The sequence below is a fragment of the Salmo salar genome, chromosome ssa18 (genome assembly GCF_905237065.1).
Source record: "Salmo salar chromosome ssa18, Ssal_v3.1, whole genome shotgun sequence".
In the NCBI taxonomy this organism is placed as follows: domain Eukaryota; kingdom Metazoa; phylum Chordata; class Actinopteri; order Salmoniformes; family Salmonidae; genus Salmo; species Salmo salar.
The window spans coordinates 55863983-55934348 of NC_059459.1; the positions used below are offsets into that span (position 1 = coordinate 55863983).

The window sequence follows — 70366 nt, forward strand, 5'->3', positions numbered from 1 at the left end:
CAATGTATCTTGGCCTAGATTCTACAAGTGTCTGGAACTCTATCGGAGGGATGCGATGTTCCTTCCAAGGTGCACCACAGCGCAAAGACACACAGGCTTTGATTTGATTTTAGATGCCGGTTATGGACAAGACGCGCAGCAGGTATGTTTGTACATGAAATTGATAAAGCTATGTAGCCTATTGATTCCTTCTTAATGAATAAATAGCTCAAAAATGTTTTGTTGTTTCTCTGTAATACTAGCCACCTAGCCATTCAATGAAGTTGGCTTTAGTTCACCAGCTAGATAGGTTTCCAATCCTCATAACTAGCTACCAAGCCATTTCAGACTATCAATCAAGTTAGAGTAGCTTGTCTAACTGTCTTAGTTGGCATGCCTGCTGGCAAGGTTGCTAGACTTAAATGTACTGAATAAGACTCACATTCCTTTCAATCTTTTACCCAGATTTTAGCAGCGATGCAGAGAAGTATATTTTGTTTCTTTAAAAAAAAGAACCAGCAGTCAGGAGGCTACAGAGAGCTCAAGAGGTATTCTCAGATATGCAGACAAATACTTGGTTTGAATGTAATCTGGCACCTTATGATAATATCATAATGTTTGTGGAATACGTTTGATGCCATGATATGTGCCTGCCTGTATTGATGATGTGTGGTATGATCCCATGTACTGTGTTGTAATTTGGATGTAATATCCTAGGAATATTAGTGCAGTATTTTGAGATGTGTGATTTACAAAAGTCAGAATGACACATTCATTAAAATGACAATTGTACAGGTAAAGAAGTATGCTTAAATAATCTATGCCGAAAAAATGTACGTATTTTTTTTTACATAGAATTAAGCCTAATGATTATGGCTCCCCCTATCCTTACATGCTTCGTGCCCCCTCTAAAATAATGGATGCTTAACGCCCCTGAGTGCTTGTCTACTTTAATTGGATGTGCTGGCTGGCTGGCTGGGTAGTTGTGGAGGTCTACTTTACCTTGCTGCAGTTCTTTCCCTCACTTCAGCTCAACTCGTATTGATCTTGTCTCTCTTTGTCTCACCTGCTCTCACCTCTCTCATCCAGTGGCATACCACAGTTTCACCAGATCTGAAAAAGGGCTCTTTTTTTTGCTTTCCGTTTCTTGGGGAAACAGCTAACCATGGGGCAAAGATAAAAATGTGCAGTTTCATAGTTAATCTCATGCTATTCTACACATTTTGCCATGAGGCTGAGAGAAAATGTTGCAGTTGACAGTGAGAGGACTTAGAATTGCTGTGAGATGTTACCCCACTCTTCCACCAAGACACCTGCAAGTTCCCGGACATTTCTGGAAGGAATTGCCCTAGCCCTCACCCTCCGATCCAACAGGTCCCAGACATGCTCAATGGGATTGAGATCCGGGCTCTTCACTGGCCATGGCAGAACACTGACATTCCTGTCTTGCAGGAAATCACGCACAGAACGAGCAGTATGGCTGGTGGCATTGTCATGCTGGAGGGTCATGTCAGGATGAGCATGCAGGAAGGGTACCACATGAGGGAGGAGGATGTCTTCCCTGTAACACACAGCGTTGAGATTGCCTGCAATGACAACAAGCTCAGTCCGATGATGCTGTGATACACCGCCCCAGACCATGACGGACCCTCCACCTCCAAATCGATCCCGCTCCAGAGTACAGGCCTCGGTGTCCTTCGACTGACTTGTCAGTGAAGAGCACTTTTTGCCAGTCCTGTCTTGTCCAACGACGGTGGGTTTGTGCCCATAGGCGACGTTGTTGCCGGTGATGTCTGGTGAGGACCTGCCTTATAACAGGCCTACAAGCCCTCAGTCCAGCCTCTTTCAGCCTATTGCGGACAGTCTGAGCACTGATGGAAGGATTGTGCGTTCCTGGTGTAACTCGCGCAGTTGTTGTTGTTGCCATCCTGTACCTGTCCCGCAGGTGTGATGTTCAGATGTACCGATCCTGTGCAGGTGTTGTTACATGTGGTCTGCCACTGCGAGGATGATCAGCTGTCCGTCCTGTCTCCCTGTAGCGCTGTCTTAGGTGTCTCACAGTACAAACATTGCAATTTATTGCCCTGGCCACATCTGCAGTCCACATGCCTCCTTGCAGCATGCCTAAGGCACGTTCACGCAGATGAGCAGGGACCCTGGGCATCTTTCTTTTGGTGTTTTTCAGAGTCAGTAGAAAGGCCTCTTTAGTGTCCTAAGTTTTCATAACTGTGACCTTAATTGCCTACCGTCTGTAAGGTGTTAGCGTCTTAACGACCGTTCCACAGGTGCATGTTCATGAATTGTTTATGGTTCATTGAACAAACATGGGAAACGTTGTTTAAACCCTTTACAAAGAAGATCTGTGAAGTTATTTGGATTTTTATGAATTATCTTTGAAAGACAGGGTTCTGAAAAAGGGACGTTTCTTTTTTTGCTGAGTTTATATTGCCATGGGGCAGAGAGAAAAATGTGCAGTTTTATAGCTAATCTCATTCTATTCTACACATTTTGCAAAGAGGTTGAAATAATTTTACAATTTTAAAGCTAATTTCCTGCATTTTATATGGGTTTTCTACACATTTCTTAGTCTCTAAAACACACTGTACACTGAGTTTATTAAACATTATGAACACTTGCTCTTTCCATGAAAGAGACTAACCAGGTGAATCCAGGTGAAAGCTAGGATTTTTAAGCCTTTAAACAATTGAGACTGATTGTATATGTGTGCCATTCAGAGGGTGAATGGGAAAGACGAAAGATTTAAGTGCCTTTGAACGGGGTATGGTAGTAGGTGCCAGGCGCACCGGTTTGTGTCAATAACTGCAACGCTGCCCGGTTTTTCACGCTCAACAGTTTCCTGTGTGTATCAAGAATGGTCCACCACCCAAAGGACATCCAGCCAAGTATTGGAGTCAACATGGGCCAGCATCCCTTTGTGTGCGTGGGGGGGTAAGGTGTTCTTAATGTTTTTTACACTTGGTGAATGTAAACAGGCCATAAATGTCTACTTTTTGTTTTCTTGGAAAGCTGAGAGTGCTATTATATGATACAATATCAGTACTTGTCTAAGTCCTATCATCAACTGATTTAAGCCAGTGTATGGCTATGGATTGACTGCATTGTTTGAATGGGATGTTGGCACATTGGCAGTTAATTTGAAACATTTATGGAATTATTCCTCTAAAACTGTCTGGTTATCTAACAAACATACAGTGCAGATAAATTATTCAAATTCATTATTTTACACAATATCTTATCACAGCACTGGCAATCCATGGTTGACCAACTTCCTGATTGAAATGGCTGACCTTTATCCCATCATAAGAAGGTATTCTAATTCCTAATTCTTTGAGGGCAACCTCCAGAGCCTGTGGGCCCCCACCGTGCGGGGGGGTGTGGTACGCTAGTGCTCTCACCTCGCTGGTTTAGTTCAACTCCACTATTTTATCTCAGTCACCAGCTACTGAGTCAGGCCTTTAGCCCATTCTGGGGAAAGGGGTGTGGTGGCTAATTTCTGCATTACCAAATGAGGAGAGTTACAAACTTCACACACCAGTCAGAGTTATACTTAAAACTACATCTTTAATAATTAAGATGCTTTTGCAAAAGCACTTTGACTTTCAATGAACCATTGAAAAGTGACTACACAAAAGTACAAAGACCTTTTATAGCCAAGATACACCCCTCTCAACGTACATGACGAACCACAGATCTTAGGAACAGTTCACAAAGGTTAAGTTTTGTATGAAAGATATCTATAAAACATAGCAGACAGCAACTGCTGTGTCAACAGTTTTCAATGTATAGACCAGTGTCTGGTCCTCCTACTCCAAACTGAAACCGTCTCTCCCTGGTACTGTATAGAACAGAACCATTAGCTCATCCAATGGCATAAATCAATTGACAACTCTAGATACTCCCATCTCAAATAAACCCCCTCTTGACTCCACTCCTGGACAAGCTCACTGAGGGGAGTGAGCCTCTATGTCATACACTATCCCAAGATAAGTGCAACATCAGAGGGGACATACAATTGTCCAGACACTGCCATACACCCTCCCCCAATGCCAAAGGAGGGAATGACGTGCGCACAGACATTGTGGAGACAAGTAATTGGTTCCCTATTAATCACGCCATCCCTTCACATGGTTTAACAGATACATTCACATATGACAAGTATCTCACATAAGCATATTATGCAAATAAAACATCTTAATTATCTATGTTACCCAACTAATTCTGATTCATCTGCCACTGGGGGAATAGGACCTGATTAAACAATTTATTCCTGGAGCTTCTGTCTGTCTGTCTGTCAGTTGTTTCTGATTACTTTTTCTACTGTTACATAAAAACTTGGAATATCAAATTCTGAGAGGAAAATCAGAATTCCTGAGTGTTTGTCTGCATTCCACTGATACTGATGTGTGTAGGGGTGCTACTCCTACTTCAAAGAGGAGAGGATCTGGGAAGCAGGTGGAGAGGGGAGGAGATGGTCTCTTGAGACACTGCAAGGCCAAATAAAGAGCTTGCAGAACCAGGGTGAATACCGAGAACTCATAACTCAAACCCAAGAAAATTATTTTTCAATGCCACTCAAATTGAAATGTAACTCCCCAAATGCTTGTAAAAAAAAATTACATTTCAAAAGAGTAGACATCCTTTGACACTTTCAAGGGGATGTTGGCAGACCTAGTGGGTGATATGGATTCACAGGGAGAGGTGAGTCACCACGGATAAAGTTTTTATCTTTCAAACGAAAGTAATGGAGATGATATATAAATGTTATTTGTTTACTTTATGAAAACAAAATCCATCAATGAAAAAAAATTCTCACCAAGTAATCGTTTCCTGTTAATTTTGGAATCAGTATCCAAGGTACTAAGCTAACATATGGAACTGTTTTAAGATGGTCATACCATGGATTATTCATCTATTTGATGTTGAATTTTAGACCCTTTAAAAAATATATTTTTAAATGATTTGATTGAATATTGAATTTGGTCTTTACTACTACACCCCATAGAAAGTAATTGAATAACATAACTACATCTATAGGCTTTTATGTTTTTCTGTCCTGTTTTTCTGTCCTTGGGGCTTCCGAGTGGCGCAGCGGTCTAAGGCTCTGCATCTCAGTGCTAGTGGTGTCACTACAGACACACTGGTTTGAATCCAGACTGTATCACAACCGGCCGTTATTGGGAGTCCCATAGGGCGGCACACAATTAGCCCAGCGTTGTCCGGGTTTGGCCGGTGTAGGCCGTCATTGTAAATAAGAATTTGTTCTTAACTGACTCGCCTAGTTAAATAAATGTTGCATTTGAAAAAATTAAATAGCCTATGTATTGGATAAAGGCCCAATCATTTGGTCTTTTTTGGGCTTGGGCTCATAAAATGTCTAATGTTGGGCTCATAAAATGTATTTAATGTTTGGCTCATCAGGCTCAGGTAACATCAAAGCTCTAACCAAATCCACACATATTAAAATGCTATAGAATGGCACTTCCGGTTTGGGCGGGAAATACCTGTGTACCTGGGAGACAAGTGATTATTCTCCGGATGTAGCTTATTCTTTAGATGTTTGGCGCTGTTGCTGAGCCATGATGTGCAGCCATAATCAAAGTGACACTGGACTATTGCACTTGCCAGAGTCTTTAGGGTGTCTATAGGTTTCTATCCAATTGGCGATAGATTGCACATTTCAGGCTTTCCTTTAGGAAAATTTGGCACAGGACGACATGGCCGGGAAGATTTGAATTTACCGGACATTTGAGAAATTTACCTGACATCGATATGCATTCAGATCTGACTTGGCACAGCCACGCTATCAATAAACAGAGATATTGGCCAAATGAGCCACATTTACGTCCTTAAAAACAGCCTATAGCAAATGATAAAAACACTATTCCCTGTGTTTCGATGTGTAGCAACAAAAACAACTTTATAGACAATTTGTTTTATTCGTTTTTAGGCTACTTTCCTAAAACAATAATTGTTTACCTCAGGGCATTGCATACATAGGTCTATAAGCTTAGGTGTTCACTGTATGATATTAATATAAAACATTATATAGCCTATATAAAGGAAAATAAGCTTAGGCCTAGCCCCAGAAAGATAGAGATATAGATATGCCGGTGGCATGCTACGACACCGACATGCATTTCTTTATGTCAAACGGTTACTATACAGATATAGATGTACAGAAGGAGGATAATTCGTACATTTTCTGCCTGAATATTTTGTATCAAGATAAGCATTATATTGTTAGATTTTAGGAGTAACTCTGGTAGGCCTGAAACATTATTCCTGACCCAGTGCTTAATTTGAGCACCTATTTGCCCGGTTCCGGTACCTCTCGCGGCATGATTTATTAATTGTTTCACTGTTCGCACTGTAAACATTCTAATAAAATCGATTAGCGTTAAATTAAGTTGCCTCCTCGTTATTTCTCCCGACCCCCCCAGAAAGACCATCATGTAAAAGCGTGGTGATCTTTCTGTGTAATCATCCTATCCTGCCACACTGATTCCAGACCTGCTCGCTTATTTGTACATAGAGGTTATGGGGAGGGCCAATGGGGTAAGTAACTGATCTTGACACAGGTCTTGGTAGTGGTGGTCAGCTAGTGAAGAGGTCCCTACATAACCATGTCACGTAACCTAGGCTAGTCGTCTCCCTACTGAATTTGAAACGGGGGAAAGCCAAATAAAACATGGATAAGAAAAGGCAATCCAGTTTGATGACATTTTTCAAGTATAAAAATCCAGAGATAGATGGTGAATTGAAGCCAGAACGAGCCAGAAAACTGTCAGTGCCGGAAGAGAGGGGCAAACTGCTTCTGATGGTGATGCCTTAGTTTGCAGTGCTGCTAATCCCGCCCGTTTAGCATCACCACCGGCACCTCCACTAGCTAGTAGGCCTACTAGCGAATCAGACTCAGTGGGGGACGGTGACGGGGGAGCTGGAGTGGACAGTGCATCATCCACCGACAAAGTGCTTGGAGCAGGTGCAATTTGCAGTTCAAGAACAAGCAAACATATAACCCCTGGCTGGTCGTGCACAATTCAAAGCTGGGCTGTATAACATGCAAAAAGGTAGGGAGCTTGGGTCTAGAAAGGACTGCAGGGATTAAACTAGAAAAAGGGTGGGTGGAATGTACAGTAACATCCTCTGCCTCAGACTTAAAAACAAAAAACAAAGAGTACTCAGAAAAAAGGTTTTTGAACATGCCTGAACCAAGGCACATTTTGAGACAAGGCTTAAGAGGACACCCAGGTTATAGTTAACACTCAAAATGATCAAATAGACTCTACAGCCAGAGTCTTCCCAACATCCTTAGGAGGCTAAACATCACAGCCACAGGCCCGCTCATGGCTTTGAGCAAGAAATTGACTGTCAGGAGTTAAATGGATGGGAAGAGTTATTGTGGGAGGTTTTGAAAACTAAGGTAGGATTTTTGTATTTTTTTTTTACAAACTTGTTCTGTACTGTGAAATCTGAATATGTGCGTCATATCACAATGGCAGGAGGACTATTTATTCTCATGTGCGTGTTCTGCTGTAGCCTACATTGATTTATTCTACTTGACGTTATATTCCGATATTGTGATATTTGTTCTACTGCTAAATTGATGTCTTGAAAATGATATGAAATGAGGGAATTGTAAACCCCACAGCTGAGTATGTGTGCATATGCATATTGTCAATGTTCTGCAGTGACGTCTAAAAATGTTGATGTACAATGTCTAGAAAATGAAGCTGTAAGAAATTCGGACTGACGTAAGCCCCACAGCTATACTCAAGTATGTAGGCATACTGCAGTGACGTCTAAAATGCTTTGAATGAATCAGCATCTTGGAGAGTGGGCCGTTTCACCACCATAGACAGCAGGCTACTTGGCTGTTTACTCTGCTGCGCTGCTACGTTGTGTTTGACACTTTTTTTCTCAATGTGTTCCGGTCCCTCAAAGCCCCCCCGGATAGCCCCCTCGCGCTCACTGTGTGTTCCGGGACCTCACGAGTTACAAATTAAGCACTGTCCTCACCTCAAGTTCAACTGTTGGAGTCATTTGGAGCACTGCTGAACACTACCTTCATATCATAGGCTTGCAGTAGCTAAAGCTTAATAATAATTCCACCAAACCTTCAAAAAAAGTTCATAAACTTTATTAGGGTAATATCAAAAGTTAGTCAAGCCACTGTTATAGGGAAAATACCATCAGGCTATTATATTTCAGCAAACACAGCATTACAGTTGCAACTTCATTTTGCCAAAGAAAATGGCTCAGCAGAATGGAACACTTGCGAGCTGGTTTAAACCTAAGTTTTGAGAAGGCTGTATTGCAGCAATTACCAACAAAGGCAAGTGCCTACCATACCCAACAAATTACAACAGACCTACTTATAACCTTAAAATATACTGAACAAAAATAAACACAACATGCAACAATTTCACTGAGTTACAGTTCATATAAGGAAATCAGGCCCTAATCTATGGATTTCACATGACTGGGCAAGGGCGAAGCCATGGGTGGGCCTGGGAGGTTATAGGCTCACCCACTTGGGAGCTAGGCCCAGCCAATCAGAATGAGTTTTTCCCCACAAAGGGGCTTTATTACAGACAGAAATACTTCAGTTTCATCAGCTGTCGGGTGGCTGATCTCAGATGATCCCGCAGGTGATGAAGCCAGATGTGGAGGTCCTGGGCTGGCATGGTTACATGTGGTCTGTGGTTGTGAGGCCGGTTGGACTTACTGCCAAATTCTCTAAAACAACGTTGAGGTGGCTTATGGTAGATACATTAACATTCAATTCTCTGGCAACAGCTCTGGTGGACATTCCTGCAGTCAGCATGCCAATTGCACGCTCCCTCAAAACTTGAGACATCTGTGGCATTGTGTTGTTTGACAAAACTGCACATTTTAGAATGGCCTTTTATTGTCCCCAGCACAAGGTGGACCTGTGTAATGATCATGCTGTTTAATCAGCTTCTTGATATGCCACACCTATCAGGTGGATGGATTATCTTGGCAAAGGAGAAATGCTCACTAACAGGGATGTAAACAAATTTATGCACAAACATTTTGAGAAACAAGCTTTTGGTGCATATCAAACATTTCTGGGATCGTTTATTTCAGCTCATGAAGCATGGGATCAACACTTTCCATGTTGCGAATTTAATTTAGCAAATGAAAATGTGTTACGTTGTATAAAAGGTTTGGAGACAGGCGCAGGAATACGTAATAGGGGGTTTTAATACTCCATCCAAAAATACAACATGCTATGAAAGGCACGGGGACGAAGCCCAAAACAAACACGTATACAAAAATACAGGGATGTAACCCAAACAAAAGAGCAAAGTTAAACCTCTAATAAATACACGGGACGAGACCCATAATAACAAGTGCACAACAATACACGGGATGAGACCCGTAATAACGAGTACACAATACACGCAGCACGAAAGCCGAAACAACAAAGCACAGGTACTCACAAGACCGACGGACATGGGAACAATAACCGACAAGACAATGGTGAACAGAGGGCACATATATACAATTACTAATCAGGGGAAATGGGAACCAGTTGTGCATAATGAGAGTTCAGTGACGCCTAGAGGCCTGTGACGTAGACCTTCGGAACTGGTGCACGGAATGGGCAGCAGTACCGGGAGAATCCGTGACAAAATGTCTCAACAGAATTAAACAAAACAGGTTTTGCATATTTAAAGAACTTGTTTCGATTAATAGATATGCTTACAATAATAATAAATATATACAATAATAAAACAAATAAATAAATGTAATTTCCAAAATTGCATCCTACCTGAATAGGGAGCTGCACAGTAGCCTGCATTCTTCTCATCTTAGTCCAATACAATATTAAAACATTAAATTCCCCTTGTAGGCTTTTCACTACAGCCATAATCTTTTTCGTCTAACTTTTGTTTTATTTCAATGAAAAAAGCCTCCATCTTCGCAATCAACAGTAACCTAGGCCAATGCTCCTCTGTTGCTCTCTTTGTCCTCAGCAGCAGGCACACATGAGCTCAAGGCGTGAGAGAATGGTGCTGAAACGCGAATTCAGGGCGTAGGCTATGATAGACAGCCTCTCCTGGACAATTTGGCCTGCTACAATTTTATATATGGCTTTTCATTTTTTACATTATTTTTTAAATGCCAGCGATTGCAATTAAGGTAAACCCTGGAGCATTTTCCCATCAGAGTTGTGTTTCCATCAAATTGACTTGTTGCAGATAGAAGTCTGTGCGTGAATACAAAGTGCACATAAAAATACCTTTTGAGGTTAAATTCCCATGTACCGAATGAAGAAAACACATGAAATGGGTTTCAATCGCATTTTCCACTCTAATGGTTTTGTCACTAAAAATGTTGCATAGGTATGGCGAATCTGCCTACTCTGGTATTGGCATGTGCACTTGAGCCAACAGCTTGCAGATACAGTGCAGCTATTACCAACTACATGAGATTATGGACAATTTTTGGGGGTCAAAAGCCCGCCAAGCATTGATCATCATGTCACCAGAATAAGACCCTCAATATTTATTGAAAGGAGCATCAACCTCGTCACTGCACACTTTCACCACCCTGTGAAGTTCATCATCATTTATTTCATCTGTAGCCTAATAAACTGCATGCTTTCCCATGATGTGGTGACATTTCTTTATCAGACATGTAGGCTACTTTACTCGCATGAAAAGGTTGGATGGAAACCTGATTAATGTCAAGCCCTTTTGAGGATGCTGGAATTAAATCTTGGATGAACATGTGCATGCCCACAGGAGGCTTTGGAAGTAGCCCAATCAGATTAAAACATTGTGACTGGTTGTGTTTGTGCCACATAAAAAGGTAATACATTTAAAAAAGTACAATTATAAATATCTAAGCGTGAGGTTCTAGGTTAGTGAGGAATAGCCGCTCGGATTGGAGAGGAGGCATGTGGCCACATTATTCTAGGACGACTTGGGAGAATGATGATCTGCAACAGACAGTGCATTTAATGTCAGAAGTAAAAATACAGCAAGACTGGCCTACTTTTGTGCCTTTCTAGACCTAATAAACTGTCAAAAGTAGACCCACAACTGACCCAAATCAAATGAAACAAAATCACAGGGCTTTTGCGCTGTTATTCAAATGACATTTTCAATGCAGCCTAGAATGTTGTACTTACTTGAAAACAATAATGCAATTATTCATTGCATTGTGGTGTAGGCTAGTCTAGGTAGGATAATTGTATTGTCCCTAAACAAGATCAAGGGAGATTTTTGAGCTGTGTGTCTCATGTCTTCACTGTTCTTTCATGCGCAATGATGCACCTGGCTTCTCCGCTGCCTATCAGCTATTCCTTTGTTCTTGTCGATTCATATAAAAAATGTATGCAGCTTTGAATGTTTTTATGTGTGGTATGATTGCTACTTAGCCTAATGCAGATTTGAACAAACGATTCACTTACCGCTATTGTCATCATGAATGGTGGATAGAGGGCAGGATAGACCGTTAGACTGGTAGATTGACCTGTGGTATAGTAAAAGTTAGCACACTGAAAAACGTAGTGCATAAGGGAAGTACCAAAACACCTTGATATAAGGGAGGCGCTGTAATGTGTATGATGGGAGACAGAGCGCTGGTTTCAAGTGCAGGGCGCAGCAGGTGTTTATTTAGTAAAGGACCACAGGAGGAGGCAGGTAGCAGGGTCCAGGGACAGGCAGAAGGTCATACACAGGGAGGCCAGAAAGGTAACAGTACAGGCAGGGAAAAAGGCTAATAACGTAGTCCGGGAGATCAGGCAAGAGGTTGATGACAGGAAATCTGATAGGCAAAAGTACAGGCAGGGAATAGGTAAAAAACTACGATACACATGAGGACTCATTTGGAAATAAACAGAGCTCTGACTGAATGTGTATCAAAACAAACAATAACTCACAATGATGGGGTGCAATGAACTGAACTAAATAGTGTGTGTAAATGACATACAGGTGTGTGAACTGATAAAAAAAAATATCGATCAGCTCCTTAATTGTCGTGAGAGAGATTATTTTCCAGGCACCACTTCGCCAGGGCTCTCACATCCTCCCTGTAGGCTGTCTCGTCATTGTTTGTAATCAGGCCTCCCACTGTTGTGTCGTCAGCAAACTTGATAATTGAGTTGTATATCGTTTGTTCACTGACTCATGGCTGAACAGGGAGTGCAGGAGGGGGTTGAGCACTCGCCCCTGTGGGGCACCCATGTTGAGGATCAGTGTGGCGGATGTGTTGTTGCCTACCTTCGCCACCTGGGGTCAGCTTGTCAGGAAGTCTAGGACCCAGTTGCACAGGGCGGGGCCCTGAGCTTAGCTTGGAGGACACTATGATCATGAGGAGATGAAGGATTAGCTGTAGTCGATGAACAGCATTCTCACATACAGTGAGGGAAAAAAGTATTTGATCCCTGCTGATTTTGTACGTTTGCCCACTGACAAAGAAATTATCGGTCTATAATTTTAATGGTAGGTTTATTTGAACAGTGAGAGACAGAATAACAAAAAAATCCAGAAAAACGCATGTCAAAAATGTTATAAATTGATTTGCATTTTAATGAGGGAAATAAGTATTCGCGAGCAAGTAGATTTTTTTCACACACACCAGACGCAATCAGGGCATGCGGATTGAAATATCAAAACAAACTCTGAAACAATCATATTAATTTGGGGACAGGTTGAAAAGCATTAAACATTTATGGCAATTTAGCTAGCTAGCTTGCTGTTGCTCGCTTATTTGTCCTGGGATATAAACATTGGGTTGTTATTTCACCTGAAATGCACAAGGTCCTCTACTCTGATAATTAATCCACAGATAAAAAAGGTAAACTGAATAAATTTCTCATCATCTCTCCTCCTTCCTTCAGGCTTCTTTTTCTTCTTTGGATTTTATATGGTGGTTGGCAACCAACTTTTTGGTGCATTACCACAAAAATGAACTGAGTGTGGACCTCAGTTCATCTTTCAATCACCCATGTGGGTATATCCTCCTAAAAACAAATGAGGAGATGGGAGAGCAGTGTGGGTGCAATGATTGAATAACATGTTTGTGTAAATTTATTTTGCAACGCTCGCACTCGCGATGCGAGCAGTGTGGTCAGCACGTTATGTCGACCACGGAGATCGGGAGCACACAGTCCTCGTGAGCGGTGGGTGCCCTTGACGGTGGCTCTGTGTTGTTTACCTTGAAGCGGGTGAAGAAGGTGTTTAGCTTGTCTGGGTGTGAGGCGTCGTGGCTGGCTTTTCCTTTACAATCTGTGATTGTCTGGAGTCCCTGCCACATGCGTCTCGTGTCTGAGCCATTGAATTGCTACTCCACTTTTTACCTGTACTGTTGTTTTGCCTCTTTGATTGCCTTACGGAGTTCATACCTTTTCTGTTTGTACACGTCCATGTTCTCAGTCATCTTGCCATGGTTAAATGCGGTGGTTCATGCTTTCAGTTTTGCGTGAATGTTGCCATCTATCCACGGTTATTGGTTTGGATCATTTCTAATCATCACAGTAGAAACAAAATCCTCCATGCACTTCCTGATGAACCCAGTCACTGAGTCAGTGTATATGTCAATAGTATTCCCAGAGACGACCCGGAACATTTCCCAGTCCGCGTGATCAAAACTGTCCTGAGGTATAGATTCTGATTGGTCAGACCAACGTTGAACAGTCTTTATCACGGGTGCTTTCTGTTTAAGCTTCTGCCTATAGGTTGGGGAGGAGCCAGATGGAGGTGTGATCTGATTTGCTGAAGGGGAGGTGGGGAGGGCTGCATATAGCACAGGAGATGTGTTGGTAGAATTTCGGGAGCGTTTTCCTTAGATTTCCTTTATTGAAGTCCTCAGCTACAATAAATGAGGCCTCAGAGAGAGAGGCGAAGACTGAGAGTTACAGTACAATGGTAGGCTCCCTCATCCTATGCCTACCTGTGGTTTCCCACATCTCCTGCCAGTCCACCTCAATTCATGAGAAGTAAGCAACCTCTCAGAAAAAAATACAGACACACGGGGGTAGAGAAAGCAGAGAGAGCAAGATAGATTGGGCTCACTCCAACAGATGTGAGCTGCCAGTGGCAAAAATACTCACTGAGGGGCTGAAAGACACTCAAAGTAAATCAAATGTATTTATAAAGCCCTTTTTACATCAGCAGATGTCACAAAGTGCTATACAGAAACCCAGCCTAAAACCCAAACAGCAAGCAATGCAGATGTAGAAGTATGGTGGCTAGGAAAAACTCCCTAGAAAGGCCAGAACCTAGGAAGAAACCTAGAGAGGATACAGGCTCTGAGAGGTGGCCAGTCCTCTTCTGGCCACCTCTCAGAGCCTGGATCCTCTCTATCCTCTTTACACCTCAGGAGTAAATGTCAGTTGGCTTTTCATAGCCTTGCATTCAGAGATTGAGGCAGCAGGTGTGGTAGAGAGAGAGAGTCGAAAACAGCAGGTCCGGGACAAGGTAGCATGTCCGGTGAACAGGTCAGGGTTCCATAGCCGCAGGCAGATCAGTTGAAACAGGAGCAGCAGCACAACCAGGTGGACTGGGGACAGCAAGGAGTCTTCAGGCCAGGTAGTCCTGAGGCATGGTCCCAGGGCTCAGGTCCTCCGGGAGGGGAGGGAGGGAGAGGGAGAGAAAAATTATTAGAGAAAGCATACTTAAATTCACACAGGACACCGGATAAAACAGGAGAATTACACCATAACAGACTGACCCTAACCCCCCGATACATAAATGATTGTGTGTGGGAAAGAGTGACAGAGATAAGGGTGTAGAGACTTGGGGGATGGTAAGAGACAGAGAGAGAGAGACAGAGAGTAGAGCGTGTTAGTGCGTAAGCTACGAGATCCACAGAGAGAAAACGAGAGAGAGGGGAGAGTACTGGAGACCGAAACAGGGACTGAGGCTAGCAGCTAATCGACTGAGTGAGAGTGAAGACACAGTTCTCCACAGGTCTTTTACCTTCTTATCCATCACTGGAGAGTGAAAACAAGAGAACGGAGGAGAGGAGTTTTTTTCTCTTTCTGTGTTCCCTCTCAATCTCCATCAGTGACTTGAACAGGCTGACTGGGATGGGACTCTGACAGTGCTCAGCTACCTGGATGCGGTGAGTCTCTCTTCTCTTATGCTTCCAGGAAAATACTAGAAGTACAGTATATTGCAGTTACATTATGTATATACACTATAGCCACGTTTATACCTGGTTCTAACATGCACCCTTTGTCCTGATCTTGTCCTCATTCTGATTGTGCCCACATTTTTTGACAGGTGTAGATTATTAAAACACACACTGGGAACTGTTTTTGATCAGATCTTACAAGTGAAAACTGGAACGATCAGGACAAGATCAGGACAACATAAGGATGAAGGATGCTCAATGTACGGAGGGAGGATTTAAATACGGTTTGGTACTTTTATTACTATGATGCTTTAACAGTCAACAATTGTAAGATGTTTTCTGTATGGTTATAGTAGAATTATACAGAGAACTGTCAATATGATGCAATGATAGTCAGCACATAAAAGGCAGATGCATGCATTAACATATTCCTGTGCAAACACAAACCCGCAAGTGACGCAAACACCAAGCTGTCATGTCATATTATGACATATCATGACCTTGACAGCTGGAAAAGGTATAGAACACACTATGATTTCTACTACTGTCTGTCTGTCATATTCTGCGTTGTTCTTTGAAATCCCTTTCATTCAACTTCCAAACCACTCAATTAACGTTGTTTTAATATTGCCAAACATGAGCATGCGTTTTCTGTGATTTATCTTAATGATAGATTTTTTTTAGGGGAAAAATGTGGCTGGTCAAACTTTGTAGTGACTGGTAAAATTTGGGCATCCACGAGCCCTTGCGGCTGGTGGAACAAAAAGTTAATTTCCCACCCTGATTTAGTTACACCAGACAAAAGGAAACAGTTCATTCGCTTTTCTGTAGCTGTCAATACAGTTTAATATATGATTATTCCAGATAACAACAATGTTGTTGACGATGCTGACAGTAACACCTGCACAGACAAACTAAATGCAAATTATGGTCATTTGGTTTGTTCATTAGGACTGAAATAATTAGGTAATGAGAACAATCCCCCACATGTTCTTGTCCCTACAATAAACCTTTCATAACACAGACAAACATTATCAGAAAAACAGAAAGTTCATAGCATGTGCTATTCTCATCTGCAAAAAAAAATCCATGTTCGATCAATCCAATAAATTCGTAAATTATGACATGTCGTCAGCCTCTCCGATGCACATGACATCATGATAAATGGATGTACCAATACCCATCAGATGTGAATGGTCAAGGCTAGTGCTGCTGCATTACCCAGACACGGGAACCGAATCAGACACTCAACCAATCAGAAGACTGTTGACAGAGAAGTGGTCATGCCTATTTCACATATGGAGTGGTCCCTTCATGTTATCGTGTCCCTGCTTTGATGCTAGTTATGGACTGGGCCAAGGAGCAAATTGTTTATTTATTTGAATAATCAATTACTCAAAATCCTGTGCCTTCAAGTGATTCTGGACAATCTACACATCGTCAGAGGGATGCTTTCAAAAAGGGAGGAGGAGAGAGAGAGAGTGTGTGAGAGAGAGAGAGAGAGAGAGAGAGAGTGAGAGAGAGCGGGGGGAGGGGGCAAAAGGTAAAAAATACTCTATGCGTCTCTTTCGTTGAATACTTATCTGTATCCTCATATACTATGCACTATCTAATTTACTCACAGCTAAGTGGATCCTTTCATTTGGATGTACGCTCTTTAGGCTGCTTAAATGCCCCTTTTCAACTGAACCAGAAATATACAATTTTAAGGTAATTGATCAATTGATGCCTCACAGTTATTGATTGATTAGATGCACGGTGCAATACTAGCTCACTCAACAACAGAGGAGCTGTCCCCATTGTATAACATGGTGGGGGTTACTTATTTCCGTAGGCACATCCTTGATTTGATGAACACTAGCAGGCACAATCCAAAAAGGACTGTCCACATCATAGCGTATGATCACGCAGACATTATGTAGCCTATAGTAGCTCTGCGGGTGGTTGATTATACTAATGATTGCGGACGCAGTTCCAAGACTAAGACTGAACCTGCATGGGTTCTGATAGTGAGCCTGGAAATGGAAAAGTTATGGTCCATGGACTGTGTAATATGATTATGAGACTGATGATGTACACCACGTATACCTGTGGGTTTGTGGTCTGTAAACATGAAACAATATGGCTACTGATGATTTACTGTTAGCGTCTATGTCTATAATAATAATGTCTATATTATTATGTCTGATTCAGTGCCCATGGAAATTGGAATTGGTTAATGACAGAACTGTAGTTTGTAACGTATGGCTGTTTGTGTTTGGTTTCTGTGACATTACAGTGACTCTATAGTGTATGATACTGAGTTTGAGCTCTGTGACATTAGAGTGAGTCTACGGAAGTCTGTGGTATTTGATACTGTGTGGGTAGTTTGATATGGTGCGAGCGTCGTCAGTGAGAAGCTGAATCAGTGACAGTAATATATGGGTCTGTGAAAGGGTCTGTGAAAGAGCCTGACTGGGTAACGGTGTACAGGACATTGTAGACAGACAGCAGCTCAAACAGCAAGAAAGACTCAAGCTACAGTATCTTACTTCTGACAGTGTCCTAGAAAAATCCATGGTGTCGTGCACATAGATAGATATAATGTTTGTTTTTTAAAATATTTAAAAAAATATTTTTTTACTTTATTTACGCAGTTATGAAATGCTCTGATCAGAGACCTGTACAGCTACATCTATCTTGAAGGTACCTTTCTCAGACCATCAACTTGACGGTGTATAGCTTCTCTATTTGCCTAACTACAGTACATAATATGTGGTTGGTTAGCAAGGTCATGTTTGACATCAAATGAAGGTGCCGCTGCACCAAAATATGAAATGAATTAATAAGGGGCATTTCATTCACTCTACAGCACATCTAGTTAACTTATCTTCTGACTAACATGATTATGGAATCAGAAAATCCTGTACTGGAAAATGTACAGCCCAAAAGGATTTCAAAGTAATTTCAGTGTGTAATGCAATTGAAGACAGCGAGGAATTGGAATTGATCTTGGTGGTCCAAGATTTTGCCAAAATTGTCCACAACATTTCTCACAATTCAATCAAGAATTCTATATTTCAATTACACTATAGTAATGATTAATACCACAAAATAACGTATTGAAAAAGATACTTTGCGTTTATACACGTTGAGTCTTGCAAATGAACCACCTACCTGCATGTCATGTGACAACTCTTCCCCGTGGATGGGGATGTGCTCCAGACCAATAAGAACAATGAGAGTTAAGATAATAGGATTAAGCCAATACTTCACTGTGAGAGAGACCAGTTCTACTTCAAAGACTATGTCTCATGTTGTCATGTTGTGTGTCTGTCTCCATTCAAGACTTCAATTGTAACTTGCCTATTAGAATAAAAGCATGTATAACAGGAAGGAGGACAACGTGTGCTCTCCGGCTCTCTTTCATTGTCTTCTTAGCGCTTGTCATTCGACGGCGGGATGAAGGAGAGAATGCAATTTCCTTGTCAAGACCCTGATAGCCAACCAGCAGCACAAAGGATGCATGCACGTGCACAGACATGCACTTCTAAACACACACACACACACACACACACACACACACACGCAAACAGACTTTTATGAAATAATACAATGTCAGAGAGGCTTTCACACGCCACATATTTCTCTCTTTCTGATTGCTCTATAAAGACATCAGAGGATAGTGTTTACATCGATTCCACTTCCTTCAAACACTGTAGAGAGAGTACCAGACACAGTAACCCTCTAAAAAGTAATTCATAAAACTTATATACAAGTAAGCAAAGTGTTTTTTGGGGGACTTCGGGAATGTGACTGAAAAAGTGCCTCAGGCCTTGAAATTACGATTTTGTTTTAAACTGATTGAATATATATAAGGGGATATCGGTGAACAAATGTTGGGGTCAAGGCTACGCCGGCGCCAGTGCAGTGAGTGGAGTTTACTCAGGTGTTCAAAAGTGCATATCAGACCGAGAGCCTAATGCTTAATAGGTCGTTCTTTATGAGTTTTAGTTTAGAAAACAATCTCTCCTCAGAAGCGACAGTTACATTGATGGTAAGAACAGCTTGATTGTCGCAACAACATCAGGGAAACTGGGAAGAAGAGATTCAAATACAACAGTTCTACAACATCTTCAATTGAGCCTCTCATTCTCCTTAATTGGCGACATCAACATATTACAGAAAGAGATTAACTGTATAGGAAGCTCTTGGGATAGGTTGTCTGGATACTGGACAGACAATAAATTGGCAGATGCAAACAGATTATCATCTTTAGCGGGGGGGAGATGAACTACGACTTTGCGGGGGTCCAGAGAAACTGCGTTACGCCAGTGGCCTGACTGAGCTTTTATTTAGTATTTAATATAATTATTATTATTATAATATTCATTTTTTTTACCCTTTTTTCTCCCCAATTTCATGGTATCCAATTGGTAGTTACAGTCTTGTCTCATCGCTGCAACTCCCGTACGGACTCGGGGGGAAACACCATACACCTGGCGACTGTGTCAGCGTGCACTGCGCCCGACCCGACTCGAACCCAGAATCTCTAGTGGCACAGCCAGCCTTAGACCACCGCGTCACTCGGGAGGCTGAGCTTTTTTTCTATATTGAATCATAGCACTTTTCTGTAAGAGATGAGAAAAGGCCGTAGGCTCACAGAGTACCATAAGCCAGTGGAACCATGCAGCGTGTACAAATGAAGGTCCCTTTATATAGTTATTTTCTCCCCACAGTTCGTTTTCCAACTACTTTGTAATCTGCCCACCTGATTATAACAAAATACGGGGAACATTTATGAAGGAGCAATTTCGTACGTATTACTATGATGTGGCTAGAAGCCAAATTGGTCCTAAATTGAGTAGTTTGAGAAAAAAAATGAGGGGGAAAAAATCATTAAAGCAGGAGATAGGACCTTCTGTAGCATTCATTTTCCAAAGCAAATAGAATTATGCAGGACGTGAAAGGAAATAATCCTTTAGAGCTGCTATAGAGGTATGGTAATGAACAAGTGTGTGTGTGTGTGTGTGTGTGTGTGTGTGTGTGTGTGTGTGTGTGTGTGTGTGTGTGTGTGTGTGTGTGTGTGTGTGTGTGTGTGTGTGTGTGTGTGTGTGTTACATGATGGTCACACAACTCATTTAGCATTTCAAAAGCACTATAGACATGACTAACGATGTACTGCTCATTGAAAGATCAACATGGACTTTGACGGTATTGGTATATTTGTATAATCTGTGCTGTGCTTTGACCAGCTAGCCATTACCAAATCCTGCACTGCCTTTCAGATAGTTTATGATAATACAATGTCCATTCGGGAACATAAAACACCATTACATTGCTGTCAACTTCAAAGGTGGTCATTTTAGCACACTCCGATGGACACACAATCAGAGATCAGTGCTACTGAGTGATTCTACTGCCTGTCTCCTGTGAGTCGAGGTGGATTGAACTTCCAATTTCAGGAGCAGCGTCGCTCTGCTTTGATGCACAGAGGGAGAGAGAGAGAAAGGAAACAACGAGACGTAGGAAATAGGGAGAGAAATTGAGTGTTGGAGAAATAGAGGAACAGGGAGACAGATGGAATAGCAGGGGAAGAGAGATGAGGTGAGAGAGGAGTGATGGAGAAAGAAATAGTGGGGTGAGCAAGGCAAAGAGAGAGAGAGAGAGAGAGAGAGAGAGAGAGAAACAGCAGGAGAGAAATTCATATATGCAATGGTTGTAATGTATCCTGCATGAGGGTAGTAGTGATAAGGTAGTAGACGTATGACTTTGTGTCGACCCCAGTGTAGTGTGAGAGTCTCTGAGCTATATTTGTCATCAGTAATAGTGTTGAAGCCCTTGTCTAACTGTGGCCCTCTACTATCGTGTCTCAGAGCTGGGGTTTAATTCACTTTGGGTTCTACAGCATGTGAGATATTGTCCAGCTGGGACCTGATGCTGTTACTTTCTTGCTCTCTTGCTCTCCATTGCTCTCTCAGCCTTCCTCTTTCCCTCATGAAAAAACATCCTTTGCATATCATTCTGTCCTGCTGTTTCTCTCTCTCTTGCTTGCTTTCTCTCGCTCAGCCTTTCTCTCTCTGCCCTCTCCCTCATGCATTTACACCATTTGCATGTGTCTTTCTCCTGCTGTTTTTATGTCGCGCTCTCACCCTCTCTCTATTGCTCTCTGTGTGTTTCACTCGCTCACTTTCTTTCTCTCTCGCGCTCTTTCTCGCTCTCTCTCTCTCTGTCTTCTATCATTGCTCGACAGAGGCTTCTTATCCTCTCTTCTCCAGCTGTCTGTCTCCCTGACTCTCTCCTCTCCTACATTCATCAACATCTGTCTTGCTGAGTGTTCAGAGAACAAGCTCTCTTAGCTTTTGAGCGCTTGACGTCAGTCTTCCCCTTCAAAGCCCTACATACACCCTTAGAAAAAATACACTCTGGTGCTACATACACTCTGGTGCTATCTGGAACCAAAAAGGGTTCATCAGCCGTCCCCATAGGAGAACCCTTTGGAGAACCCCTTTTGGATCCAGGTAGAACTCTTTTGGTTCCAGGTAGAATCCTTTTACACAGAGGGTTCTACATGGAACCCAAAATAGTTCTACCTGAAACCAAAAAGGGTTCTATCTGGAACCGAAAATGGGTTCTCCAATGAGGACAGCCGCAGAACCCTTTTGTAACCCTTTTTTCGAATAGAGTAGAGCCTCATTTGCTAATCCAAGATCTCGTCCTCAAGAAGCAGCGAGGTCAGAGGAAATTAGTGACTCATATTAGTGACTTAATTATTTCACGTCCTGTTCTAGTTAACCTATATCTACACTTCCTCCCAGACAGTGCATCATGTTCTACCTCTCCGCTGTGGGTACAAGATCAGATTGCCCTCCCCAAATCCTAACCTTAACTATTAGTTTAAAAATAACGTACTAATTTGAAATCAGTCTAGGGGCAACTTCACCCTATACCTTCAGCTCGACCCTGTTAAGCATGCTCGACAGTCTAGCACCACATTGAGTAGATATCACCACCGGTGACAAATTGGCACCATGACTCAGGCAATATGGGAGGGAAGAAGGTGACACTAAAAGAAGCAATCAATTATTTGAGACAGTTGGTGATAGAGATCAGCAATATAACAAGCCCCAGTGTTTATGCTCTCTTCTTATCTGTACTGTTCCTTCTCTCCCTGCCACTCACACAGGCACTAGACAGTCATGAATAGGTAAACACCTATACACACACACATGCACGGATGAACACGCACAAACACACACACACACACACACACACACACACACACACACACACACACACACACACACACACACACACACACACACACACACACACACACACACACACACACACACATATATACAAAACACAGTGTCACACGCAGTCTCTCACACACACACAGCAGATGTACAGTGAGTATACCAAATATTAGGCACACCTTCCTAATATTGAGTTGCACCCCTTACTTTGGATGTCGTTTGGTGGACCATTCTTGATACACTGTTGAGCGTGAAAAACCCAGCAGCGTTGCAGTTCTTGACACAAACCGATGCGCCTGGCACCTACTACCGTACCCCGTTCAAAAGCACTTAGATCATACACAATCCATGTCTCAATTGTATCAAGGCTTAAACATCCTTCTTTAACCTGTCTCCTCCCCTTCATCTACACCGACTGACATCAATAAGGGATCATAGCTTTCATCTGGATTCACCTGGTCAGTCTGTCATGGAAAGAGCCGGTGTTCCTAATGTTATGTATACTCAGTGTATATTTCATGTTTAGCTTCAGCTTTAAAGCCACAACAGGTGGCACCATCACAATATCCATGCGGTTCACGCTCCTTAACATATCAGACACATTGTTTACACATTTCGTAGTGTTGCGCAATCTCACCGCTTTACTTTCGGTATTCTGTGGTATTCTGTGGTATTCTGTGGTATTCTGTGGTATTCTGTGGTATTCTGTGTCTACTACATGTCATATTTATCTATATTTATTTATTCTACTCACAGTGCTTTCAGTTGAATTTTTGATGAACCATGATTGCCCCCTCCCCTTACTACCGTAATAGAGGAAAACTGGCCTTCAAACAGCGTTTCATTTTCCAGCCACGAATGCAATTAGCTTCCTGCTTTCTATAGACTGGGCCCGTTTTTTGATGTTCTGTTGGTTGGAGAGTGGAGGGGAGGAATGGAAAGGGGGATGGAGAGAGAAGGAGGCGGAGAGGGTGTTTGTTTTGTCCATATTCCCATATTTTTCTCCTTGTCTTGTTTAGACAGCCGTGAACATCTCAACTGTTCTGTTTTTGCCTTTCATTTTTTCCTTAGATGTTTGCTCCTTGTAAGAAAGTAAATAAGTGTCAAAGGTGTCTCTCTGCCTCTCGCATTCGGTTGTAATTGGACGAGGAGAGCAGTGACCTTGCATAGGTTCACTCACACACTCACATACTAACAAGCCAGGTGATACATGTGGCAGATATATTTTCCCCTCATACCATTTCTGCTGGAACCTTTTTCATTTTGTACAAACACAACAGTGAATTTTTTCGAATGTCATGTTGGTGTGACATCTGGGGAATACGGAGGCGAAATGGAATTGTAGTTTCTGTTCCGTTCAGGTGCAGAGAGACCGCAACGCCTCAGTACTTAATCCTAAACTATCGAAGGAAAAGACTTGTCTTTAAAATAATCACAAACTGCAAGCGAAACATGAATGAAAAGAACAAACAATGCCATTAATTGCTATTGGCACGTGATAGCTACCTCTTATGAAAACTCAGAGTTCTTAGAGCCAGAGCTCTTCTGATGTTTTGTTTGGAGTTCCTTTAGAGAATAAACAAGTGATTGCTCTTTTGTGTTTTCTTACAGGCATCCTGGAGCCAACTCAAAGAAAATGGGAGTGTAACGTATCCCGGGGAAGAGCTCATATCAAAGCCAGGAATTGTCATGTACTTGTTCAGCCGGGGTGTAGCAACTGAATGACCACCCGTGAGAACCCGCTCCCCTCTATCACCACAGAAACAGAAACATGGAATGGTGAAAGTGTAGAATTCCCCACAGCACTTCTTACCAAAGACCACTCCTGAAGAGTATGCCATTCGACCAGCTGAGATAAACCAGACAGAACAGGGCAACTCCCAACCACTCCAGGTCCAATTCCTTCCAATAGGACATTCTAATCAAGAAAAATGAATGTTCTCCCTTGGCGAGGTTCCTTGTGTTTGAATGAGACCCAGAAACCTCGCCCTGATTTAAATTGAATAAAAAGAACCACCTGCAAACAGATGGGTAATAAGATGTGAGTTTATTTGTGAATGAATATGGAATGTTACACATTTGGCTGCCAAGAATTAATCCGTGGATGAGGGCGTTTCAGCCTAAGGACACAAATTGCTTCAATTGCTTCAGTCAGTGGAGAGTTAAAAACTACCAAGGCTGGGCTTTATAATGAGAAATCCATGAGAAACAGAGCAACATGAGAACTGAGAGACTCAAGGACTCTGATTTAGTTTAGGTTAACCCCCTCTATGTTGCATGTGGACCGTGAGATTGGAGAATAACACTTTACAGACATTGCATTCTCTCCTGTCTCTTCAGAGCTGCACCTCTACAAAAATGAGGATCTCTCATGCTCCCACTGCTCCTTCATCACTCCTTTTTGATCCATTTATCAAAGGAATATAACGGACGTCAATGGCACTTTAGCGATTAACACCAGAAAATCAGCAAAAAGCAGAAGTGAACTTTAGGGTTCCATAGTGAGAAAGATTCTGCTCTATCCATTCTTTTTTAACCAATTATGAAAGGAGTTTAACAGAGATCCATGATACATTACACTAAAGCAACACTTTGGTGTTAACAGAGAGCATTGAGAAGAGTACTATATTCTATAATGGGACAGAGACTCACATCAGTAGGTATGGCAGACTGGACCGAATAGGAAAACATACACACAAAGTCACATCTTAGTTCCAAGGGGCCTAGGAGAGGCAAAAACTGAGGTAAACTGGTAAAATGGAAAACATGGCCACCAACCGGACCGGTGACTACCCAGAATACCCCACCGGCCTACCCTACAACTCCAGCCTAGACTATGAGGACTACGACCAGGAACTTGATGCCAGTAAGATCATCATCCCCTCCATCTACGCACTGGTCTGCTGTGTGGGTCTTACAGGCAATGCCATGGTCATCTATGTCATCCTCAAATACGCCAAGATGAAAACTGCCACCAATATTTATATATTAAATCTGGCAATTGCAGATGAACTGTTTATGTTGAGTGTTCCGTTCTTGGCGACATCGGCGGCTGTACGTCATTGGCCGTTTGGCTCGCTCATGTGTCGTCTGGTGTTGAGCGTGGACGGTATCAACATGTTTACATCTATCTTCTGTCTGACGGTGTTGAGCGTGGACCGATATGTGGCCGTGGTTCACCCTATCAAGGCTGCCCGCTATCGCCGTCCCACCGTGGCAAAGGTGGTCAATGTCTGCGTGTGGGGCCTCTCGCTCCTCGTCATCCTCCCCATCATCATCTTTGCTGACACGGTCCCGGCGCAGGACGGTGGCGTGGACTGCAACTTCCTGTGGCCTGAGGCTGCATGGTCAGTGGCATTCGTGGTGTACACCTTCCTGCTCGGCTTCCTGCTTCCTGTAGGTGCTATCTGCCTCTGCTACTGCCTGATGGTGGCGCGCATGCGTGCGGTCGGGCTCAAAGCCGGTTGGCTGCAGCGAAGGCGCTCGGAGAAAAAGATCACGAGGATGGTGTTGTGCATTGTGGCGGTCTTCGTGCTCTGCTGGATGCCCTTCTACATCGTGCAGCTGGTCAGCGTGTTCCACCGCCCCCCGGACGCCATGGTCACCCAGCTCTTTGTCATCCTGAGTTACGCCAACAGCGGCGCCAACCCCATCCTCTACGGCTTCGTGTCCGACAACTTCCGGCGGTCGTTCCAGAGGATTGTGTGTTTCCGTTGGTTGGAGTCTGGGCTGGATGGAGAACAGGTGGACTACCGTGCCGTAGCTCTGAAGAGACAGGCCACCAATGGACAAAAAGACTTCCCTAAGGAATGTCTGGCATCTGATATGGTGTTCCGGAATGGGACATGCACATCACGCACTACTACACTGTGACTGGAACCAATAGTTGTAGAGGATAAAATACAATGCCACACGGTGAATGATGGGATAGCAACGTATGACAACGAATAACGCCACACATGAACAATGAGTGAGGCCAGTGGTTGATTAGGACGACACGTCTTTGAAAATCAAGTAGATGTTCACATACTGTCTGCTGCTCTGAAGTGTGACAATTATATGGGCTTTGTTTTTCCCACTGGATAAAGAGCATTATAACTGTGTAGCACAAGAGAATGTATGCGCAAAATAGAGATGTTAGATGTCAGTGTGATGGTTGACTGACTACAAGTCAAGTGACGTTTCTCATACTATGGTGGTGCAGCTATGACAAGTTTAGCATTTTGACTTGGTCTTTTACCTGGAGTTTAGAGCACATGTGTTTGTTTGACCTATGTCCTTCTGTCTGTAAACCTATTTATTGTACTGTATATGCTAGATATGTAATTATGTATTTATTTATTTGGGGTTGGATGATCAGCCGAAACTGCCTATGCTTAAGTACATGGGTAATAATTGGATAATTGGCGGAATCATACATTTGCCACAGAGGTCAAGTCTGAATCGTAGGGGTTGTAAAGCATTAATGCCCAACGTTTTTGTTGAGTCCTGCTGTGTTCTCTCTGTTGCTTTCATTTGCTCAAACACATTCATACATGCAGCCCAAAGGGACAACTGTAAATAGCCAAGCTGAAATAAATGTTTTAATTTGGAAGTGTAGTGATCATGTTTGGAAAAGAACGGTTGGTTCACTGATGGTTTTGACATTCAAACTCTGGTCGGTAGCACAGAAAAAATACATTTTTTCGAAAGGAGCTGCAGTCAGTCAGCTTAGAAAGCAGTTGTGATCATTTTTCACATGGGCTTCGTGAGGCAGAATGCTCCTCTGACACACACACACACACACACACACACACACACACACACACACACACACACACACACACACACACACACACACACACACACACACACACACACACAGCCTCTGACAGACACTCACAGATGGTGTCGCCCACAACTCAGCAGCAAGATAACATTCCTACTGACACAACACAGGTATGGGGTAGAAAGAAGTGAAAAATGCCTGTTCCACATTATACAGTGATTGTGAATACTGAATTGGCCATAGGGGCAAATGAAGGCATGCAACGCCTGTCGTCACAGACCGTTCTATGATTATAATGGATAACAGGCTTGAGGCTTAAATGATCCCATATTATCTGTCCAATCGATTTGCCTCACATCGCTTATGGAACGATATCGCCGTGGAGATGGCACAATGAATTAATGAGATTGTGTCTGGCTATTAACCCTGCAAGGTACGGACCACAGGTCGACCTGGCCAATCAGGAAGCTAACTCCACGTTAACGCCATCTCCTCCCTCCAACAGGTAACATCACTGTATCTAATCTAGTTTAGCCATTACAGCAGAGCAGAGCCTCGTCCTCACGTCCTCACGCATTTTGGTAGGCCGTCATTTTAAATAAGACTTAGTTCTTATGTTGACTTGCCTAGTTAAATAAAGGTTAAATAAAAATGAGCACACACACACACACTTTAAATTCAATGAGAGCAGCTTTATTTGGATCGGCTGTAAATAAAGTGCCTCAGTGTTTGGGACAAGCACCGCAGCGACTCTTCATCTGTGTGTTCTGTCATAATATGACCCTACAAAATGCTCTGCGTCATGCTTTTGACAATATTACACAGGGGTTTTGACTAGGGCCTGGAGTTTTTCCAAGCCATGTGACCTGACTAGGAAAAACTTCTGGTCGTTAAGTCATAACTTGACCTAGAGCTATTACATGTAATGATCGTTAACGACTACTTCAGGTCTACGCCCAATACATTTATGATGAATGTACGAGAGGGAGACCAAGCAGGGTCCACGTGCTAGTTTTATGGCAGCGTACCATATGTTAGACCCCGGTCTACAATAAAAGTGAATATCAACGAGCAGAGTAACAAATTGCCGCTTGCAGGAAAAAAAACTAATCAAATGCACATGTCATGTTCGGAGTGCTCTCACGGTGCTCTTACAGTTTCCATGTTGTAGACAATGGAAAGAGAGACACACTGTGTAATAGAACGTGAAGTAGACTACATAAGAACCGCATGTCTCAATTCAATTGAAAAGGGTTGTTTTTAATAAAGATAAACTTTATCAAAACAACTTTAAGATTATCAGCATCCTTGATTTTGTTAGTGAATGTTTTCAGATTTTAGTAATTTTGTGTCACAACATCGACGGAAGGTGGCGCCCCTCCTCGCCCGGGCGACGCTCGGCGGTCGTCGTCGCCGGCCTACTAGCTGCCACCGATCCTCTTTTATTTTCTGTTGGTCAGGTCTAGTTTAGCTGGCACCTGTTTAGTATTAGTTCATTAGTGGGGGAGGGATATTTAGTCGTTCTGTGTAGGTTGTTCTTTGTGCGTGATTATTTTTGTTCAGGTGTTTGTTCTGAGGTACAGGTGTTTTTTCCCTCTGCCTGTGGGTTTTGTGGCAGCGTGTTTTGGGCTGCGTCCCTTCGCTGCGTGCGGGCTGTTATTTGGGCATTTGTGTTGCTTTGCCCTGACTTACCTGTTTTCTTGGCAACGTGTGGATTATTTATTAAAATTACGTATGTTCACAGACTTGTGTCTCCTGCGCCTGACTTCGACCCTCCTGCTTCCTTGAGCATACTGACATTTTCAGTCTTTCAGAAAACTCTATGGGTTTAAAACATGGGCAATTCAATGGTAACGGAAGGAAACGGAAATACGTTTTGACTGAGTTTTTTTCACTTTAAAATGTATGCCAAACAAAAAAATATTGATTTCAAAGTTTAACAAAAAAAAAAAAAAGTTTTTTTACAATTTCCACTGAATAATTTACGAAAATTAGTTTAGTGGAAGAACTGTGCTGATGTAAACTTTGGTAATGGAATTATGATAAAATCTCCCTAAATTTTTATTTGACCAAGTTTTTCCAAGAACTGTTAAATATCTGGTCTGAATTAAGATTCAAAGGTGTCTGCAGAAAGAATGGGGTGTCAGCTATGAAATGGCACATTGAGAATTGAAAAATCAATTTTGGTTATTGAGCTACAGTAAGGCCCCGATTCAAGACTAGAATGTATGGAGAGAACGATCCAGAATATAGGCCTCAATGAAAGAAATCCATCTAAATATATGCATATTCGTCTCCGTTTCAGAGTTAAAAATACACTTGTTATTATTTAGGTACATTTTAGTGTTAGGAAAGTTTGTATGAATCCTAAGAGCCTTTAAACACAAAACAAATTGATGAATCAAAAATAAGGGGTTTGATTCATCCTGAAAGTTGCCATATTTAAGTTCAATGCTTTAAATATTGGAATGTGGGAAAAAGTGTACAATAGGGTTGAACAATATAAATCTACCTTAATCCTCACTAATCATGGGACAGTATGACAAGTTGTATGACCATGCTCTTGGCTCCAGGTTTAAACTGCTACATGTTGGCTGAGTTCCATAATGATTCAAATAGGCTATATGTCCCAAATTATTGCACAACGTTAGCCTAATGTGATCCACTAATTCTAGCGACCGTCAGCAAAAATGATAAAGGGACGTGACAGAGGAAAGAAAGGTAAACTGAATGGAATGATGCAAAAATGTAGGCTGGAAATTGGTCTGCTGGTCTGCTGACGTAACTCGGCCAATGCGCTCTCAACCAGCTTATGCGTCGTGGATGTTTGGTGATGATCCACTTGCTAGCCCCGGCCTGCTAGCTCCCTGAACGCCGTGTCTCCCACTCGCAAAACGTAGTAAACGACTATCGAACGGTTCCCTGTTTCATCTAGTGCTGCTCATTGGACCCTATGATCACTCGGCTACACAGCCGATGCCTGCTGCACTGTCCATTAACACAAACCGGAACCCCCAACAGAAGCTAGCCAGCTAACTAGCTACTAGCTAGTAGTCAGATAAGCCACTGCTAGCGGTCATCAGCTAACCTTAGCCCGGTTAACTCCTGCCAGTCTGCACAGCGTGATTCAACCCAGAGCATACCGGACTGCTTTTTCACCACCAAATCTCCATATCTCCGGATTCCTACCGCAAGCTCTGAACCTTTTCACCTGGATCATCGCAGCTAGCTGCTATCCGAGTGGCTCCTCCTGGCTAACGTCTCTGTCCCGAAGCAAGCAACAGTTAGCCTGGAACTAGCCTCATGCTAGGCCCATCTCCCGGCTAGCTGATGAGGTCCGTCAGCCACTCCTTGGGCTACAATACCTATTTTGCCAATTGGCCTGGACCCCTTTTACTGCCGACATGGAGCCCCGCCGATCCTTCACGACTGGTCAACCGACGTAATCCGCCCCAGGGGGCTACAACAGACTTCTCTGTCGCGACGTCCCTCTAAGGCCCTTCTGCTAGCCTGCTAACACCGGCCCGCTAGCTGTCTGAATCGCCGTGTCTCCAGCTCGCCTAGCTATTCACTGGTCCCTATGAGCTACGCTTGCCTCTCCCCAATGTCAATATGCCTTGTCCATTGCTGTTTTGGTTAGTGATTTTTGTCTTATTTCACTGTAGAGCCTCCAGCCCTGCTCAATATGCCTTAGCTAGCCCTTTTGTTCCATCTCCCACACGCGGTGAGCTCACCTGGTTGAAATGGTGTCTCTAGAGACAAAACCTCTTTCATCGTCACTCAATGCCTAGGTTTACCTCCACTGTATTCACATCCTACCATACCCTTGTCTGTACATTATGCCTTGAATCTATTCTTCCGCGCCCAGAAACCTGCTCCTTTTACCCTCTGCTCCAAACGCACTAGACGACCAGTTCTTATAGCCTTTAGCCGTACCCTTATCCCACTCCTCCTCTGTTCCTCTGGTGATGTAGAGGTTAACCCAGGCCCTGTAGCCCCCAGCTCCACTCCTATTCCCCAGGCGCTATCATTTCTTGACTTCTGTAACTGTAAAAGCCTTGGTTTCATGCATATTAACATTAGAAGCCTCCTCACTAAGTTTGTTTTATTCACTGCTTTAGCACACTCTGCCAACCCGGATGTACTAGCCGTGTCTGAATCCTGACTTAGGAAGGCCACCAAAAATCCTGAAATTTCCATCCCTAACTATAACATTTTTTGACAAGATAGAACTGCCGAAGGGTTCTGAGTTGCAATCTACTGCAGAGATAGCCTGCAGAGTTCTGTCATACTATCCAGGTCTGTGCCCAAACAATTCGAGCTTCTACTTCTAAAAAATCCACCTTTCCAGAAACAAGTCTTTCACCGTTGCTGCTTGTTATAGACCACCTTCAGCCCCCAGCTGTGCCCTGGAAACCATATGTGACTTGATTGCCCCATCTATCTTCAGAGCTTGTACTGTCAGGTGACCTAAACTGGGACATGCTTAACACCCCGGCCGTCCTTCAATCTAAGCTAGATGCCCTCAATCTCACACAAATGATCAATGAACCTACCAGGTACAACCCCAAATCCGTAAACACGGGCAACCTCATAGATATCATCCTGACAAACCTGCCCTCTAAGCACACCTCTGCTGTCTTCAACCAGGATCTCAGCGATCACTGCCTTATTGCCTGCTTCCATAATAGGTCCGCGGTCAAACGACCACCCCTCATCACTGTCAAATGCTCCCTAAAACACTTCAGCGAGCAGGCCTTTCTAATCGAACTGGCCCGGGTATCCTGGAAGGATATTGACCTCATTCCTTCAGTAAAGGATGCCTGGTTATTCTTTAAAAGTGCTTTCCTCACCATCTTAAATAAGCATGCTCCATTCCAAAAATGTAGAAACAGGAACAGATATAGCCCTTGGTTCACTCCAGACCTGACTGCCCTTGACCAGCACAAAAACATCCTGTGGTGTACCGCATTAGCATCGAAAAGCCCCCGCGATATGAAACTTTTCAGGGAAGTTAGGAACCAACATACACAGGCAGTTATGAAAGCAATGGCTAGCTTTTTCAAACAGAAATTTGCATCCTGTAGCACAAACTCCAAAAGGTTCTGGGACACTGTAAAGTCCATGGAGAATAAGAACATCTCATCCCAGCTGCCCACTGCACTGAGGCTAGGAAACACTGTCACCACCGATAAATCCACGATAATTGAGAATTTCAATAAGCATGCTTTCCACCTGGCTACCCCTACCCCGGTCAACAGCCCTGCACCCCCACAGTAACTTGCCCAGCCTCCCCCATTTCTCCTTCACCCAAATCCAGATAGCTGATGATCTGAAAGAGTTGCAAAATCTGGACCTTTACAAATCAGCCAGGCTAGACAATCTGGACCCTCTCATTCTAAAATTATCCGCTGCAATTGTTGCAACTCCTATTACTAGCCGGTTCAACCTCTCTTTTGTATCGTCTGAGATCCCCAAAGATTGGAAAGCTGCCGTGGTCATCCCCCTCTTCAAAGGGGGAGACACCCTAGACCCAAACGGTTACAGACCTATATCTATCCTACCCTGCCTTTCTAAGGTCTTCGAAAGTCAAGTTAACAAACAGATCACCGACCATTTCGAATCCCACCGTACCTTCTCCGCTATGCAATCTGGTTTCCGAGCTGGTCATGGGTGCACCTCAGCCACACTCAAGGTCCTAAACGATATCATAACCGCCATCGATAAAAGACAATACTGTGCAGCCGTATTCATCGACCTGGCCAAGGCTTTCGACTTTGTCAATCACCACATTCTTATCGGCAGACTCAACAGCCTTGGTTTCTCAAATGACTGCCTCACCTGGTTCACCAACTACTTCTCAGATAGAGTTCAGTGTGTCAAATCAGAGGGCCTGTTGTCCGGACCTCGGGCAATCTCTATGGGGGTGCCACAGGGTTCAATTCTCGGGCCGACTCTTTTCTCTGTATATATCAATGATGACACTCTTGCTGCTGATGATTCTCTGATCCACCTCTACGCAGACGACACCATTCTGTATACTTCTGGCCCTTCTTTGGACACTGTTAACTAACCTCCAGACGAGCTTCAATGCCATACAACTCTCCTTCCGTGGCCTCCAACTGCTCTTAAATGCAAGTAAAACTAAATGCATGCTCTTCAACCGATCGCTGCCCGCACCTGCCCGCCCGTCCAACATCACTACTCTGGACGGTTCTGACTTAGAATATGTGGACAACTACAAATACCTAGGTGTCTGATTAGACTGTAAACTCTCCTTCCAGACTCACATTAAGCATCTCCAATCCAAAATTAGATCTAGAATCGGCTTCCTATTTCACAACAAAGCATCCTTCACCCATGCTGCCAAATATACCCTCGTAAAACTGACTATCCTACCGATCCTTGACTTCGGCGATATCATTTACAATATAACTTCCAACACTCTACTCAGCAAATTTGATGCAGTCTATCACAGTGCCATCCATTTTGTTACCAAAGCCCCATATACTACCCACCACTGCGACCTGTATGCTCTCGTTGGCTGGCCCTCGCTTCATATTCATCGCGAAATCCACTGGCTCCAGGTCATCTATAAGTCGTTGCTAGGTAAAGCCCCGCCTTATCTCAGCTCACTGGTCACCATAGCAGCACCCACCCATAGCACGCGTTCCAGCAGGTATATTTCACTGGTCACCCCCAAAGCCAATTCCTCTTTTGGCCACCTTTCCTTCCAGTTCTCTGATGCCAATGACTGGAACAAATTGCAAAAATCACTGAAGCTGGAGACTCATATCTCCCTCACTAACTTTAATCATCAGCTGTCAGAGAAGCTCACAGATCATTGCACCTGTACACAGCCCATCTGTAAATAGCCTATCCAACTTCCTCATCCCCATATTGTTATTTATTTTTTTGCTCCTAAGTATCTCTACTTGCACATTCATCTTCTGCACGTCTATCACTCCTGTGTTTAATTGCTAAATTGTAATTACTTCACCACTATGGCATATTTATTGCCTTACCTCCCTAATCTTACCTCATTTGCACACACTGTATATAGATTTTTTTCTATTGTGTTATTGACTGTACGTTTGTTTATTCCATGTGTAACTCTGTGTTGTTGTTTGTGTCGCACTGCTTTGTTTTATGTTGGCCAGGTCACAGTTGTAAATGAGAACTTGTTCTCAACTGGCCTACCTGGTTAAATAAAGGTGAAATAAAAAATGTAAAATAAAAAACTAAAGTGACGGTTTTATAAATGGATATGGGTATTACTGACGGTGGCTCCCGATAAGTTCCTTGGTGTCCACATCACCAACAAAATATCATGGTCCAAGCACACCAAGACAGTCGTGAAGAGGGCACAACAAAACCTATTTCTCCTCAGGAGACTGAAAAGATTTGGCATGGGTCCTCAGATCCTCAAAAGGTTCTACAGCTGCACCATCGAGAGCATCCTGACTGGTTGCATCACTGCCTGGTATAGCAACTGCTCGGCTTCCGACCGCAAGGCACTACAGAGGGTAGTGTGTACGGCCCAGTACATCACTGGGGCCAAGCTTTCTGCCACCCAGGACCTCTATACCAAGTGGTGTCAGAGGAAGGCCCTAAAAATTGTCAAAGACTCCAGCCACCCTAGTCATAGACTGTTCTCTCTGCTACCACACGGCAAGTGGTACCGGATCGCCAAGTCTAGGTCCAAGAGGCTTCTCAACAGATTACTGATTTACCTTGCTCTTAATAAAATAGCTCTCATCAATTTATAAATTACATTGCATGGAGAATGCTGTTATTTCTCTCGAAAAAAAGAAAGTACATGCTTTTTCCACTTGTAAACGGCAGGTTCTCTAGACCTTATTTATGGTTTCCTCACACATAAAGGTGGTGTAATTATGAGGAAATTAAAGGAAAACTCCACCCAACTCTTTTTGTATTTGTTTTTCGTCCATTGTTGATATAGTCCCAAAATGGTTTGCATGTCAGCAATCAAGTTTTCAAGATATATAACTTTCAAAATACAGAAATACAGCCGGTATGATGCACTTAAACAAGTCTCTGTCTTTACCATGGTGCTACTGATGAATAAAGCCTCCATTACGTACACACAGACAGAGAGGGGGTTAGACAGAGACAGGTTAGGGGGTGCAAAGTCAGTATGGGCGCCATGTTCTACCGCAATGGACTAACCGTCTTACCATCATCCACTTTAACCACTGCCTTTAGTCTGAAACAGTGATATTCTTTGGTGGTTTGTAGGCAGCCATTTTAGTGGTGAGAATTAGTCCAACAAACACAGTCAGCAGAAAAGGCCTAAATGCAAGCGAGGCAGTGAGAATCTTCCCTGTACTGACTTTAAGTGCTGCAGGCTAACACACCAGGGCCAATTTTACTGATTTATTGAAAGCTTTCAACACTGTTGACCATGCCCTGTTGCTGCATAGATTAGAAAAATTGGTTTTGGTGCTGGCGCGTTGGATTGGTTCCAAAACGACCTCTCTGACAGAACCCAGTGTGTGGCACAGGAGGGCATGAAATCAGTTTTAACAGCTCATGAAAGGAGTCCCATTTTAGGGACAGTCCTTTTTACACTGGATATTAATGATTTTGATGAAAATATGAACTCTGCAAAACTCCACCTAAATGCTGATGACACAACTGTCTACTTCTGTGCCTCTAAAATTGAGAAGGTTTTTCAAGATAAGTACCTAGGCATCTGGTTAGATGAAAACTTGACAAAGAAACTGAAGTTGATTTTTATATATATATATATATTATGTCAGTTAGGAAGGATCTTGTGCAAGGGACATTTTTTATCTGTGTTGGATTATGGTGACATTATTTACATGTGAGCCTATGCCAGTACCCTTAAGGTGCTGGATATGGTGTATCATGGAATGCTTAGGTTCGTAATTAATGCAAGACCACACACCCATCACTGTGAACCAATGGTTCCCAAACTTTTTTAAGTCCCGTACCCCTTCAGACATTCAACCTCCAGCTCCGTATCCCCTCTAGCACCAGGGTCAGCGCACTCTCAAATGTAGTTTTTTTTTGCCATCATTGTAAGCCTGCCACACACTATACGATACATTTAGTAAACATAAGAATGAGTGTGAGTTTTTGTTACAACCCGGCTCGTGGGAAGTGACAAAGAGCTCTTATAGGACCAGGGCACAAATATTTAAATAATAATAATCAATAATTTTGCTCTTTATTTAGCCATCTTATGTATAAAACCTTATTTGTTCATCAAAAATTGTGAATAACTCACCACAGGTTAATGAGAAGGGTGTGCTTGAAAGGATGCACATAACTGCAATGTTGGGTTGTATTGGAGAGAGTCTCAGTCTTTTTCCACACATAGTCTGGGCCTGTATTAAGTTTTCATGTTAGTGAGGGCCGAGAATCCACTCTCACATAGGTACGTGGTTGCAAAGGGCATCAGTGGCTTAACAGCGCGATTTGCCAAGGCAGGATACTCTGAGCGCAGCCCAATCCAGAAATCTGGCAGAACCGCTTGTTGCAATTTCGATGAGGCTCTCTAGTTCAGATATCGGTAAGTGGACTGGAGGCAGGGCATGAAAGGGATAACGAATCCAGTTGTTTGTGTCATCCGTTTCAGGAAAGTACCTGCGTTATTGCGCACCCAACTCACTCAGGTGCTTCGCCATATCACATTTGACATTGTCTGTAAGCTTGAGCTCATTTGCACACAAAAAAATCATACAATGATGGAAAGACCTGTGTGTTGTCCTTGTTAATGCAGAAAGAGAAGAGCTACAACTTCTTAATCACAGCTTCAATTTTGTCCCGCACATTGAATATAGTTGCGGAGTCCCAGTAATCCTAGATTCAGATCATTCAGGTGAGAAAAAACATCACCCAGATAGTCCAGTCGTGTGAGAAACTCGTCATCATGAAAGCGGTCAGGCAAGTGAAAATTATGGTCAGTAAAGAAACCTTTAAGCTCGTCTCTCAATTTAAAACAACGTGTTAATACTTTGCCCCTTGATAACCAGCGCACTTCTGTATGTTGTAAAAGCTTTACATGGTCGTTGCCCATATCATTGCATAGTGCAGAAAATACACGAGAGTTCAGGGGCCTTGCTTTAACAAAGTTAACAATTTTCACTGTAGTGTCCAAAACGTCTTTCAAGCTGTCAGGCATTCTTTTGGCAGCAAGAGCCTCTCTTGCGCCATCAGTACAGACACCAACACATCTTGACCACCAAAGTCCATTTGATGTCACAAAGCTGTCCAGTACTTAAAAAATATCTTCTCTTGTTGTCTTGGTTTTCAGTGGTTTGCAGAAGAGGATGTCTTCCTTAATTGACCCCCATAAACGTAACGGACATATACCAGGAGCTGTGCCAGGCCCGCAACGTCTGTTGACTCATCCAGCTGTAACGCATAGAATTCACTGGCTTTAATGCGAAGTCATTGTTTCAAAACATCTCCTGCCATGTCACTGATGCATCGTGAAACAGTGTTGTTTGATGAAGACATTGTCTGTATAGTTTTTTGGACTTTTCCCCCAGCATTGTCCCAGCCATATCCACAGCAGCAGGAAGAATTAAGTTCTCCACAATAGTATGGGGCTTGCCTGTCCTAGCCACTCGGTAGCTCACCATATAAGATACTTCTAGACCCTTCTTATTAATGGTATCTGTTGCTTTTATACATGTCTTACTACACAAAAGTTGTCTTAATTCTCGCAAAAAAAACTTGCGTGGCTTATTTTAAAAATTGTTTCTAAATGTCTGCGTAAGAGTGAAGGTTTCATCGAGTTGTGAGAGTACTTTTGCACATATAACACTCCCCAAATCAATGCAATTCTCATCATATTTGCGCCTCTTTGATGGTCCAACGTAACTGTCTGTTGTTCGGTGCTTTACCGGGTAAGGGGGCAGTAGCTCTTTGGCTGCATCAGATTCACAACTGTCAGTGTCCATGCTAGCTGGGCTAACAACAAATGCAGAATTACTGATGCTAGCATTGGATGTGCTTGTGGAAGCAGAACAACTTCTGTCGTCGACAGGTGCAGGTGTAGTACTGCTGGTAGTAGCAGTACTACCAGTAGAGCTGGTATGTGCCTCTATGGACGCGGGCCTTACTTTTTTTAACCATTTATCAATTTCCGAGCAAACGGAATGAGCAGCAGCTACGTTTGGCTACATACGGACCGTCAGTGGAATTCCCGCGAGAGAGTAACGGTTAATGTGATTGGATGTTAATTATTTGACTAGACTACCTGTATTTGACATTGTGTTGTTATTTCGCTGAACACTAGGTGGTTTAATTTTATTTTTGGCAGTGAAACGAGGCTACTCAGGCGAGAAAAAAAAACTCACCCAAATGTATTGGAAAATATAAATGGACTGTTTGAAAATGTGAAAAAAACTAAAGATATAATAATAATAGGTAGTTATTTATTTATTTTTAAATGTGAATAACATTTTTATTTGCCGTACCCCTGACGGCATTGCGCGTACCCCTGGGGGAATACCTGCTGTGAACAATAGAACATGGTGAAGTGGCCCTCCCTCCATACCAGAATGCTTAAGCACTGGTACATACTGTATTTGTGTACAAGGCAGTGCTTGGCCTACTCCCTACATATCTTTCCTGCTCACTAACAACAACATCACAATCCTACAGTTTCCACTCTCAGTCAGTGCTCTCATTCTCAGTTCCTAGGGTAATGACTACAATGGGGAAACAATCCTTCTCCTATAATGCTCCTTGGTCTTGAAAACAAACTACAAAATGCTTTAAAACTGGAAGAGAGGGTGTCGCTGTCTGAGTTTAAAGCACTGATAGAAGAACATTTAATTTACCATTGTAATTCATTTTAATAGTGTATTTTGCTATTGTGTTATGTGTACATGCTGACTACTCCCTGCTGACCTCTTGCTAAAAAAAGGGTATTTTCTTGGTTAAATAAAGGTTACATAAAATAAAATTAAAACTTGAAAAAATATGAATTTAATGAGGTACAGTGAATAGAAAACCCATTTCCACTGTTGGTGAAACTATTCTTGGTATAATATATTTCAGGGATTCTTGATATTTCAGGGAAACGTAATTTCTATAGTTTAAAAAAAATCATATTTTGTTGCATTATTTGAGCTTAATGTGGAATTTTTATAAATATTTGTTTTTGGAATTTTCAAAATACTTTCAATATGATTCATTTCCATGTGGGCTCTATGCCTGGAAATGCCCTTGTCCAGAGCAAAGGATCCAAACTTAAAAACAATGTTTAACATTCTAAAAACTGTCAATAATGGATATTAAAAATGATCTTATGTAGTTTCTTGCAATAGCTCTCTGTGACTTCAAAGATTATTTATCTCAAAACTGTGATTCCTAAAAGATGTGTCCGGAGATTTGGTCAACTCTGTCAGATTTGTCAAAAATCAGGGTCAGGGTCAACAGGGTCAACTATACCATAAGGACCCCTCACTGTGTCCTCATTACATGTAGTCAGAGAAGAAGAGGTGAAGCCCAAAATGTGTCCATGAAAAAGTAAGCCCACGAAGTGAGGAATTTTTGTATGGAGGCACAGATTATCCATTATATTGACCAGATACTCAAGTGGGCGCTCTAACAATAAAAATAAATGTCTTTAAAATATTTAAGGCAGTCCGGAGGTGGCAAGATCAGGTGGGACCATTCTAGCCAATGACAGGTCAGATACGAGTGTGAACAACAGGCACAACTCAGATATAAAGTGTCTTCAATTCGATCAAATAAGACACACTAGGCAAATAAGCCATTGGATTTGTTGTTAACCAAATTTGACTTCCATACAAAAACTCCTTGCTTGGTGAGCAAATTTATTTATTTCAAATGCCACCTGCTGGAGAAGACAGATTTTGGGCCCAGTTATCTCTTTCGCTTCACCTCTTCCTCTTTGATGGAGGTTAATGAGAGAGTGTTGAATGCAATTCATAATTTGCCATGTGAGACTTATTTGATTAAATAGAAGTTTCGTAATGGTTAGGTTGTTACGAATGCACTGATATAAGTGGACATGTGGCATTTCGGCAACTTAGTATCTGTTGTCAACTCCGTTAGTGGCTTGTTGACTCCGTCACTGATGACTAAACAGCACCTTTGAAATTCAATTCACCAAGCTAAGACATTCATAGAAAAGGAGAATGGACTCACAGTGTATTGGCTGTGAAGCACTAACTGTAAGTCTCTCTGGATAAGAGAGTCTGCAAAATGACTAACATTTTTTATGTAAAATGTGAAGGTTTCAGTCGATGCTTTGTCTCAGTTTGGGCTTGAAGGTTACCAACACATGTTCACAATGCTGTTACATATTGCAATTGTCTACAGAAAAGGTGAGCAAGCACATTGTTCCCAGCATACAGGGCACATATAAGAATGGTATGAGAATGCCGCGGAGGGGATGGCCGCCGTTTTAATCACTGGAAATCACTGGAAAATGAACTGGATGAGCTCCGTTCGAGACTATCCTATCAACATGATCTGAAGAACTGTAATATCCTACGTTTCACTGAGTCTTGGCTGAACAAAGACATGGAAAATATGAATCTAGCTGGTTTTTACGATACATCGGCAGGACAGAACAGCTGCGTCCGGAAAGCTGAGGGGAGGGGGTGTGTCTCTTTGTCAACAACAGTTTTGTGTGCCATATCTAACATTAAGTATGTCTCAAGGTTCTTTTCATCTGAGTTAGAATACCTCATGATAAGCTGTAAATCACACTATTTACCAATATTTTTCTTAGCTGTATTTACCACCACGAACCGATGTTGGTACTAAGGCCGCACTCAACAAGCTGTATAAGGCCATAAGCAAACAAGAAAATGTTCACCCAGATGCGGCGCTTCTAGTAGCCGGGGATTTTAATGCAGGGAAATTGAAATCCGTTTTAACTCATTTATACCAGCATGTCTCCTGTGCAACTAGAGGCGAAACAATACTTTATCACCTCTACTCTACACACAGAGATGCATACAAAGCTTTCAGGCAACATCTGCACTGAGCTAAAGGATAGAGTTGCCGGAGCAGGACTCAAATCCGGACGCTTATAAGAAATCCCGCTAAGCCCTCTGATGAACCTTCAAACAGGCAAAGAGTCAATACAGGACTAAGATTGAGTCCTACTACACCAGCTTTGATGCTCATTGGATGTGGCAGGGCATGCAAACTATAACGGATTATAAAGGGAAACCCAGCCACGAGCTGCCCAATGACACAAGCCTACCAGACGAGCTAAATGCCTTCTATGCTCACTTTGAGGCCAGCAACACTGAACCATTCATGAGAGCACCAGCTGCACCAACAGAGCCACAGATGACTCAATCTCTATTGCACTCCACACTGCCTTTTCCCAACTGGACAAAAGGAACAACTAAGTAAGAATGCTGTGCACCCCAAGCTCATCACTAAGGACTCTGGGATTAAACACCTCTCTCTGCAATTGGATACTGGACTTTCTGACGGGACGCACCCAGGGGGTGAGGGTAGGCAACAACACATCCACTACGCTGACCCTCAACACGGGGGCCTCTCAGGGGTGCATGCTTAGCCCCCTCCTGTACTCCATGTTCACCCACAAATGCATGGCTGCACACGACTCCAATACCATCATTAAGTTTGCTGACGACACGACAGCCTGATCACCAATGATGATGAGGCAGCCTACAGGGAGGAGGTCAGAGACCTGGCAGTGTGGTGCCAGGACAACAACCTCTCCCTCAATGTCAGCAAGACAAAGGAGCTGGTCGTGGACTACAGGAGACAGAAGACTTTGCACGCCTCCATTCAAATTGATTGTGCTGTAATGGAGATGGTCGAGAGCTTCAAGTTCCTCTGTGTCCACATCACTAAGGACCTATCATGGTCCAAACACACCTACACAATCATGAAAAGGGCACGACAACTTCTCTTCCCCTCAGGAGGCTGACTGGTTGCATCACTGCTTGGTATGGCAACTGCTCTGCATTCTCTGTAGCAAGGCGCTACAGAGGGTAGTATGTACATTACTGGGGCCAAGCTCCCTGTCATCCAGGACCTCTATACCAGATGGTGTCAGAGGAAGGCCAAAAAAATTGTCAAAGACTCCAGACCCCAAGTTACAGCCTGTTCTCTCACCTACTGCACGGCAAGCGGTACCGGCACGCCAAGTCTGGGACCAAAAGGCTCCTGAACAGCTTCTACCCCAAAGCCATAAGACTGCTGAACAGTTAATTAAACAGCTAAACAGCTGCTTAAACAGCTGCTTTTCACCCCCTACCTACAGTGCATTTGGAAAGTATTCAGACCCCTAGTTTTGTTCCCTCGTCAATCTACACACAGTACCCCATAATGACAAAGCAAGAACAGGTTTTTAGAAATGTTTGCAAAAGGCTTCCGTCTGGAAGGCACTCCTCAGACGGAATGCACTCCTCAGTAAAAGGTACATGACAGCCCGCTTGGAGTTTGCCAAAGGGCACCTAAAGACTCTCAGACCAACTCTTTGGCCTGAATGCCAAGTGTCACGTCTGTAGGAAACCTGGCACCATCCCTACAGTGAAGCATGGTAGTGACAGCATCATGCTGTGGGGATGTTTTTCAGTGGCAGGGACTGGGAGACTAATCAGGATTGGGGCAAAGATGAACGGAGCAAAGTACAGAGAGATCCTTGATGAAAACCTGTTCCAGAGCACTCAGGACCACAGACTGGGGCAAAGGTTCACCCTCCAACAATGACTCTAAGCACACAGCCAAGACAACGCAGGAGTGACTTCGGGACAAGTCTCTGAATATCCTTGAGTGGCCCAGCCATAGCCCGAACTTGAACCCGATCGAACATCTCTGGAGAGACCTGAAAATAGCTGTGCAGCAACGCTCACCATCCAACCTGACAGAGCTTGAGAAGATCTGCCGAGAAAAATGGGAGAAACTCCACAAATACAGGTGTGCCAAGCTTGCAGCGTCATACCCAAGAAGAATCGAGGCTGTAATCATTGCCAAAGTTGCTTCAAGAAAGTACTGAGTACTGAATACTTATGTAAATGTCATATTTCATTTTTTATTTATTTTTTTAAATTTGCAAACATGTCTTAAAAACAGTTTTTGCTTTGTTATTATGGGGTATTGTGTGTAGATTGGGGCGCAGGTAGCCTAGTGGTTAGAGCGTTGGACTAGTAACCGAAAGGTTGGAAGATCGAATCCCTGAGCTGACAAGGTGAAAATCTGTCATTCTGCCCCTGAACAAGGCACTGTTCCTAGGCTGTCATTGAAAATTTGAATTTGTTCTTAACTGACTTGCCTTGTAAAATAAAAGATTGATGAGGGGGAAAAAAACAATTTAATCAATTCTAGAATAAGGCTGCAACCTAACAACATGTGGAAAAAGTCAAGGGGAATTAATACTTTCCGAAGGCACTGTATATAGCCTCGTTATTGTTTTTTTATTGTGTTACTATTGTATTTTGATCTATTTTTAAATGTTCTTACTTTTTAACTGCATTGTTGGGAAAGGGCTCGTAAGTAAGCATTTCATGGTAAAGTCTAAACTTGTTGTACTTGGCACGTGTGACAAATACAATTTGATTTTGATTTGATTTGACATACAGCATCAATAGAATAAGACATCCCATGACAGAGTACATTATCCAGTGATGAAAGCCACTGTTCTAATGCAGATGTTCCCTCTCTAGTCATTCATTCCCATTCTATGTTCCATTGTGCTCTTTATAGAAAGGGGAACGACAATACGACAAGGTCAGGGTAGAGAGGCTGAAAGAGAAATATTTCACATTTTCACCTGTGTGCCATTTCTTTCACATGTACATACCCAGGTCCAAGGTTATCTAAGGACAGGGATATAGCTAGGCTCTGTATAGGGAAAGGTTGTAATAAGACAGGTCGATTCACAATATTGTATGATACTTCTATCTGATCCTTGTCTCTGATCCCCAAGGGTTTGCAGAGAAAGTGTATTCTGAAGGAAGGATACACACGGCTAAGAGCTCATATAGAACTGCAGCATGGATGTGTGATCTCCACGGACTGAATAATTTCAGACAGAGAGAAAAGGAGAGACAAGTGTGTCTGTGCGTGTGCGTGTGCCTGAGCCTGTGCCTGCACTGTAAACCCTAACAGCGTCATACAGTTAAAAACATTTTGCACTCACACATTATGTGGAAAATAATTGGTAAATTAATTGGTCAATTAAACAGATAGATATGGGGAGTCTTTTATTCCAACAGCCATTAGGCTGTTTAATAGATAGTCTGTTGGTCCCTCGAGTATACATAATTTTGCACTTTCACTTTAAATGTGTAGCTATAGCATTTTGACTGAACTCTATTGTGTCGTTTCTGTGTTTTCATGTTTTATGTACCGTCTTTTTAAGCACGTGACCAAATGAATTTCTCCCTGGTGGGATAATAAAGTCGATAAAGTAAGAAAATCGTTGTCTTGACTCTCAAGTATTGGGAAACCGTAACTCTTATGTAGCATTTACTTTTCCTCATCTCAACTATTTTATCTGAATACTGTAACTGTACTCATACTTTATCTTCTTTTTTTTCTTATTTGGACTGTTTTCGTTTCATTTTTTATTTGTATTTTTTATTTATTTGTATTTCTTTTTCATTATACAAAATTATCAACAACTTATACAAACATGTCTAAATAAACACAGGTATAAACAAGAAAATACTAAATACATATATATACATATGACAATTCTAGTGCAATTGTACTCATATCTTTTAACTGTATGTCAACAACGTTCTGCGTCTCAAAATGTCTTGACAAAGATGGCTGCTTGCTTCAAGCGAAGGAATTTCAAATACGTTTAAGAATTTTCGTAGTAAGAAGAACAAAAAAAAGAACAAAAATCTCTGAAGTAATGGGCTAATTAACTGTTTTGTAAACGACTGTATATTCAAACAGGTTTTAGTGTGTGACTGGAACTAAATAGTCCAGTTAGATCCGGTATTGGCAACGTTAAACAGAAGGGAAGGTTAGCAAACAGGTGAGCATATTAGCATTGGACAACTAACATGTTGATTGAGTTTTATTTGAGTTTTTGTTATTAGTGAGTTCTATGGACATACAGTATCGTGAAATTCACCTTTTTGTTTCATTTTTACTTGCTTTCACTTACATACACACTTATTACCCTCGGGTCCGGTGGACCCGAACACCACATATGTAATATAAATGTGTAGGGCGTGCACGGTGTGCACTCAATGTGTTATTTTACATGTTCTTCACAGAAAATGAGCCAAGGCCAATGAGTCTCAGGTTGAAAAAAATAATTTGTATCATTTTTATTTTAGTAAACATTGAAAATGGGTCCCACAGACCCGAACACCACACAAGAGTTAATGTGTGGCTCCACATTGTCTTGTTAATTGCTGTATAGCCTCAAACAGACAATGTTTCCAATAGAAAACCCTACATTCTTTCAAAGTTATAAATGTTTTTCTTTCATTTTATTGATGTCTGACCTAAACCACGTCCAGTGGGTGTTATTTTTGACCACACACATTTTTAGAGCTGTTCTGCTCTTCAGCAGAACTCAATAGAAACAGAGATGGCTCTTTCTGTACTGCCGCTGTCAGTCAGCTGCAAACAATGTGGAATGCTTAGCGAGAGTTGAGATTTGGTATGCACTTGAAATAAAGCTGGAACGTATGTTCTGACATGAATGTAATATAACAGTTGTTGTTTTTTTCTATCACGGCTGTCCATAATTGACACTAGCTACGTTTCCATCCAACTGGCGACAGATTTTCATGTGAGTATTATAAAATCTGCATGAAAACAATTTGATGGAAACATACCAGAGATGTTTCCATCAACTTGACCTGTTGCGGATTAAAGGCTGTGTGTGATGAAGTAGTGCACATAAAAAAATACATAAATTCCCATATACCTTAAAAAATAAATAAAAAAAGTTAAGTTGAAATCCCACCAGGGGGAAATTCAAATTCCAACGCATTTTCAACTTCACTGATGGTTTTCAAAAAAAATGTGTTGTATAGAGAGTGTCCACTCCGGTATTGGCACGTGCTCGCACTTATAGACCCTCGGTATTTACTGGAAAGGATCATCAAGCTCATCACCTTGCACTTTCACCACCCTGTGAATTTCGTCAATATTTATTTAATCTGTAGCCTAATAAACTGCATGCTTTCCCAACGAGTCGTATTGGGAGGATCACACAACATGTCATCGCATTTGTCACGTCTACTCGAGCTCGATCGGCCCACCGGTCCTGGCAACCCATATTGCGCACATGTGCTCCCCATCGTTAAGCACACCTGGGACTTCATCATCACCCTAATTACTCTTCCATCATATAGCCCTCAGTAAGCCCCAGTCATCAGGCAGTATTGATTTTTGGTTATGTCCAAGATGCCGCTTGTTTTTAATCATGATGACACCTTCCGCACCTGACTCCCTGCGTATACGTTGCAGCGTGACTCCAACTTCACGTAGATGTTGATTATTATATGAATATTTGCACATAAAAGCGTTTCCACTGACAATTCTTGCCCAATTTTTTTTACCGACACAAAAAGATCCCACCTTGTCATCTAGTGTATTTAGTTTTGTCAACATTACTCGCATAAAAAGGTTGGATGAAAACCTGGTTAGTGTCACATTCGGTTATTGTGATGGAGGCAGGCATTTTGTAAAGTTTAATACACAGACATAGGAATATTGAAGTCGGGTTTGAGTTGTCAAGACCATTTTAAATTGTTTACTTACTTTTTATTCTGTACAGTATATTTGATTTATAGTAATCTATGTTATTGTTTTTACATTATTCAAGCCTTAGTACAGATTCCTTGAATGTCGGAAAATGGACTGACTGAGTTGTGTGTACTAAGAATATAGTATGGTTTGGTACGTTTTCAGTTAATAGTACCTAACTAAATCGAGGTAATCAGTTTTTGAGTTTCATTGAAGTAAATATTTGAGTTATGACTATTGCACTACTCAATGAAGCTGAGTACAGTTAAAGCATAGCAATTCAATATGCAGCAATAAAAAATTTATGATATGAAGGTTGAAAAAATTGAGTTTGCATAAAACCATTAGGTTAACTACAAGTAATTAAAAATGATTAGGTATTCCTTACTTTTAAGTTTATTAACGTAAAATCTTTGAGGTAATTGATTTTCTTAACAACAAAAAATGTTCATAGAACTTATCGAGATTTATAGTGTGTAGGTGCGTTCTTGCTTGCATGTCCTTCTATCCAAATTAAACGTCTTCACAATAGAAAGCACAAATTACAAAATAGTTCACCCAATAATACCGCCTTCAAAAAGAGCTGAGCCTTCCGGATGTCAAAAAATACCCAGCGCTGGCCTGACCGCCTGAGGTGTCAGAGTTGGAATTAAACCAAGACTGCAGCCATTACGATCCAGACAATTGTTTTTAACTTCCTGAGCAGCAGCTGTAACACCCATTTTTTAATTACAACATTTTAAATCATCTTTTGTCTTATGGTAATGTTGTTTTGGTGGCTGGGAACTTGTTTATTAAAAAATCTGCTGCACGACGGCAACTAAGCCTTGCTGCTGCCCATTGGAGGGATGGAGAGAGAGACGGAAGCCCACTGGGAACGCTTTCATTTGTCAACCTATTGTGACATGGAATCTACATGGGAAACACCTTTTGGATTTATAAAAAGTCATCAACCAGTACTATTTTAATCTCATTTCAACCAGCGTTGTAAACATTGAAATTAGGGTAAAACTTAATCTTAAACACATTGACTTAACCTGACTAACAGTTTGTTACATCAGTCTGATTTCAACATAATTATCAGAACTCTGTAAACGTGGACATTGCATTGACAATTCCACATAGAAACATAAAAAATAAATACAAAAAAATAATCGTATTTTTGGGCTAGTGATAAGTACTTCTAAACTTCCAAAGATCCAATCAACCATAGATGAATGATAGTATATCTAGCTACACATTGTAATGATGGTGTCTTTTGGGCAAATCATCTATGTAGCCTACATAAACACAACCTCACTCTGAATTGACTTTCACATACAGCTTGTGTAAGAAAAGTTAAATGGGCTACTTTAAACTATTCAATGTTATTTAGGTAGGCACATAAATTAGTATGGAAGCTGTCTAAATGTGTTGACATGATAGCTCAGGTGAAACGAACACAGCTTACAAAGCTAAGCAGGGTATGTAGAGGTGGCCAACTAGATGGTAGACTCGCTTACTGAGGTGCATTACCTGTCATATATCAGTATATGATGGGTAATGCAACCAACCATGCTATTTGGGTTGTTTTTTCGCATTGTTCATAACTTGTTTTGTACATAATGTTTTTGCTACTGTCTCTTATGACCGAAAAGAGCTTCTGGACATCAGAACTGCGATTACGCACCTCAGATTAGACAAGTTTTTCTTCAATGAGTCGGACGGGAGGGAGATACTACAGACACCCGACCAGGTCCAGATCCCCGGCATTCGCTGGAGAAAGAAACTGAGAGTTCGCAGAAAAAGATCAGGGTGCCTTGTGAGGATCAGGCGACGAGTGGCTAATCTGCCTTTGCCTTCCGCCCTGTTAGCTAACATTCAATTGCTGGAAAATAAATGGGAAGAACTGAAAGCACGTATATCCTACCAACGGGACATTAAAAACTGTAATATCTTATGTTTCACCGAGTCGTGGCTGAACGGCGACATTAAAAACATACAGCTGGCGGGTTATACACTCTATCGGCAGGATAGAACAGCAGCCTCTGGTAAGACACGGGGCGGGGGCCTATGCATATATGTAAACAACAGCTGGTGCACGATATCTAAGGAAGTCTCAAGGTTTTGCTCGCCTTAGGTAGAGTATCTCATGATAAGCTGTAGACCACACTACCTACCTAGAGAGTTTTCATCTGTATTTTTCGTAGCTGTCTACATACCACCACAGACCGATGCTGGCACTAAGACCGCACTCAATGAGCTGTATACCTCCATAAGCAAACAGGAAAACGCTCATCTAGAGGTGGCGCTCCTAGTGGCCGGGGACTTTAATGCAGGGAAACTTAAATCAGTTTTACCTCATTTCTATCACCATGTTAAATGTGCAACCAGAGGGAAAACAATTCTAGACCACCTTTACTCCACTCACACAGACGCGTACAAAGCCCTCCCTCGCCCTCCAGTTGGCAAATCTGACCATAATTCTATCCTCCAAGCAAAAATTTAAGCAGGAAGCACCAGTGACTAGATCAATAAAAAAGTGGTCAGATGAAGCAGATGCTAAGCTACAGGACTGTTTTGCTAGCACAGACTGTAATATGTTTTGTGATTCTTCCTATGGCATTGAGGAGTACACCACATCAGTCACTGGCTTTATCAATAAGTGCACTGAGGATGTCGTCCCCACAGTGAGTGTACGTGCATACCCCTACCAGAAGCCATGGATTACAGGCAACATTTGCACTGAGCTAAAGGGTAGAGCTGCCGCTTTCAAGGAGCGGGACTCTAACCCGGAAGCTTATAAGAAATCCCACTATGCCCTCCGACGTGTCAATACAGGACTAAGATCGAATCGTACTACACCGGCTCCTATGCTCGTCAGATGTGGCAAGGATTGCAAACTATTACAGACAACAAAGGGATGCACAGCCCAGAGCTGCCCAGTGACACGAGCCTACCAGACAAGCTAAATAACTTCTATGCTCGCTGCGAGGCAAGTAACACTAAAACATGCATGACAGCATCAGCTGTTCTGGACGACTGTGTGATCACGCTCTCCGCAGCCAATGTGAGTAAGACCTTTAAGCAGGTCAACATTCAGACGGATTACCAGGACGTGTACAGCTGACCAACTGGCAAGTGTCTTCACTGACATTTTCAACCTCTCCCTGTCTGAGTCTGTAATACCAACATGTTTCAAGCAGACCACCATAGTCCCTGTGCCTAAGAACACTAAGATAACCTGCCTAAATGACTACTGACTCGTAGCACTCACGTCTGTAGCCATGCAATGCTTTGAAAGGCTGGCCATGGCTCACATCAACACCGTTATCCCAGAAACCCTAGACCCACTCCAATTTGCATAACGCCCCAACAGATCCACAAATGATGCAATCTCTATTGCACTCCACACTGCCCTTTCACACCTGGACAAAACAAACACCTATGTGAAAATTCTATTCATTGACTACAGCTCAGCGTTCAACACCATAGTGCCCTCAAAGCTCATCACTAAGCTAAGGACCCTGGGACTAAACACCTCCCTCTGCAACTGGATCCTGGACTTCCTGATGTGCCGCCCCCAGGTGGTAAGGGTAGGTAACAACACATCCGCCATGCTGATCCTCAACACAGGGGTCCCTCAGGGGTGCGTGCTCAGTCCCCTCCTGTACTCCCTGTTCACTCATGACTGCACGGCCAGGCACGACTCCAACACCATCATTAAGTTTGCTGATGACACTACAGTGGTAGGCCTGATCACCGACAATGATGAGAGCCTATAGGGAGGCGGTCTGAGACCTGACCATGTGGTGCAAGGACAACAACCTCTCCCTCAACGTGATCAAGACAAAGGAGATGATTGTGGACTACAGGAAAAGGAGGACCAAGCACGCCCCCATTCTCATCGACAGGGCTGCAGTAGAGCAGGTTGAGAGCTTCAAGATCCTTGGCGTCCACATCACCAACAAACTAACATGGTCCAAGCAAACCAAGACAGTCGTCAAGAGGGCACGACAAAACCTATTCCCCTTCAGGAGACTGAAAAGATTTGCACGGCAAGCAGTACCGGAGGGCCAAGTCTAGGTCCAAGAGGCTTTTAAACAGCTTCTACACCCATGCCATAAGACTCCTGAACAGCTAATCAAATGGCTACCCAGACTATTTTTTGCATATGGAGTTGGTCCCTCTTTGCTGCTATAACAGCCTCCACTCTTCTGGGAAGGCTTTCTACTAGATGTTGGAACATTGCTACGGGGACTTTCTTCCATTTAGCCACAAGAGAATTAGTAAGATCGGGCACTGATGTTGGGCAATGAGGCCAGACTCACAGTCGGCATAACAATTCGTCCCATAGGTGTCTGATTGGGTTGACGTCAGGGCTCTGTGCAGACCAGTTAAGTTCTTCCACACCGATAAACTCGACAAACTATTTCTGTATGGACCTCGCTTTGTACACAGGTGCATTGTCATGCTGAAACAGGAAAGGGCCTTCCGCAAACTGTTGCCACAAAGTTGGAAGCACAGAATCGTCTAGAATGTCATTGTATACTGTAGCGTTTAGATTTCCCTTCAATGGAGCGAAGGGCCCTTGCCCGAATCTTGACAAACAGCCCCAGACCGTTATTCCTCCTCCACCAAACTTTACAGTTGGCACTTCATTTGGGCAGGTAGTGTTCTCCTAGTATTTGCCAAAACCAGATTCGTACATAGGACTACCAGATGGTGAAGCGTGATTCATCCCTCCATAGATGGTCGCCGAGCTTTACACCACTCCAGCCAATGCTTGGCATTGCACATGGCAATCTTAGGCTTGTGTGCGGCTGCTCGGCCATGGAAACCCATTTCATGAAGTTCCCGACAAATAGTTATTGTGCTGACGTTGCTTCCAGAGTCAGTTTGGAACTCGGTAGTGAGTGTTGCAACCGAGGACAGATGATTTTTTACGTGCTACTCACTTCAGCAGTCTGCGGTCCCGTTCTGTGAGCTTGTGTGGCCCGCCACTTCGCGGCTGAGCCTTTGTTGCTCCTACAAGTTTCCACTTCACAATAACAGCACTTACAATTGACTGGGGCAGTTCGAGCAGGACAGAAATTTGACTTACTGACTTGTTGGAAAGGTGGCATCCTATGAAGGTGCCACGTTGAAAGTCAGTGAGCTTTTCAGCATGGGCCTTCTACTGCCAATATTTGTCTATGAAGATTGCATGGCTTTGTGCTCTATTTTATATACATGTCAGCAATGGGTGTGGGTGAAATAGCCTTATCCACAAATTTGAAGGGGTGTCCACATACTTTTGTGTATATATAGTGTATATTTTTTTGCATACACACTCTCAATCAATTTCGCCTAAGCCATGGTAGTCATTGCTAGACTGGTAGTTACCTTCAGCAGCAGAGGGAACATGTTTGTTCATTCTACCTTTGACTGACGTTAGCTAACGTAAGCTAGCAAACGTTAGCAAATAAGAGAAACTCAATCTGGTAGCCATCTATTCCATCTATTGTCTGGAAAACACTCCGTTACTAAAAATAGAATTGTCACTATAGCTTACTCACTCTCTGTGTGTTGGTAGCAATGAATGTGTATAAATTGTCTATAGTTGGTTAGTTGGTTCTCAGCCAGCCTCCGATGGCTAGCAGTCTTGTGCTAGTTAGATAACAGGCAAGCTGACAATATTGAAATGTCCATGTTATGTGTGCTAAGCTAGCCAGTCTAAAAGTGATCAATACAATTAGTGGGGTGGTTAAATTGTGCATTGTTGTGTGTTTTGTTGTAGACGGTACCAGCATGTGCTTCCAACCTCTAGCTCTGACAGTAGGTTGGCAGAAATATTTACAAGCTGACGACTAAGATAGCTCAATTAACAGTAAGCATGGAATAAACATGAATTGGGTAGCGTTTGTATGGTTTGTGTTATGGGGTTACTGGTGGTTAGAGGTAACCTGAGGACCACAGAGTACCTTCCAGACCATGTAATCAATTTAGTCTACCCATCTTCTCTTTTTACCTTTATCTCTTTTTACAACTCAGGTTATCTGGAGTCATTCCACAGTGCTCTACTGAAAAATACCCCAGAGTGGCGGCATTTTTGTTACATGAGCATGAGGGAGCGGACACACCTTGCGGTTCTGGAGCACAACAAGATTGTCGGACAGAAACTATCGAGGCACACTGAAAGATATAAAATCAAGACGAAAATTCAATGTGCTACAACAAACCTATCCTGTAACTCCCAGGAATGGATACCAAAAGCATTTGGTTAAATCACATTATCTGGTGTAACAATCTGTAGCTAAGTGTGGTGGTCATGATGAAATTGCCATTCGCAAAGAAACATATAGTAAGACAATGCACTATGGTGAGTGCAGTAATGTTCAGGCAATACTTTTAAAGCTGTGGGAGGAGTGTTGTCATGATCAAACTGCCATTCAGCTCCTCATGAGTCATCTGCTTGAAATCCAGCATAATGTCTAATCCCTTGAAAGGGATACAGTTCACAGCAAACAGTTCTGCTACAATGACACACAAGCAAAGGAATTCTGTTTCTGTATCTAGAATCCACTCAAGAAGTAACTGTGCCAGCATAACATCAACATTAGGGTAGACTAGTTGAACATGCATGCATGTGCACAGGCACATACATTACATTTACAACAACATCTAGCCGACTAATAGAATGAAATATGGCATAACCCTCAACCTTTGCAAAGTGACCAGACAATACAAATGTACTTAGGTATGTAGGCATGTTGGCAGAAAGTATGCTTAGGTATGCTTAGGCAAATATTTTTTTATGGTTAAACCAGCTGCAGTTTTAGAGATTTACAATAGTAAATATTTGTATTATTGTTTCTCATCACTGTTTGCTAGTAAACTTAGCTAGCTATCTTGCTGGATATACAATACTTATCATTTACATCTGTTAGGATTCCAATCCTGCATTATGCCTATAATATTGTGAGATTTTAAATGCGTCCAAGGTCATGATCATAACCAATGTCAACCCTCATCAATGATGTTACATAGCTAGCTAGTACAATTATTTACAGTTGCTGATGTTTTACATTTGCTAACAAACTGTCATAGGGTGTTTCATTCAGCACACGAAGCTCAGACCTGCCTTCCTCCTAGGCAATTATGTGTGAAACACATCTCAGTGTCCTAGAAATGCCTTAGACATGATGAAAGTAAGCTCAGATTCCCCCAGGGTGAAATTCCCCTTTAAATTGAGGTTTTAGCCTAATTAAAATTTTTACAAATCTGGTTGAAATTAGATGAAAACAGTACTGGTTGATGACTTTTAGCAAATCCAAATGTGTTTTCCACGTAGATTCCACATCACAATAGGTTGGAAAATGACATTGAAACAATGTTGATTCACGAGTGTATGCCCAGTGGGAGGAGAGAGAGAGTGAGCAAGAGAGAGAGAGTAGCCCTTTAGAAAGGCAGACATACAATGACCCCTGGACCAGAAAGTGATTATATCCACAGAGTGAGATCTTTGCAGACCTTAACAGTCCTTCAAATTTGAGGCTGCTTGTGACAAACTTCTTCCTTACCCCCAATAACCTCAAACCATCTTAGAAAATTACTGTGCTGGGTTATAGCCAACTACAGTGCATTCGGAAAGTATTCAAACCCTTTCCCTTTTCCCACATTTTGTTATGTTACAGCCTTATTCGGAATTTGATTAAATAATTTTTTACACACAATATCCCATAATGACAAAGCGAAAACGGGTTTAAATTTTTTTGCCACAGTTATTAAAAATAAAACCAGATACCTTATTTACATAAGTATTCAGACCCTTTCAGACCCTGCTATGAGACATGAAATTGAGCTCAGGTGTATCCTGTTTTCTTTGATTATCCTTGAGATGTTTCTACAACTTGATTGGAGTCCACCTGTGGTAAATTCAATTGATTGGACATAATTTGGGAAGGCACACACCTGTCTATATAAGGTCCCACAGTTGACAGTGCATGTCAGAGCAAAAACCAAGCCATGAGATCGAAAGAATTGTCGGTAGAGATCCGAGACAGGATTGTGTCGAGGCACAGATCTGGGGAAGGGTACTTAACAATTTCTGCATCATTGAAGGTCCCCAAGCACACAGTGGCCTCCATCATTCTTAAATGGAAGAAGTTTGGAACCACCAAGACTCTTCTTACAGCTAGCCGCATGGCCAAATTGAGCAATCGGGGGAGAAGTACCTTGGTTAGGGTGGTGACCAAGAACCCGATGGTCACTCTGGAGTTCCTCTGTGGAGATGGGAGAACCTTCCAGAAGGACAACCATCTCTGCAGAACTCCACCAATAATGCCTTTATGGTAGAGTGGCCGGACGGAAGCCACTCCTCAGTAAAAGGTACATGACAGCCCGCTTGCAGTTTACCAAAAGGCACCTAAAGAACTTTCAGACCATGAGAAACAAGATCATCTAGTCTGATGAAACCAAGATTAAACTCTTTGTCCTGAATGCCAAGCGTCACGTCTGGAGGAAACATGGCACCATCCCTACACTGAAGCATGTTGGTGGCAGCATCATGCTGTGGGGATGTTTTTCAGCGGCAGGTACTGGGAGAATTGTCAGGATCGAGGGAAAGATGAATAGAGCAAAGTACAGAGAGATCCTTGATGAAAACATGCTCCAGAGCGCTCAGGACCTCAGACAGGGGCGAAGGTTCACCTTCCTACAGGACAACAACCCTAAGCACACATCCAAGACAACGCAGGAGTGGCTTCGGGACAAGTCTCTGAATGTCCTTGAGTGGACCAGCCAGAGCCCGGACTTGAATTCGATCGAACATCTCTGGAGAGACCTGAAAATAGCTGTGTAGCGACGGACCCCATCCAACCTGACAGAGCTTGAGAGGATCTGTAGAGAAGAATGGGAGAAACTCCCCAAATACAGGTGTGCCAAGCTTGTAGCGTTATACCCAAGAAGACTCGAGGCTGTAATCGCTGTGTTTCGAGGTGTTTCAACAAAGTACTAATGGGTCTGAATATTTATATAAATGTTATATTTCCGTTTTTTATTTTTAATACGTTTGCAAAATAATCTAAAAACCTGTTTTATGCTTCGTCATTATAGGGTGTTGGGATTAGATTGATGAAGGGGAAAAAACAATTTAAATAATTTTAGAGTAAGGCTGTAACGTAACAAAATGTGGAAAAAGTCAAGGGGTCTGAATACTTTCCGAAAGTACTGTATATACCCAGCACTATCCTAAATTAGTTCTAAGTTATTGAAAGGTTAAGGAAAGTTAGTCCCAAACAGCTACGCCTGTATATTCTGGTGTAATATAGGACAACAAACCCCCTAAGGTAACTGTGGGGAAGACTGTTGGAAAATATAGCTTGTTATTAGTACACAGTTGAAGTAAGGGTACTGTTTTTGATTTCCCTGTAGAGTAAAAGAGTCAACAATATAATTTTTTTGATGTGCACTTTAAAATAATATATAGTTGTTTCAACTAATTGCTATTAAGTTACTGGTTCCACAGCTTTCTTTTGTTTACTCAGCTTTTTGCTCCAAGTGTTACCTGAACTTAAAAAATGTTGTTTGCCCAAAACATTAGAAAACTTAGACAAAAATTCAGTGAACTTAAAATGTTGTGTTTGCTCAACTTGGTCATTCAACTATACATTATTATTACTTAACTAAGAAAGGCTGTTTAACTGGTTACACACACAACAATTACTTTTATCATTCAATGCCTTCAACATATTTGAAACACATGATTAAATTGTGTATGTTCATTTATACTGTAATTATTACTGAACGTGTCCTCACCTGGGATTTGAACTCACAACCTCTTGATTCACTGCATTCCAACCTTCCTGCTACACCACCATGTCTGTGTAAATGATCAGTCAATCTGACTATTCTCTCATCATTGATTTGATTTACTTATTTCAGTCATTTTAGGGTTTTCTGTATAGTTAGTTGTCTAATGTTGGTGGGGCATAATACACTTTTTTTAATGTTACTCCTTATCACTATGATAAGTTTAGTAGTTTTTCTTGAGTGTACTTTTAACCGAACTTAGATTTACTTTGAAGTGTGAAGTGAAGCAATACAGGTGATATCACTCGTTGACACAGACGTGGTGTAGCAGGAAGATCGTTATGCCGTTAACCAAGAGATTGTGAGTTGAAAACCCAGGTGAGGACATGTTGAATATTAATTACTTTATTTATAGTTGAATGAACATGAAACAAGTTGAGCAAACACATCATTTTAAGTTGACGGGAAGTTTTCTCAAGTTGGAGCTAAGTTCGGGCCAACTAAAAATGTTAAGTTCAGGTAACACTGGCTAAAAAAGGCTGTGGAACCAGTTACTTAATAATAGTTAGTTAAGACAACGTAATTGTCCCCCACAATGAAATCGGGGAGGGTACTTTGGATCGGTCTCCGTCCGTCTGTTCCTCTGTCCTTTCGTTCGTACATTTTCTCAGACAGCACTGGCACGATTTTGAAGAAACGTGGGTGGATGATGTGTGTTGCCATAGAGATCCGGCATTTACAAAATTACACTGATTGCCCGGCCCAAGGCGGGAGACAAAATAATGATTTGTGAGTCACACCAGAGAGGAAGAGACGAAGCGAGAAGGATAACCGAATAACCCAAAATCTGTCTTCTTCAGCAGGTGGCATTTTTTTTGTATTGTTTTCACTCTCTAAGCTAGGAGTTTTTGAATGAAGGTCAATGAGAGAGTGTCGAATTTGGTTGACAAAAATATGCAATGGCTTATCTGCTACGTGTGTCACGACTTCCGCTGAAGTCGGTCCCTCTCCTTGTTCGGGCGGTGTTCGGCGGTCGACGTCACCGACCTTCTAGCCATCGCTGATCCATTTTTCATTTTCCATTGGTTTTGTCTTGTCTTACATCACACCTGGTTCCCATCTCATCAATTACATGTTGTGTATTTAACCCTCTGTTTCCCCTCATGTCCTTGTCGGGGATTGTTTGTTTGTATGTGATGTGCAAGTTATGTTCTGGTGCACGACGGGTTTTGTACCCACTTTTATGATTTTGTATATTTTGGTTTTCTGAGTTTTGTGAGCACTTATTAGACTCCTTTTATACCAAGTTTGTTCTCCTGCGCCTGACTTCCCTGCTACAAGCACGCACCCATTACAACGTGTGGCTTATTTGATCAAATAGAAGTTTAGTAGTACCTAGGTTGTTACGAGTGTACTGATAAGTTGGACACGTGACTTTGAAAAAAAACACTTTATATCGGAGTTGTGCCTGTTGTTCACACGCGTATCTGCCCTCTCATTGGCTAAAATGGTCCCACCTGATCTTGCCTCCTTCCGAATACCTTATGGAATCTAGCCTGATTACCAGTCTGTTTAGCTAACATTCCACTCTTTGCCACTCCTTGTCATTGCCGAAGAGTATTTGGCACATGGCATTGAGTACAGGGAGTGGATTAGCTAAAGAGACTGGTACCCAGGCTAACAGCCTGACATTTTTGAAGACATTTATTTTCATTGTTACAGCGGCCACTTAAGTATCTGGTCAGTATAATGGATAATCTGTGGTCACACATGATAACTGAAAATTGTTAGTCACACGTGATATCTCAATTGGGGGGGTGGGGGGGGGGGGGGGTGGCTGCTGCGTCATTTGTGGGGATGACATGTTTACTGTTGCCTTGTTGTTTTTTTATGGTGTGCATGACTACCACAAAAATTCATTGAAATTACATGGAAACAACATTGATTCAACCAGTGTGTACTCATTGGGTTGGCCCTTAAAAAAGTATAAGGCTGATGCCAAATATCCCAATGTATAGAAGGGGGAAGAAAAAAAAAAAACATCAAGTCAGACAGGAATTTTGTATGGACCACCCTAAAAGCAGACATAAAGGACCACTGCTCCAGTAGAGTGCCTGGCAGTAGCCACACCTACGTGGGAAACGAGGTCAGGCCGTAGCAGTGATACATAGTGTCAGAGCCTGAGGTAACAGAGCCCAGTTAGAGAAATGCTCTTCCAAGAGGATTTATTTGCCAGCTAGCCCCCACATCTGGTTCTACCAGCCATTGTTCTCCAGTCTTTTATCCAGGAAGTAATTTAGCAGGATTTAGCAACACAAACCGAGGATCCCCACCTTATATACACGGCCTGTCCAAATAACTGCCTGAACTGAAATCAATAGAGTGGAGGAGAGAGATGGGTCTACATTTTCTAATAATCCAGGGACTCGTCCTACTCGTTCTTACTGGCTCTTTGTGTTTCAATACAATAAACTGAGAGATAAGGTTTTAGGAGCACATGTTTGACCCTAAAGACCCAGAGAAAATATTTCATTGACTGAATCAGCAACCGGCTTGGAACTGAAAAACAGTTGGCAAGGTGGAGAAAAAAATAATAGATGATCATAGCCCCAATGAGTCAATGTAATTACTGTAGTATGCAAATCCAATACCTATCTTTCAATAAGTCTGTGTTGTATCAATATTGAGCGTGCATATACGGCCATCATTATTGAGGGCACCTACAGCACCCGATGTCACAGGAAGTCCAAAAAGATCATCAAGGACATCAACCACCTGAGCCACAGCCTGTTCACACCGCTACCATACAGAAGGCGAGGTCAGTACAGGTGCATCAAAGCTGGGCCCGAGAGACTGAAAAACAGCTTCTATCTCAAGGCCATCAGACTGTTAAATAGCCATCACTAGCTGGTCTCCACCCAGTACCCTGAACTTAGTCACTGTCACTAGCCGACTACCACCCGGTTACTCAACCCTGCACCTTAGAGGCTGCTGCCCTATGTACATAGACATGGAATCACAAGTCACTTTAAAAATGGAACACTAGTCACTTTAATAATGTTTACATACTGTTTTACTCATTGCATATGTGTATACTGTATTCTACTGTATTCTATTCAATGCCACTCCGACATTGCTCATCCTAATATTTATATATTTCTTAACTTAATTGTTTTACTTTGAGATTTGTGTGTATTGTTGTGAATTGTTAGATACTACTACACTGTTGGAGCTAGGAACACAAGCATTTCACTACACCCGCAATAACATCTGCTAAATATGTGTATGTGACCAAGTATGTGACTAATAACATCTGCTAAACGTGTATGTGGCCAATAACATCTGCTAAATATGTGTATGTGACCAATAACATTTGATTTGATTTCTTGCCTGGCTCATATAGACCTGTTGTTTAGTATATATTGAGGTGTGCCTAAAGTGTTAGAAAGTCAATGATGCTGTCCATATAGCTCCTCTAGGCATGTACTCGACACTATAAAGAAATTGACCCTTCGCTAAGCCCCACCCCAGAATTTAGTTCAACCAATCGCAGCTCTCCAGTGGATAGCAACTGTCGTCAAGTCCGACACCTCGATAAATTCAGATGAAAGCCAATGAGGGCTATGGCATAAACTGAGCCTTTTCTTATTTATATTTAAAAAAAAATGTAATGGCTAAATAATTGAACAGTGCAGCAGGTGTACTTGCTACATTGATTCCTGAAATGCAAAGCCTGTTGTTGGAGTATTTTTTTAAATCCGAAATTATACTTTTGTTGAATTGTTTGCTAGCTCAGCTGGTTAGCTAGTGCTCAGTCTCATTGACCACCAAAAGTTACTAACACTAGCTAGCTAGCCACTTAACATACCTTGTTTTCTTGAAATGTATGTTTGCTAGCTAAGTAAACAAAATGATGAATACAACCCGTCTGCTGTGGATCTGAACCTCACATAATGAACCATCACTCATCTGCCTGACACTGAACAACCTTGTACTTGTACATATACAGAACACAGAAGTTCTGATTCCGTTTCAAGACCCCTGCCATTTGCATGTATGGCTGCTTAATTCCCAATCTGCATACTACAGCTCCATTCACAGGCTAAACCCTAGGGTGTATGAGCGAGCGTTATATTTTGGAAATGGAGAGCAGTTAATTGGCATTCAGCAGGCTCTGTAGTTTTCGGTATCTAAGCTGAAAAGACAACACGCTATGGGGGTTCCCCTAGGCAATGTCTCACAGATAGTAAAGTGGAGGCAATGCTCATTCAGGTCAGCAGCTCCTAGAGTTTGGGGAGTACAGGAGCCCAGGCACAAATGGTTCTAATTTTAATCAATTGAGCATCGAGGGGCAAAATGCAAAGCAAGGTAGCTCCCAGGACAGTAGTCTGGACTAGACTGGAGAGAGGGAGAGAGAGAGAGTGAGAGAGAGGGTGAAGGGAAGCGAATAGACTGATGTAGAGAAAGAGTGATGGGGCTTCAGTATCTCTCTGCACATTGCTGAGGAACTCTGTCTCTTTTCTCCCAAGATACTTTATCTTTCCCCTGTCCTCCCTGTTTGGGGAACAAAGCAATATTGGGCTGGTGTGTGTGCGTGGAGGGAGGGAGGCAGAGGGAGACAGTCTGCCTGGCTGCATGGCCCAGAGTTTCTTCAGACATCTGGTTCTAATATCTCCTCATGCACTTTTCCCTTCTCCCCCCGGTCCATCCCCCCAGTCAGCCTTGCCATTGTTGTCAGTGCTCCGTGGGTTGACTGCTGCTCCGCTCTGGCCTCTCAGTATCCCAGCCAGCTGAGGATGTCTGCCAAGCACGCCAGCCAGAGCACACCTGACTGAGCTTCAGCTCTGACCTTCGGAGTTCATCGGTTTTCTATCTCACTGTCAGACACTGCTGCTTTTTTCTTCACAAAGTCTTGTGAAAGTCTCCTGATTTATATCAGATGTATACAGCCAGAGAGTTTCTTTGACATTCTTTCATGGTAGACTGAAGCGCAATAGGATCACCTTGATCATCATCAGACACTGGATCGAGAAATAATTATCATTCATGGGATTGAGGCTAATTTCAAAATGTCAAGTTTTTTTCTTTAGAAAGACAACAATGTTCTTGTGTGGATTCATTGTGATGATTATACAATACATGCTGTACCTAAATGTCTCCTGACATTTAAATGACAAGGAATATGACTCACTGTCGGCTACGCATTGTGTTTGACACAGCAATGAGGTTTTCTAGGAAACATTTATCCTAGCCTCTTGTAGTGTGTGTCGTATGTAGAAGCAAAGATTGTTGGGATTAGGGATGAGCTTGCGGTGAACAAAAAACACACAGGCATTATCTAGATCAGCCGAGGAGGATGTCTCTTTGTTCAAACTGTTGGCTGAATCACAGCTAAACTCCATGCTCTCTGACCCCTTAGCTTATTGAGTTGGATCAAAAGATCCATGGAGCAATCTGCTAGAGAGGTGGTTACGGCACTGGATTCAGAACCTGGACAGCCTGTACACAGTAGCCTTGGGTGACCCATTCAGCTTGGCTCCATCCTTCACTACAGTCATGCAATGGATTACACTCAAAGGAAATGCTTTGGTTATACCACAATAGTCTTGTTGCTGTTGAACCACTTCAGTTGAATCAAAGGTAACAAAGTATTGCTATAAGTACAATGCAGCTGACTACAATAGTAAATATAATACTTATTACACTGTGAATACACCGTAATAAGAACGAATAAGTATTACCGAATCAAATACATTTATGAAAATACAATAAAGCTTATGAAAATAAAAGTGGTTCTTATAGTAACGTTTAAGAGTTGTTTGCTTTATCGAAGACGAGATAGTACTGAAAAGGGACCCAGCTGCAGTGTCAACAAATGTAGAATGATGGACACTGACTGAAGATCTCACATGCAGTCTTTAAGCCCCTGGCCTGGATAACTGACACCCGAAGCCTTAGGAACGAGCAACGAAGTGGCTAGTGGATATTTTTCCATGCTTGCTAAAGGAAACGCCAACCCTATACAAGGGCAGCTTGTCAGAGAAAAATGACCCTTCTATCATGGCAAGGAAGTCCAGTCTTAAACTGAACTCAAGGAGGTGTACTGCAGCAGCTTTAAGAGGCAGGATATATACTTCTTCCTGATGTAGAAGGCCATTGGGTGCTGTACAATTTCAGTCACCTCAATCTCTTCTTTCTCTGGTTTGTATGGTGCTCTTCGTGCTCTGAGAGAACTAAGAAGTTGGCATCAAAGCACCTCCAGAAAGCATTCATATTAGTGTGAAGCGAGACGTAAGAGGTACAAAGAGCCAATATAAAGACATATTTGCATCGGTGCTTCTCGTCAGAGGCTCAAGAAGCAATCTGTGCATGGGAACAAGAAGAAAATATTTTGTACATAATGTTGCTGCTACCGTCTCTTATGACCAAAAATAACTTCTGGACATCAGAACAGCGATTACTCACCACAAACTTTTTTTCCTTTCACGAGCCCGGGAACCGGCCCAAATCCCTGTCATTTGCGTGAAGAGATGACGGAGAAAAAGAGGACGGAGGTCGGGTTGCCTTCTGAGAATTCGTAGGCGATCGAATAAACCCCCTGCCTTCCGTTCTTCTAGCTAAAGTGCGATCATTGGAGGAAAAAAAAGACGACCTACGAGGAAGATTAAACTACCAACGGGACATTAAATACTGTAATATCTTATGCTTCACGGAGTCGTGGCTGAACGACGACATTATCAACATACAGCTGGCTGGTTATACGCTGTATCGGCAGGATAGAACAGCGGCGGCTGGTAAGACAAGGGGTGGTGGACTATGCATATATGTATACAACAGCTGGTGCACGATATCTAAGGAAGTTTCGAGGTTTTGCTCGCCTGAGGTAGAGTATCTCATGATAAGCTGTAGACCACACTATCTACCTAGAGAGTTTTCATCTGTATTTTTCGTAGCTGTCTACATTCCATCACAAACCGATGCTGGCACTAAGACTGCACTCAATGAGCTGTATTACGCCATAAGCAAACAGGAAAAAGCTCATCCAGAGGCGCCACTCCTAGTGGCCGGGGACTTTAATGCTGGGAAACTTAAATCTGTTTTACCAAATTTCTATCAGCATGTTAAATGTGCAACCAGAGGGGAAAAACATTCTAGACCTTTAGTCCATACACCTTTAGTCCATACATAGAGACACTTACAAAGCTATCCCTCACCATCCAGTTGGCAAATCTGACCATAATTCTATCTTCCTGATTCCTGCTTACAATCAAAAATGAAAGCAGGAAGCACCAGTGACTCTGTCAATAAAAAAGTGCTCAGATGAAGCAGATGCTAAGCTACAGGACTGTTTTGCTAGCACAGACTGGAATATGTTCTGGGATTCTTCCTATGGCATTAATGTGTACACCACATCAGTCATGGACTTCATCAGTAAGTGCATCGATGACATCGTCCTCACAGTGACCGTACGTACATACCCCAACCAGAAGCCATGGATTACAGGCAACATCCGCACTGAGCTAAAGGCTAGAGCTGCTGCTTTCAAGGAGCGGGACTCTAACCCGGAAGCTTATAAGAAATCTTGCTATGCCCCTTGACAAACCATCAAACAGGCAAAGTGTCAATACAGGACTAAGATCGAATCGTACTACACCGGCTCCGACACTCATCGGATGTGGCAGGGCTTGCAAACCATTACAGATTACAAAGGGAAGCACAGTCATCAGCTGCCCAGTGACATGAGCCTACCAGATGAGCTAAACTACTTCTCTGCTCGCTTCGAGGCAAATAACACTAAAACATGGTTGAGAGCACCAGCTGTTCTGGATGACTGTGTGATCACGCTCTCAAGAGCTGACGTGAGTAAGACCTTTAAACAGGTCAACATTCACAAGGCCGCAGGGCCAGACGGATTACCAGGACTTGTACTCCGAGCATGCGCTGACCAACTGGCAAGTGTCTTCACTGACATTTTCAACCTCTCCCTGTCCGAGTCTGTAATACCAACATGTTTTAAGCAGACCACCATAGTCCCTGTGCCCAAGAACACTAAGGTAACGTGCCTAAATGGCTACCGACCCGTATTACTCACGTCTGTAGCCATGAAGTGCTTTGAAAGGCTGGCCATGGCTCAGATCAACACCATTATGCATGCGTGCAAGTTGTGCATGCGTGCAACCTACTTGTAGAAAAACGCCGTCTTCGGCTTTCATGCTGCCTAAACGGTCTATTACTCTGTCAAACACACTTTAGTTCTTGTTGTCCTAGGCTAACTGGCTAAAATGCTTGCTTGCTAGCCTAACTTCCTTTTATGGGCAAGAAAGCACCAGGCTAGCTATTTAACATTAGCTTAACATTACCACATCTGTTGAACTTCCATCCTCTCAGGCCAGGGGCACAATGTATGAATTTATGGTTGGATCATAATCGGCGTTATAATCATTGGCCAGTACGGAGAATTAAGTAAAACCACAAGTCCAAATCCCTATCTCCATTCATGGCTAATTTAGGAAAGGGCCACCAAAAGACAACAACACAACGAGATGCAACATTTCAAGTTTTAGGTCATTGACGATCTGGCTTCCCTTGACACTTTATTTTGGTGCTCCAGGACCATTCACAGCTGAGCTCACTCAGTTTAGCTCAACCCTGATTGGCTATTATTTTATAATTTTTTCATCAAGGGAGGCCAAATGCTGGCTTCCCTTGCATTCAATACTACTGGTGGCAACGATGTTATACTCTTTTTGACCAGACAGCATACATGGGCTACACATATGGAGACAGGGGGGTGGTGCTGTTTAGTTCACTTGGATGCGTTCTCCGGTTAGATACATTCTGCCTCTTGTGAATTGATGGACATTAATGAAACACAGAGAGATGAAAAATGTATTATTCTGGCATGGCCCTCCTTGGCACCCATGAATACACGCCACTGACTGACTGTATTACATCTATGGTCGAATCTGACCTGTATTAAACGCTTTCACTGAGAGACATTCAGTGATCCCTGACACAATTTCATCATGATACTAGGCTCAGTCAATATGGAGATTTATAGACAGAGAGCAAATGGTCATTATGTTGTTGAACGGCTAAAGGGTACTGTAATCTCAGCACTATAAAGTCAGCACTGATTGACAAGCATGATAAAAATCTCTGTGTGTGTTTGCACTAACATGCCGTACTTCCGGCACGAACCGACAAGTAAATAATAAAAACAGTGAAAATAAATGTTCACACAAAAATGCATATGCTCTGCATCCATTCCCATACATATTCACACACGTATACAAACACACACACACAGGAATGCACATACACACAGGCACACACATACACACACACACAAACATAGCTCTGTACATAAAACAAACAGATGTGGCTAGAGACAGATCCCTTGCAGTGAGAAGGGGATACATATTCCCATCACCAGTGTTCTGCAGCAAAATATTTCCAACCTAGAATCAGTACCCATTCCACAAGGTTCTAATTAGAAAACCAGGGGTAGAAAAACCAGGGGTAGAAAGAAACCCTGCTTAGCCCCCGAGGCCACAAGCGAGCGTTGATCAGAGAGAACTGGCAGGTCTATATAGAGGACCGCATGTGGTCCAGCCCCAGCCCAAATGCCTCAGGGTCTATCTGGCACTCGACCAGAAACCCAATGGTTGCTCAAAGCAAAGAGGCAGACAAATCCAGTCAGTCAACTACAGATGTGGATCTTAATTTGAGCCAGTTTGCTACAGCAGGAAAATAACCCTACAGCAACAGGAAATGGAAATTATTATGTGTGAAATTTCAAACTGGAAATCACAAACTTCAGAAGCCTTTTTAAACCTCAAAACCAATACGTTTTAAATTTCCTGCATGGCAGGAAAGTTATCCTTCAACAGAGTGATCAAATTAAGATCCTACATCTGTACACTTGGAGTCAATTGCGGCACCGTCCGCTATCCATTTGATTCAACACAGTCCCCTGCAAAGGAGCACAATTTGGAATTACAAACCATTGATCTGAGCAGGGTGAGACTGAGAGTGACAGTCCCATCGATATTCAAAAAACGTTCAAATTACTTCGCTCAATACAACAGCAATGAATGTGCTTTCCATGATGGAAAACTAAGCACCACGGCAGCTCTGAAAAGTACTGAGTGAGTCAGGGAGATCCTCTGTCAGATGTCTGGAGGGGAGGAGAGGGGGAGGCACAGGATAGATGAGAAGGAGGGCAGGGGGTTCAGCCCATCAGGGACTCTTTGCTCTGAGCCAGCCAGCGGTGTAATCCTCGCGGCCGGAGAGGAAATGGAAAGGCAGGGGGAAGTCAAGGACCCTGCTTTAATGAATAAGATCAGGCTTCAGCACAGGGGCTGAGGGAGGACCGACCGGGGGAGGACCGTGAAGGGTTAAAGAATGGAACTGGTTCCTGACCTGGAGAATGTCTGTTGTCTAACTCTAATATAAACGCCACGTATTAGTTCTGAATCGACTTCCTATGTTTATTGATATCATTTAAGAAAATGAGGAGTTGGCCTTTCCAAGAGGAGTCTGGCATTATTTGCTGGTGATGGTTGCAAATTGATGACTTTAATTTGTAACATTACGGTGCGTATGAAACAAACAGACGCAGACGCACACTCGTGATCTCTCTCACATACCTATTTGGCACCTATCCTTATTTCTGCTCTGTTCAGTGCATTTCTGACTTCATCTCGGAATGTATAATGAGTAAAACTGATGGTACAGATTCTCTCTCATCTCAGAAAAGAGCTTCACAAGGCCAGCGCATTAACAGTCAAAGCATGAATGAGAGCTCTTATTCTTTTTGCGCCTGCGTGTTAGGGCTATGAAAAACAAACTTTTTGAAGCTGATTGATTGCATGTGTGTCTGGATTTCACTTCATTTTGGAAGCGGACCACGCCATTAAGAGATTTTAAGAGGCATAACGACAAGTTAGAGACAGATTTCAAAGCTGTTGTCAAAAGAAAATTCTACCTATTGTCATTCTTATTTGATAAACTTTGATGGATGATTCCAAATGAGTGATGAATTCTATAATTGTGATAACTCACATAGTTTGAACACCAATTATAATTCTGATTGAGGAGCTTGCTCCAAAACCCATCAGCATTACAGACTATCGAATGGAAGTTATCAGCTTAAACTTTCCTCATCCCTTCACTGTTATACTCCAAGGGATGAGAACCCTTCCTGTGATTTATTATATATTTAACTTTCTTGACGGAGCTCCAGCGCAACACTATTCCACTGATACACTCATGCTTTTCGGAGATAGCTGACTTGCCCAGATTAGTAGGAGCGTACATTTGGCGAAGCCAGCTGTTGTTGACATTACTGTTTGGCGGTATATGATTCCTGTGCGTCAATCCATTAAGTGATCAGGCGGCACTTCTATTGCGTAATCAGCTGGTTAGAGTGACAGATGCGCCAGGGCATGGCGGGAGGCAGGCAGAATGGCTGACCAGACCGTCCCTACTGGGCTTACTTCATCAAGGAAGCACCGCTTAACGACATATAGCAAAATGCAGTATATCACAACACAACCCTACTGTGTCTAAGTGGATACGCCTGAACACACAGAAGGGCCCATGAGCAATCACCTTATAGGGAGGCCTTTGGCCGCAGTCTGTCTGTGGCACAGAAAGGAATAAAGACACTAACAAAAATATATATCTCTGTATTTAGGGACACAGGAGGCTCTAAACCGACTGATCTATCAGCTGTGAGCGATCACCTCACAGCTTCACAGGGAGGCCATTGGCTGGCTGCATTCTGGCTGGCTGCACCTTTTTGGTTCCAGGAAGAACCCTTTCCACAGAGGGTTCTACATGGAACCCAAAAAAGTTCTACCTGGAATCAAAAGGGGTTCTCCTATAGATGCGGTAAAGAGGTCAATGGAACTTGACCAAAACAATGGAAATGCCATGGAAATGTGTGGGGGAAAGATGCCATGGTGGAAAGATTCCGAATCTCCTGGTTGCCCCCCTAGCTAAATTAGCTAACATTTAGGCTATTGTTTATATGTGTATTTCATACTATGTTGAGGTAGAAATTGGAGTAAAATGCTGGATTCTATGTCAACCCCAATACATGTTCATGTCATCATCACCAATCAACTGCATTACAGTAAAAAACTACTTGGACTACCACCACCGATTTATCTATGCTAGCTATGCTACCAGCATATACGAACAGGAGTTAGCATTTATCATTAGGAACATACAGAGATACATACACTGTATGTTCCTAGATTCAGCAGCCAATTCTTTAATACTTAAAATGGACTACTTCTAAATACAGTGAAAACAGCCAAATATATACAAATTGGACTTTAGTAACCACATTGTGGGCCGTTACAATACATCAATTCTGATGAATTTGACAAATATCCACTTTGTTGAATGTGCGCCAATCTGGCGTGCTTCTTTGATCCCCAATGCCTGGATATGGACTGGTGTTGCCTAATAAGATTGTTGTGGGAGACTTTTTATGAATAATTTCCCAACCCTTTGATGGACGGATTTCAAATGTTGTGTTTGTTGCAGAGTTGTGGTATTCCTGCGTTCACACGGCCTCCCGCCTCTCCTCCCAGTGTGGAAGAAGCATATCATCTCTACCTTACCTGACACCCTCGACCCACTTCAATTTGCTTACCGCCCCAATAGACCCACAGACGATCGAATCGCCATCGCACTTCACACTGCCCTATCCATCTGGACAAGAGGATTACTTACCTAAGAATGTTGTTCATTGACTATAGCTCAACCTTCAACACCATAGTACCCTCCAAGCTCATAATTAAGCTCGGGGCCCTGGGTCTGAACCCCGCCATGTGCAACTGGGTCCTGGACTTCCTGACACCTCCACTTCGCTGATCTCAACACAGGGGCCCCACAAGGGTGCATGCTCAGCCCCCTCCTGTACTCCCTGTTCACCCAAGACTGTGTGGCCACGCACGCCTCCAACTCAATCATCAAGTTTGCAGATGACACAACAGTAGTCGGCCTGATTACCAACAGTGACGAGACAGCCTACAGGGAGGATGTTTGGGCCCTGGTGGAGTGGTGCCAGGAAAATAACCTCTCCCTCAATATCAACAAAATTAAGGAGCTGATCGTGGACTTCAGAAAACAGCAGGGGGAGCACGCCCCTATCCACATCGACGGGACCACAGTGGAGAAGGTGGAAAGCTTCAAGTTCCTTGGCGTAAACATCACCGACTATCTGAAATGGTCCACCCAGACAGACAGTGTGGTGAAGAAGGCGCAACGGTGCCTCTTCAACCTCAGGAGGCTGAAGAAATTTGGCTTGGCCCTAAAGACCCTCACAAACTTTTACAAATGCACAATTGAGAGCATCCTGCTGGGCTGTATCCCCGCCTTGTACGGTAACTGCACCAGCCGCAATTGCAGTGGTTGGTGCGGTCTTCCCAACGCATCACCGGGGGCACACTGTCTGGCCTCCAGGACACCTACAGCACCCGATGTCACAGGAAGGCCAAAAAGATCATCAAGGACATCAACCACCCGAGCCTCGGCCTGTTCACCCTGCTACCATCCAGAAGGTGAGGTCAGTCAGTACAGTTGCATCAAAGCTGGGACCGAGAGACTGAAAAACAGCTTCTATCTCAAGGCCATCAGACTGTTAAATAGCTATCATTAGCTGGCTACCACACGGTTACTCAACCCTGCAACTTAGAGGCTGCTGCCCTATATACAT

At 42.7% G+C, this 70366-nt stretch overlaps 1 protein-coding gene across 1 annotated transcript; it reads left to right on the top strand.

Moving 5' to 3' along the window:
• Positions 1 to 23917: 23917 nt before the first annotated feature.
• On the top strand, positions 23918 to 27134 carry LOC106577512 (somatostatin receptor type 1-like). The gene has a single exon (XM_014155603.2). The coding sequence runs from the start codon at positions 25110 to 25112 to the stop codon at positions 26223 to 26225; it is 1116 nt and encodes a 371-aa protein (XP_014011078.1). The 5' UTR covers positions 23918 to 25109; the 3' UTR covers positions 26226 to 27134.
• Positions 27135 to 70366: the final 43232 nt, after the last annotated feature.

Excerpts from the sequence above, each read along its gene's own strand:
- LOC106577512 (XM_014155603.2), top strand. The coding sequence starts at position 25,110 with ATGGAAAACATGGCCACCAACCGGACCGGTGACTACCCAGAATACCCC.